General features: G+C 38.2%; 2 protein-coding genes across 2 annotated transcripts; both read right to left on the bottom strand.

Annotated features, from left to right (window-relative positions):
- Positions 1-7,042: 7,042 nt before the first annotated feature.
- LOC149262718 (uncharacterized) lies at positions 7,043-11,722 on the bottom strand. Its single transcript, XM_089386132.1, has 3 exons — positions 11,377-11,722; positions 11,075-11,285; positions 7,043-10,922 (listed from the first exon to the last, which is right to left on the bottom strand). Exons 1-3 carry the CDS (start codon positions 11,470-11,472, stop codon positions 7,294-7,296), a joined length of 3,936 nt encoding a protein of 1,311 aa, XP_089242258.1. The 5' UTR covers positions 11,473-11,722; the 3' UTR covers positions 7,043-7,293.
- Positions 11,723-35,570: 23,848 nt separating this feature from the next.
- On the bottom strand, positions 35,571-36,394 carry LOC149262719 (hydroxymethylglutaryl-CoA lyase, mitochondrial-like). The gene is made up of 2 exons (XM_089386143.1): positions 36,242-36,394; positions 35,571-36,063 (listed from the first exon to the last, which is right to left on the bottom strand). The coding sequence occupies exons 1-2, from the start codon at positions 36,341-36,343 to the stop codon at positions 35,815-35,817; spliced, it is 351 nt and encodes a 116-aa protein (XP_089242269.1). The 5' UTR covers positions 36,344-36,394; the 3' UTR covers positions 35,571-35,814.
- Positions 36,395-72,089: the final 35,695 nt, after the last annotated feature.

The raw sequence follows: 72,089 nt of genomic DNA on the forward strand, positions 1-72,089 counted from the left end.
TCATCCTTCCTCAATTGAAGCTTTCTTGCAATCTCTTCATATGTAACTTCATCAACATGCAACTCTCCCTAGTTGGAATATCCAACAACCCCTTTGATGATCTCAATTTCATGAGTTAGTACCAACTCTATCTTTTCAATTTCTTACCTATCCATTTCATGTGCATATTCATAAACATTTATTCACATCATGCATTCAAAAAATGCTTCAATAATGCACACTAACATGCTTGTACACTACCTAAACCTTTTTGTCATCATTCATGTTCATCTATTAAATTCAATACCATGCTTCCTTATGAGAGAATATGATAATTCAAATGGCATGACTCACATGCATAACCATAGCATGGCATGTTCTTTTATATGACAACAAGCTCTCTTTCATATGGAAGGAAGCTACAAGAAATCATTCATTCCAAATAACATGGAGTTATTAGGTGACCATTAACATCACTTAGAGTGTAACCAGTACTAAATATTGATTAACTTGTCATTCATGCATTTATATCGTTGTTAATATTAATTTTTTCAAGAAGGTGATTCTTACCTAATTCTCATTCAATATTTTGAGGGTACCAAAGCCATACCTGCATGGCTATTAGTATTCAAGTGGGTGCCACCTGATCAGTTTGTATCTAGGGGAGAGTTCTTGTATTCCTCTTTTCCAACCTCTTGATTAGCACTTTATCATCCATATTTTTAGCTCCACAAGATTATATGCAAGAACCTAGTAGCTTCTCTAGCCATATAGTCAACCTGATCTTGGTTACATGTTTATCGTTAACTATGGTTACCCATCATAATCATATTATGACAATAGACTAGTCTAAGTCTTCATTCATTGGCGATCAAGTAATTTTGACATTTTCTCACGACTTATTCCAACCTCAATAAAGTAGAATTTTGGAAAATATGAAACAAATATAAGAGGATTTTCATTACACAGTAGAGGCAATTATAAATCCAAATTAATGAAGAGAATCCTCTCCATCCAACTCCAAACAATCATTGTTTGGGAAAAAAATCTTGCCTAGAAATTCCCTTCTTCTTCATACATGAGAAATATAAATATTCTCATATATGTAATCCATTAAAATAAATCTCCCTCTTAGAATGGGTTACTATCACAATTCATCCAAATTAATTACAATTTAACTATGGGGCCTCTTACAAATCTGGTGATATGGCTAACGTAAGTGAGCTGGTACATAGAAAATGATCTGACCAGGATCAAACTGTAAGCTGCCAATTGAAACTATCTTGTAATCGTCTTACCCAAGTAACAGTTCTTCCAACTCTGTTCTGAATAAAAATGCTTCATACAGCATGATAGGCAGGGCATGGATAGAACTTAAAAATATCCATTGTTGTTGCATCTTGACCTCAAATATGAAGGGGCATTGTTCCATATGTTATGTTGCGATTCACAGCTATTTGTAACCTGAACTGGGCTGAGAGCAAGATGGGTAGGGAGGGTCATGACTTCTTGTACAACTCTTCATTTCCATGACTAAGATCTAACCTATACTTGGATTCTTCCATGTCCATTTGTCATTGTCAGGTTTCAGAATTTTTCTTTATTTGGCTTCTGAAGCGCAACCAAATTTTCCTTTTTGTTTACGTGGCCCCTTCTGCGAAATGTTTATCAGCCCCAATTTCCAGCACCCTCATACTCCCAATGTCAACCATAATACCCATCTTATGCACCACATGCACATAATATCCCTCAATTTCAGCAAGGGTATAATCCACCTTGTTGTCGCTTAGATTGTACAAGCACGGTGCGACAACGACTCAGATCGGGGGCTGTTACTCTGATCCCTGACCTCTCCGTTCTAGCTGTCTCCCAACAACAGTGTATGGGGGGTAGTCCCTATGGAAGATAGAAATGCAAGTCTCGTTGGTAACTAACAAGTCCGGGAGACACAGTTGAATGGTCTAACCACTTGGTTGATTTAGAAAGATTTATAGATTAGATTAGATTTAAATGTGAGACCAATGCCTTATGGAGTCAATTTCTTGTTCTATATCGATTAGAGACCAAGTAACCGAATGAACAACCAACGCTTGAATGAATGGCGATCTTGTATGCTATGCAAATCCTAAGACCCAAGTGCGATGCAAGAATCTTGGTTACTTTTAATTAAATGCTTATTCTAGGTGTGTCCTTCCTCTTAACTATTTTGGAACTAGTCTCTAGAGTAGGTTGTGAGAAAGAGGCCAAGGGGAAGCAAGCAAAGGCTTGATTTAACGATACCTCCCCTCAGGTACTAAACAATAGGTGCCTCTGGCATTGCAAAGACTATGGCTCTGATGACTACAAGGTCATCGTGTTAACCACTAAAGAGGTGCTAGGCTCCTCAAGTTAGATGAGAAAGGTTGTCCTATTATCTCTATCAACCAAGCTTATGCTTGGAGGTAAGTTATTACAGGCAAGAATAGTCCTAGAATGAGATGCAAGGATTATGCGTGCTTCTTGAATTAAGATTGTTTCATGTTCTTTAAGTACCTAGTGTTGATTATCTTATAACAATAGTACTTATCAATGAATTGGGAAACAAATCTTAAGACAAGACAAAGTGCTCGACGATATAAGTGCCAACAAGATACAAAAGATATCCACAACAAGCAATTGCTTAGTTATAAGAAAGATTCTCTCCACAATGACTTACCAATAGAGAGTACACAATTAGATATCTACTTAAAACATGAACTATAAATGACAATGATTCTCAATACAAGATGCCAATCAATTAGAAATCTTCCAAGATAGTTCAACAACATAGACGCCAATATTACTCAACACCAATTATCCAAGAGATGCTCGATTAGATTAGAAGCCTTCAAGTAAAAAACACTTAGAATTTTAATGCCAATAAGAATGACAATATGAGAGCACCACTATTCATTAAGGTTCTTATGTCAATTAGAATGATGAAAACAATTATACTTCAAAGACAAGTAATGTGACTTAAATCGTCCACAACAATACGAGCATCCAATGAACTCTTAGATTATCTCACTTAGGCGACCAAGATCATTAGATTATGTGCTTTAGAGCGTGAATTTAGTAGATGGGAATTATGAACTTTATAGCTTATGAACTCACAAGGAAAACACTATGTTAGCTTAATGCTCTTCACAATAGCACATAAACCATGAAATAAACCTTTTCGCCCTTAGCTATTAGAACAATGAAAGATAGATGACTTATGTTAGATATCCAATGAACTATAATTGATTTTATAATAGTAGAGAGATAAACGACTTTAGAGCCTCCTAAATGCAAAATGCAAGATGCATATGCTTGCCAAATATGAGAAATATGAATCCAAGTGTCAAACCAAGTTTGCTGATATGAAATTATGAATTGATTAGCCCTTTTATGATGCAAATACCACCGTTATATCAGACCTCTTATGCAGAGATGACAGTGACCAAAAGTCGTAGATTAATGCCAAATTATGATTGACCAACTTATTCAATTTCTTCCTTGATGTGTCAAGCAACTTATGAATTGATTTTAGACCAATTTAGGGTGTCTTTTATCATTGTTAAGAAGATATTAGACTACTGTAGAAAAACCGAGATGAGTAAAAGGGTTTGAGAGGCAAACCAATGGCCTTAGGCCTTGAAGTTCACTTGTCCAACTTGTCGAAATTTTTCCAATCACTGGAACACCTACGAACACCAAAATTTATGCCAAATACCTTTGCAAAACACACCAAAACTCAATCCCAAAATCAAATGCTCAAACAAGGATGGAAAGAGGGCAAGAAAGGCCTAATTTAGGGCTGTGTTAACGCTGCCAAGGCCTAGTAGATCTGCGACTAGTGGAGTAGAGGTCAACTAGGGCCTGCGTTAAGGAAGAAAGCCCCACAAGGGGTTGCCGTGAGCTCTAGAGGGGCTGCGGCCAAGGACAAGGCTTCAAAGAAGCTTGTGGCAGAGGCTAGAAGGCCCAAAAGAGGCCACGACAAGGCAAATAGAGGGGAGAAAAGGGGGGTCGAGGCAGAGGAAGGCTAGAGGAGGAGATGGAGGGAGGAGAGCGGGCTGAGGGAGCTGGACGGAGGGCTAGAATGGGCAGTGAAGGAGAGGGAAGGCCTGCGACAAGCTTAGGAGGGGAGGCCGAGAGCCCTAGGCCTTACAGCTAGGCCTACAAAAGTAAAAAAAAGGGTGATGACAACCCTAGAAAGGGTCGCGCTAGGGCTTTAAAGGCCAAATTAGGTTAGTAGCTAAGGTTGCAAAGGAAATAGGGGCAGTGGCTAGGCTTAGGAAGGAGAACGCTGGGCCTGGAGGCCCTAGAAAAAATTGAAACCCTCATCAAAATGTGATTTTGCTTCAAATCTTTAGTATTTGCCCAAATCACTGCAAAATTCTTTGATTGTTGGCCCTGCAAAAATTTTAGAGACTAGATCTTACCCTCAAGGGCCTAGATCTAGCTCTAACCCAACAAACCTTCTTGAATATCACATGTACAAATGAGAATACAAGTATCCAAAACCCCATATATATATATATATATAAATATATATATATATATATATATATATATAACCCCAAAACTCCAACTGCAAAACAAAGATTCTAAAAATTTATATACAAAGATTAATTTACAAAATTTATTTACAAGATATACAAATATATAATGCTTGAAAGATTTTTTGAGGAATATTTTTTTGTAAATTTTGACAATGGCTAGATGTATTTCGAAATAAACTTCATTCCAAAGTCATGAAATTGATCTTGGGCCTAGATATGGTTATGGAATAAGTCAAGCCATATTAGGTGAAAACAACAATATGGAGATTCCACGATAAACTTATATTCGAAAGGTTGTTGAGCATGTATATGAGAAGGGTTTTAAAGCCATAGCTAGGCTATGCCTTATCTTGTATTTAATGGTGAGGAGATGGATTACCTTTGTTTTTCAATTTGGGAGAGATAAGGGCCAACACTTTAGTGGGGAAATAGTATTGGGACAACTATACCTTATCCTTCAAGCCTTTGACTCCCTAGAGGGTTAACATTCAATTACTTTGGTCAAAGTTGTATTCTCTACCTTTGGAGTCATGGATTAAAATAACACTCACTAATTGGCAATAAAATGGGTAGGATGTTGGAAATAGACTAGAAAACCTATTCTTTTGACACGACCTATGTGGCCAAAATTTGTGTGGAAATGAACTTGAGTGATGGGGCGGGGTACTTTACAAATCCGCCATGATTATGAATGGAGTTTAGGATGGGTATTTCAAAAACTCAAATGCTCAATGACAAGTGTTCTGATCGGGAAACAAACCAAAAGCACCCAGCATACTCTGGTTCAATTCTTGCCTTATCTGAATCGGGGAGCAAGAACTACCCTATTCTTATTTAAGTAAAAGAAATGACAATTTGGGAATCATTCTGATTTCTAAGATATAGATTATGTTAATATTCAATGTTAGTACTCCAATTGATATATATAGTCACTTTAGACAAACTAAAGACAAATGTGCTTGATGATGTGGAAAAAGTTGAAGAATGTTTGGAGAATAAAAGTTGAGCACCCATTCAACATGATATTTGGCCTTAATTTTTCTCTTTCAAAAAATAAAATTTGAAATTAATCTTTAAAAATCCATCTTTTTTTATTATGATTTTTTTAAAAATACATAACTAAAATTAAAGCTTTATCTTCCCATTCTGAAAAAACAGAAAAGAAAAAAATGACAAGGAAAATGAATAAATTCAAACCTAATGAAAAAACAAACATGTTTAAATTTTCTAAACATTTTCCCATTTTATTATAATCTCTTTCCCAGTTAATTATTTGTATTCCATTCATAATGGTTCCGTTTAGCTCCATTTTAAAAATTCATTACCTTATCCTAAAACTAATAATTTATTATTTTTAATAATATTTTTTTATTTTTAAATATATATAATTTTAATTTTAATGTTTTAAAATTTATTAAATTAAATTAATAATTATAATTTATTATTTATTATTTTATTTGTTAATTAATGTTAATTTTAAGATGATTTTCATGTGATTGCTTTAAGGTATCTAAATTATCAAAATTTCAAAATTACTTGTGAATCACATTTTATTAAGGTCACACCAATTTTTAATATAATTAATTTTTTTCTCACAAACCCATAACTTTTTCAACATAAAATGCCTTGACAAAAAAATACCCTGTCAACTTTATATACATATTATAGTTTATTTAAAAATTTTAAAATAAATTTATCATATAATATTTATTTAAAATTTTTAAAATAAATTTATCATATAATTAAATATTATATAATAATATATTTAATTTTGATTTTTAAAAATACATCAACCAATAGTAATATATTTAATTTTGATTTTTAAAAATACATGAACCAATGTATTTTTGAGATGAATAAAAAAGACATACTCCAAAAAGTCATTATGTTTGGTTAAAGAGTAACAAGCTGCCATTCATTTAGAGAATGGAAAGGTCTTTGGCTTCACTATTTTTCCAAATAGTCCATGGAAAAATAGTCCATGGACATTTAAGGTTTTGATCTAAACTGAAAATGAGATAAAAGCAATTATGTGTTTATTATGATTTTGTTATATATCTTTTTTAATTTTGACCAAGTGTGGTATAGCTATAGTTGTATATAGAATTTTTTTTTAATTATTCAATATATTTATGTCATGAGACTGAAACTTAGATAAAGAGATTATTATTAAACCTTCCCAACCATCCAAACCATACATTATTGATAATTTTTTTAATTATATATTTGTATGTATCTTAGAAAAACAAATCCTATTGATAATGCATAATGTGATGAGACCAAAAACGTCAAAGAAAAAGCAATATCTAGTTATGATTGCTTGTACATACAAATACATTAGCGACTTACATCAAGAAAAAGCAAGAACAACAACGATAATGATTCTGAAACAAGATACAGAAAATTGATAAAGTCAAAACATCCCCCAGAGATAGCAAAAATCAACAACGATACTAATTAAAAAACAAGATACAGAATATTGATAATAAGCCTATGAAAGAGCCTGCTAGTGCTGCTATCTATCCATATAACACGCTTTCATAGCGGTTTCCAGTCAAAACTATTTTGGTTTTTTCATGTGTCAATAAAACAGCTTCTTCATTTCCACGGCAATGGAACAGGCCCACTGTTTTCAGTAGTTGGCAAAACATGAAAGCATTAACAATGTCTAACTCATCTGATTTCCAATGCATTGATTAGATGGTTGACCAGCACTTTTCACATTACAGGGGTTATCCTTTAACTTGAAGGGTCAAACGACCTTCTGCCGCTGAATGCTGAATACCTTGCCAGCTTCATAGTCATTGGAGATTGCCCTTCCTCGGCGCCCACCCTTCCTCTTGCGCGATGTAATCGCGTCACCAACCCACCATGCAGATGTAGATGATTCTGAGCCAGAAACCTCCTTTTTCAGGAATACAGAAGAAAGGAAGCGCTCGTCCTCCATAAACAACTGAAAATTCATACACTGAAGCATGACATCCACTGCTTCCAAGTCGAAATTTACAAAACAACCATCTTTAATTATCTGACATAGTCTTGCCACTAAATCAGGAAATTCTACTAACAGACCATCGGAGACCACCTCAGCAAAAGTAGTGGCAAACAACATCATTTCCTTTTTATTGTGAGGATCAGGTGTTTGTACCAGTAACCGCTTCTTTTCCTTTTCCCATCGCACCATTCTCGTTGTGTTCACTTGAATATTCTCCGCTTCACCAGTTTCTCTCGCCAACAACAGAGAATATTGCATCACGAGTGGTTCATTCACTCCATAGACTGGACAATCCAGAAGCCCTTTCACAAGCTGATGTCTCTTATGAGCTGGAATTTTGAAGGCAGGCTTTGCAAGATATGCAATAAGTATTTTGTACAATCCCATCCCTAATATCCCCTCCCCTGGTGTCAGCTTTTCCCAAGGCATCATATTCTCTGGAGCAGAGATCTCTATTCTTCTCACCGCTTGTGATAGATTTTTAACTCCAAGATTATTATAAATTGAAAACAACACATCCAAAGGTATTTCAGGATTACAGGGATTCGGCTGCCAAGTAAAATTTAATCTTCCTGAATATTCTTTGAACAATTCTTTCAACCGCAAGTCATCAGGGACAAATGCTTTGTCTTTGATACAAACACCAATATCTCCATTATCTGGGCATACTGGCACTTTACAGACGCCGTCGGTTTCAAGATATTGCTTTATACGAAAGGAGGAACATGACCAGTTTTGTACAATATGCTTCCACACCAAACAACATTCTGATTCCAATATACGATGTCTGGAATTCGCTACCCATTCCCGCCACAGGGAGCAGTAGTCTTCCATTCGTGGATGTCTAGGCACACCCAGAGATTTCGAGAAGAAATCAAGTAGCGATGGCTCATCATACCAGCCTTCCAACACCTTTAGCCTTGATTTGAAAATGCCATCCACATCATACACAACACATGAACTTGCATCATGCCAACCATCATTTGGAATCCAAATTATTAACAGTTTGCTCTCGTGAAGCTTCCATTTTGAAGCCTGTAGATACTTATACAGCCTTTTTATCGCGTTAAAATCTTTATGCTTTCGAATATGATGACCCACAATTATGTCACATCCTTTTCCAAATTCAGTGACCACTCCCACCTTTTTAAGAGTGTCCTTGAATTCATGAATAGTTTCTCCATAGTAGTCCTCATCAATAAAAGGAATATCATCATATTCAAGGGGAGAAGATCTCCCCTTGGAATCAAAGAGGAAAGACCTGGCTGGAGATTCGAAGCCTCTGGATGTTGCTAGCCATCTGCCTTCCGAAATACTACGTAGAAAAGCATCAGGCAGCTTGCGTTTTTTTTTCAAATATCGGATCCACTCTAACAGAAGAAATGCATTCTCCTTTGTCAAAGCATAGGAAACAGCAGGAAGCTTGGCATTCGGAGGAAATAGCTCCGGAATATCTACAACATCGAGGTCTCTTCTAAAAAATGTAACCAAATCAATATCTGAATACATCGAACCTCTTCCACAAGGTGGGAGCATAATGGAATCTTCAGAAACCAAATCATTGCCCGAATACATCAAATCTTCTGCACAAGGTGGTAGTTTAAGGTAATCTTCAGAAAGTGTTTCAAAATCCAGAGTCCAGGGATTACTCCCCATTAACTTGGCCCAGTTACCCGTTGATGCAGGCACGAGAAACTTTCGCGACCGTCGTTCCCTCATTAGATACCCATCTTCAACAACCAGGGGAATATTCTTGCAAAGGCTGACAAGCTGTTTGTACGAGATTTTGTTATTTGTATATGAATAGTGCAAAAAATGTGCAGTGGTGATAGCAAGCTGACTGTCTTTCGATTTTGATACAGCATCCAGTAGCTGCTCAGCAAACTTTAACGTAGAAAGTTCTGTAATTTCAGGATGCTGTTTCAACCACTCACACAGTTTCTTACTTTCCTTGGGATCCAGATTTGTAATTGCTTTCTGAGTAGATTCGGGCATTAAGTAATATTCGACGGCACTTGCAAGTTCTCCGGACCATTTTGTAAGCCATGATATATGCGATTCCTTCGACGAGAGATGAATTCTGGTTTGGCCTGCAGCATCTAATACACTAGCCAAATCTGTGGTTTTGGAGGAACTTGTATACTTCAACAAAGGAGCGTCTTGCAGGTGACTTGAAAGTCCCTCCCAATTTTCAGCAATAAAACAAAGAAGTTCAACATACAAATCTTCGGGAAAGCCTTGCAACCAACCAGACGACCGAATACAGGGAGCATACCAATTATAAGAGACGTGAACTACGCCCAAGAAGTTTAAACTATTATGAAACTCTTCTTTATCAAGGGAAGGATGGACTATGTGTACATTACGACAAAACAGATGGGCTTGTTCGCTTTGCTGACCTTGTTTACTTGCTCTCTCCAGAATGTGTTTAAACGCTGGGAGTACGGTCCGAGCTTCTGTTGGCTTACATAAAATTTTACCCCCAAAGCTGACGTCGCATAAAATCACATCCTCTGCTTTTAGTTGTGCCTGAATGGCATCTCTGACTTGTGTTAGCTGCGGATAGCAAGGAATATCACATGGAAGGTACCCAAAAACCCCAACTTTTGAAGATAAGGGCGACTTAGCACTTATCAGAGCACGGAATGCTGAACAAAATGCCAACGGGATACAGTGAAGGATTCCCTGGTTCCAATTGTTATTGAAAATGATGCTTTCTCTGGATGAAACCAGTAGAAAGTCTGCTTGTATAATAAATGGAAATCCAGTGACCATTTCGGTGGGATGTAAGGCATAGATACCCGCAGCTATCATATTTTTCCCTGTAAAGCGTTTGCCCAATGGAAAAGCTAATGTAATGGCCCATTTTGCAACATCTTTCCTCTGCTCAACCCGATACTCATTTTTCACGGGAAACCATTGCCTCCACATGTAATAACTGCGTTGTCTCATCAAAAATTGATCTTCTTCTGCTACCAAATGGAGAACGAAGGATTCGGTGTCATTGGTCCCAGACCTTCGAATGTAATTTTCTCGAAAAACAGAGATTTTATAAGTTCTGTTAAGATCGCCGTGTTTCAGCTCACGAACTGAGAGCTTCTTTATCTTAGACATAAACAAGAGAACTTCAGGATGAATACTCGAGAGCTGTTGCTTTACAGCTTCAACCTTCTCAGGGCGTAGGGGTAGAACTATAACAGTATTGGGAAGTTGGCAACCATAAATTTCTTCGAGTTGTGCAATGCACGGCTTATCTTCTATCCATTCGGGGATAATATATCCAATATTAACATCAGATGGAGGGATTTCATTGAATCTGATCTTATATCCATTACTGAAAATGCAAGGCTGACTTGTGACCAAGAAAACGCTCTTAAATCCAATACCTGAAATGCAAAACAATAATTTTCCTTTCAAAAACGAAAAAATAAAAGATAAAAATCACACAATCATCTAATTGCACTGATGTCTAATTTAGAAACAAGGCAGGTGTCTATTTCATTGCAGGAACAGAGTGACTGAAACATATGTTTAATACCTTTTTCTCCAATATAACCACCTCCCCTGTCATTCGTTTTGGTAGATCGTCCCACGCTGCATATGGAATCAATATTCTGTTTCTGGAATCCCTTTTCATTGTTAAAAACCAGCAATGTCGCAGGAGCTCCCACGCCAGCAACATCTTCCGTTGTAAAGACGAACTCCAACGAAGGTTGCACATCTGGTGCATAGTCATTATCCTCCGCATTCTGCACCCAAATCAAAACTCTAATCGTACCGTGAAAACAGAGAAAACATATAAAATTAAGAACGACTAGAACTTTGAAACTCGTTAATTACCTGGATGAGATCCATAAGAAGACGCACATCCTTGCTGTATAATTCATCAGATAATTGTTCCTTGATCTTTTCAATGTGTTCCTTGGGGGTCGCCATAAATATCTCCAAACACAGACAACTTTAATTCCAACTCCTGTAAAAATCCCCAAACATACTAAACGTCCCCTCCACTGTAAAAATCCCCAAACATACTAAACGTCCCCTCCACTGTAAAATTCCCCAAACATACTAAATCCCCAGATACACTAAACTTCAATTACAACACAGTAAATCACGACTCCGTCTGTAGAACGGCCAAACTAACCCTCGCTCACAGGAGGGAATTTCACGTGAAGCTCTAAATTGGCAGGAATAAAATAAACTCAAAGCTGAACGAAACGATTTGTCAGGTCAGATCAGGTCAAATTTGGGGAATACGAACACCAATATTGTCATAAATACCTCGGTGGCTCCGCAAGGCAACAAGCAACTGGCATTGGGAGTCTGTATATGTTCATAATTAATAAATGAATAATTTGATTGATCGCAATCAAGTTATTTACTACTGTTAGCTTTTGACAAGCCAGTAATCTAACAATGGGCTCGGCATTTTCTGTTAATTGGCATGCCAGTCATTCGTTTTCTTGCGGAACCATCGAAGTATTTATGACCATTAATGTTCGTATTCATTTTCTTGCGCAGCCACCGAAGTATTTATGACCATTAATGTTCGTATTCCCCAAGTTTGAAGTATTTATGGAGATCTTCGTTTATATTATAACAGTAATGGCTTCTTCGTACTTGCTACGCCTCCCAAGATATGGCTTTTCATTAATTGCTGCGCCTCCCAAGATATCACAGTAATGGCCTCTCCATAATTGCTGCGCCTCCAAACTCCATACTTCCCTGATAAGTCTCAATTTACGAAAATAAAACCTTCGTATTAACTGTTGCCGAGAAATGTTCGTGTGGGCTGTTATCACATTAATTAATGGCTTCCTCATATCTTTGAAATTTAATCTACTCTTCTTCTCTTCTTTTTCTTTTTTGATTTTATGAAAACACATATAATTAGCAATTGCACCATCGTACGCTATCACGGGGAGTGCGGAAATATCGAAGGAAACTTTGGCGCTATATATCAAGTTACAATATCTTAAGATTGATTATAGATAAATTTAATGATTATGTTTGAACATGGTTGATTATGTTCATATTATGGTTGATCATGAACATAGTAGTTTATTTTTCTTCATTGAAACATAATATAATGATCAAGTATATTTAGGTAATCTAAGCACTGTGATCGTCATTAGTTTGAATAAATACAAGTTAGATGGATGTATACCTATGGAATTAGGTTTTGTGGAAATATCACTCACTGAACTCTTTCTCAAGACCAACGCTCTGGCTCCATACACCTTTTGTTAAGGCTCTTGCAACAACTTAGTTTGATATACATATACCACAATAGGCTTACATGGATATAAATGAAAAGTTTACCATTTAAATGGGGGGACCTTCATTAAGTATGGCATTCTACTTAATAGAAAAATCTAAAACAACTTATGCTCAAGCTTTTGAAATCTAGACGTAAATATGCAGTGAATCAATTGTAAATACTACTAAAAACAATAAAGAGCAATTGCAGTTGCATAAATCAACTCCTGACTCCTTGTCATTTATAAGAATTATTGCTTTTATTTTTTTTTCTTTCAACTTTTATATTAAATTGTAACTTGAATTTAACTGAAAAAGTAGATTTGGTATGACATTTTACCGTGAAAGAACAATTAATTAAAAAAAAAAAGGAATATCTTTACAATAAAGTGAATATTATAGGCCATGGATCAATAACCCTCGATCTTGTATTATACTTCATATACATCCAATGTCGGCCTCTCCTCTTGAATCTAAATGGCCATAGGCCCAATTATGAAAATGAATATCACTATGAATAACAAGATCCTACCCTATTAGCCTTATTATCATCATATGGAGTTAAAGCCAGTGTTCTTCCTGACATAATGCACCTGAGCCTAGGCCCATCATCTTGGCTTGCGGTGAAGTACTTTTTACTCACCACCTTGTAGACCTCACGGAGAACAATGAGAAATGCATTCTCAACATTGGTGGCATCAAGAGCTAAAGTCTCAAGAAAAAAGAAGCCCTTATTCTCTGCATATTGTTTAACATCCTATGCTGGGACTTCCCTCAAGTTCCCTAAATCAAATTTATTGCCAACAAGCATGATCACAATGTTATTGTTTGCATGCATTCTCAGCGCTTTAAGCCACCAAGGTACGTGCTCAAACGAGTACCATGTGGAGATATCGTACACTATTAGTGACCCTAGAGCTTCTCTATAATAAGTTCTTGTGATTGCCATGTACCTGCTTGTGTTTGATTCCTAACAAAACCAGTCAATATGGGAATATCAAACTTAATAGATAACTATATCTCAGTAAATTTTAGATTTCTGTTGATTTCAGTTTAGGTGAATTCTATCTTGAAATTTTTAAAAAATTATAAAACCTGAACCTTATTATAAAGAAAACATCTTTGCAATTTTCAATGTTCAGTGTTTCTGTTGGCATTTTGGCATAGGAGTGGCGCTATGGTACAGGTGTTGTTCTTGATGGCAACTCTCTTTGGTGACAAATCTCAATTCAGACACTCAGAATGAAGGAAATCTTGTATACGCAGGTTCACCTTGCTGAAGACGCGTATACACGCGGGTTATACGTTCAGAAGTCGCGTATGCGTATACACGCACTTTTATGCACAGAAAAGCGCGTACATGATGGGAAACTTATTTTTGGTCCATGGTTGTTAGTCCTTGGAATTTGAACCTATGGTTTTGGACCATGGTATCTCGTCAGAAGTGTTGACCCCAGGTTTTTGGGCCCTTGGTATTGGTTTATTATGGTTTTGGACCGTGGTTTTGTGGAAGGCCTAAAACTATAAAAGAGGAAGGAGATCATGTGACAAGGGATCATCTGAATTATTATTGAATATCTGATAATGTATGAGATCTGGAATACTGGTGATTGGGTTATGGTGCAGATCTAGATCTGAATGAAGGAGGAACCTGAGCGCAAGAAGGATAAGGACTATTGATGGATCAAAATCTCAAGGCTTGAACATTGGTATCTCTGTATGATTTTGATCTGTTATATGTGGCGCACTCTTGATCTATAAATCTGGGTTAACTAATGTCTGAATGCTTAAAAGAATAAATTATCCTTTATAGATCTGTACGCAGGTTCAGTGAATTGCAGGTGCGTATACACGCTTTTTCTATGAATGAAAGAAGCGTATACGCAGGTTGGTTGTGGTACAGAAGCATATACTCGCAGGTCACTGAACAATGAAGTAGCGTATATATCTTGATTTATGTTCTCGATGCTTCTGTTTTATTACTACAGTGTTTTGGGTTCAGAATTGGTGTTTGATTACAGTTACTGTGTTCTGGGTACAGCGATCAGAGAAGTGTTTATTTGTTTCAGCTTTTGATTGGTGAAAAGGAGTTTGGGTTATGCAGAAATTCTTGATGTTTGATTGATGTTACTTGTGGATCTAGTCTGAAAATTAATGAAACGAGGTCCCTAAAAGCAAAGAGAAGGTTGCAGCCTTCTGCAGGTAGGAGCCTGCGTACTAGTATATCAAGCTAGTACAAGAACTTAGGGGGTTGGAGCTCCCTTCCAGGAAAGCTGGAGAACAAGAGAGAGTTGTAGCTCTCTGCAGGTTGCAGCCTGCGTACTGGTAAAGGCTGCAATAGTACAAAACATTGTAAAGAGAAGTTTCTAATTAAAAGGAAGATAGAGACGAATTGCAGCAGGGGGTTTTCACCCACATTGGGTTTCCTCCTTATATCTTGTGTTCTTGTGTGTGACTGTCTTCTGCTCTGTTTCTGGTACTATTTATTTTCTTCTGATACACAGATTAATAACTGACATCTGAAAGATAATCAAATCATAAGTCTGCTTTATATACGCGGGTTTCTTTATCTGTAGTTGCGTATATACGCGGTTTTTATTAACAGAAGTAGCATATATCATCTGGAATTGAAAAAAAAGGGGGAATATTTGACTTGATAAAACTGATTCACCCCGCCTCTCAGTATTATTTCCAACAGTTTCATATTCAAAAAGAAGAAATAGTGGACAATGTCTTGTTTTGTGGCCATGCTTATTTGCAAATGCTTCTAGGATATAACTCATCCAAAATACAATTACGTGTATACAACTTTTAAACATAAATGATCAAGGTTTGTTGCAAAGAGATTTGAAAACGAGAAATAGTGGAGCATGCCCTGCTTTGTGTCCATGTTTATCTGCAAAAAAAACTTTTTTGGTGGGCAAAGTTTCAACCATAATACATTTACGTATATATTATTATCAAACTTAACTAATCAAAGGTTTGCTGCAAAGAGATATGATAAACCACATAACTTTTTGTTATTACATTTCCTCAATAAAAGATATGCAGAACTCTCACTCTTGAGGAATCAACTTTCAATTCACACTTCTAATAAGAAGAATTCAGAGTGTTCAAAGATCAACAAACACTCCATGTCAAAATTCAAATTAATATGCTTCAAAGCATGAAAACTCCTTATTGCTTGGGGTATTATTCAAGACCATATTTATTCATGTCTAGAACTTACAAAGAAGATCTTCATGCAACTCTTATGTATATTGATATAGGTTGTAACTAGTAATATCTGAAATTAACAATTTTTTAGGGATTATTTTTAAGGTGGTTATCATAACATTGACAATCATTTTTATTTGAATTCAATCAATTTCCCTACCCAATCTACATCTTAACTTTTCCAAGGCAGTAGATAAAATTCAATGGATACACAATTGTTCAAGAAACTTGAATAAGCAACCAAAAATCATTTACTATTTTTTAAAGTAACATAGATGAAATAAGAAAACAAAAGTATACATAGAATGGGTGAAAAAATGTTGGAATTACATGAATATGACAATGAAAGCAAAGATAGGAACCTTGCCACAATTTATTTACCGGCTTGACAAGTGTGGCAGTGAGGGAATGTTAACTCAAATGGTTGCATTAGCAATGTTTCAGTGATTTTAGTGATCATCTACATTGACTTTGGTGGCTAGTGGTCACATTAACACAATATATTCATGAACAATGAACAATCATTGCAATGATGGCTTCAGATATTCCTATAAGAATTTATATTAAAAATGGTGGAATTGGCAATGATATTTTCTATGGTCATATTTTTGTCTCCACAAATGATGATATAATTTTCTTTTGTAATTTAACCTTCTTGATTTATGGTACTCTACAAATTTTGCAACTAATTCTTTTTTTCTTAGTGAAATTTATGAGCTTCAAAAATGGCTAAAGGTCAATTTGTCATCAAGGATCAAATTCAAAGAAAATCTGATAAACATATGACCAAATGTTAGATTAGTAAAAGTGCTTTAGAAAAAGTGATTTAGAAGGGGCTTTGCTACCAATGTAATGAACCATAGTTCACATATGAAATATACGATATAAGGAGGACAAAGAGTTGAAATCCATATAGAATAATAATTATGTAATTGAATGAATGTGTTGATTTACAATGAGTTTTATGATGGTATACTTATATATATATTGTCTACTCACAAAGGTGATAGGTTGTGTTCCTTAGTTATTTAACTATTACTATTATATTATTACAGTATGTACTTTATATTTATTATGAATAACCTTTACCAAAGGTTTCTATTACGGATGAAATAAGTAATAAATGAATATATAATAAAACTAAAGCAACAAAATAATAACTATTATTTTTTTTGAGGTCATGAGTCAAAATGTCACGAATTTTCATAAAAGGGCACCCTAAGGTCTATTTAGCACTTCTATAGTGTGCATCATCTAGGATTAGAACCAAGCAATCCAACTAGACTTGAAGTCATTGAATCTACACACTTCATCAATACATATTAGCCTCTTATTGCAATGATTTTGCAAATCCATACTCATCTGTTAGTCATACTCACTCTTTGTTGTACCACCATGCTCATTTATGTATTTCCATATAGAGTGAAGTCAGTAGTATGGTGAATTTTGGTACAAATTGCAATAGTTCATTGTATGATTTTTCCTAACCATGCCTCCATTTGATTGAATTATGTACCATTTTCATTCATAGCACATATAGGCACATTCGTACAACCATACAGAACAAACATGTTTTAATCAAATTGGCATCATACAATTAGTTAACCCAACAATTATTAAAATTAAGTTGATGTCCATACAAGTATTAAAATTAAATTTTTGTCCAATTCAATTAATTTTCCATAGAGTAATTAAAATTCAATCATAATTGATCAAAAAAATCCACCTATGAATTGAATAATGTATATGAGAAAATTCAATACAAGGTTGGTCAAAATGGAAGATCGGTAAAAGTAGAACGATGAAAAGTATGAGGCACTTTAGAAGGAGTTAAGAGAGCAGTTAAGCTCTTTGGAGAGTATGAATCAATCAAAATTGTGATATCATACAACAAGATCAAGAAGAGATAAGGGGTTTGGTTGAAAAAAATCACATTGAATTAAAACATTGATTCACTAAACTATAAAAATCTCATAATAGACCTTATCAAGTCGCAAAACATGACTAGTCTAGAACAAAATTCTTCAGGTGTTTCAAACACTCCAAGCTCATATAGCACACCAAACCCAAAAATAAATATACCTCCTCATGGCATGATGATTCATATCCAATTTCCAACATATACAACTAGTCTTTGCATATCTACCAAGAGAAAAACTTGAATTGTCAAAATTCGATGAGAATGAAAAACAAGGTGTGGCCTAGTTTAGTAAAGCAGAAGAATATTTTGAAATCTATGGTAGTTCTAACAACAATGAAAAAATCAAATATGCACCCATGCAACTGGAGGGAGACGCGTAATTGGTACATGTGATTGCAAAAAACAAGATATCCAATAAATTGGAACAAATTTGAAGATTAATTATTCAAATTAGTCCAAGGTATAAAAGAAGAAAATTTTTCATAGAAATCACCAAGCTTCAATAAGAAAAATGTGGATGATTTTACACGTGAATGGGAAGCACTAGCTACAAGAGTGATTTTATTGCGAACATGATTTTTAATTAAATCTTACATCACTAGACTTAAGTTGCACATCCAAAATGAGCTAAAGTTACATGATATTAAAAATATAAAAGATGTAGTACATAAGGAAAAAGTAACAGAGAAAAAGTTTGAAATATCATTTTACCAAAATTTGATAAGACTTATTCACGACGAAAATAAAGCAATTGCAAGTTCTATGGAAACAAGTGGACACTACAACACAAATGCATGGCCCAAAAACCTTATAGATATGAAGCTAAAAAAGAATTTGACCCCTCCAGTAGCAACTCCAAGGAGGAAATTAAAAAATAATAATAATAATATTCGTAGAAGTGATAAAAAGTGGGCTAAGGCCATAAATGTGCAACCAACCACACATATCACTACAAAATTATAGATGTGAAGAAAGTGCAAGTTGCCATGTAAAAATGCATGATGGAGATCGATCATTGGCTTCAATCACCCGAAAAAGAAAATTTGTGAAGTAGATATGTCAGGTATTATTTCGAGAATATGTCCAACTACCTATATGATCTTTTGTTGAATGTTAGTGTTGTTGTGCTAATTTCAACTTCATATTTAAAAACAATTGCTTAACATTTGCTTCATGTGCATAGGTTTCCTTATGGTGTATGTGAATGAAAACAGGTAAATTTGTTAAGTTTTTTGTTAAGTTCATGAGAAAAATAGCATAAAAGTAAAGTTTTGAACATAAACAATCAAATGTATAGCAAACCATCAAAACAAACACTTAACATGTTGTTTTGATGAAGGAGTTCACCCCTCTTTGGCTACATCTCCTTGGTTCAGCTTCTATGGCTTGGGCCTCTGTATTAGCTCAATAATGGAAAAAGTGTTGTTTACAATTCTCTACTGCTCCTGAAACATGCTTCAATGTGCTCAAAACCTCCAAATCATCTAGGAACACCTTTTCTTGATCTCAATTTGGTCAAATTTTGCCAAAGTTATGACCAAAATTATTTTCCCTAGTAAACCTCCTCTAAAACTAGAGGAACTCCAGTTAGTCCTACTAAAAAAGGAGTTAGTGCCAAAATTAGAGGAACCGCCAAAAGTTCGTCGAACTAGACTCTAGTTTAATTAAATGTTAAGCATGTTCAGTTAGCGTTAAACCTGGATTAGCGCAAATATTGCACAGTTAGGCTAACCGTTAGCCTGGCGGTTAGTAGTAGTGGACACATGTCGTGGTTTAATGGTGGTTTAATCAGTGGTTAGGTGCAATATCCGCGTGGTTTCAATAACCGTTAGCTGGCGTTTATCAAAACTGGTCACATGGAGGGGGTTGGCCCATGGGCTAGCTCCCCCCTAACCCCCAAACACAAACATATTAAACAATAAATATATAATGTGACCATTACGTGTTAAGTCTTGACATGATGATAGAACAGTATGTCGTGTGGTTTGCTCGGGCGAGGTCGCGGGTTCGACTCCGCCAACCTGTCCCATAAGTTTTCCACTGCAATGCGCCGAGGACCGACCTTTGGGGAGGGACACATGGTAGCCTCTGGGCTTGCCACTTGTCCACTCCTCATTGGTCCACCTCAAACCAGTAAAAACATGCCACATCACCACACCTACGGACCAACCAAAATATGACACTTGGTGAGTCCTAATTGAATGTTGACCAATTCATTGACCTACCCAGTCCCCTACCACATCATCAGTACAGATTGATGACTGTGCAGTGACTGTACATTTTTTTTCAAAAATTCTTCTCTTTGGCAAAGCGGACAGAACGCAATATCTTCCTCATATGAACTCGATTTTCAGTGAAACGAGTTGCGTTGGGATCATTTCACTGAGACAGACACGGTCGTTCAGGTTTCGAGCAATTCTGAGAACTTTGCTTTTAGAGCTAAATATTGAGCACCTGATCAATATAGTACAATATACTCCACCTCATTTGAATAATAAGGGTACCATCCATAATAGTCTAGGAATTATAGAAAGAAAAAAAAAAAAAACCAAATACCCTAAATTTCAAGGAAGCTCGAAAGGAAAAGAAATCACAATATTAACATATTTTAGAAGCACCTACAATTTCATGGACATTAATCTTGCAAGACAACTAAATTTGTTCATGTACTCTATGAAGGATTTCATGGTTACAATAGTTGATGGTCAACCAAATGGAGGGACATAATGATGCCATAAAGTTTTGATACATGTATAAAATTTTGAAGTATAAACTGAATATTACACTCTACCTCTTCATGGAATGGATTTGGAGTTAGGAGCAAGATGGTTAATGTAATTAAGAACACGTGCCACAAAACTCTAAGAACAATTCATAGAATTCAAATGGTAGGGAGAAAACCACAAGTTGTATGGCTTTGTAAGCCAAAATCTTTTGGAAAAGGAACATGCAAATCCCTAGTTATTGTTGCAAACAAGCCACTCAACTAATCTCAAACAAACTCATCATTAAGATGAAACACCACAAGGAAAGATGAATTCATTTAGGATTTCTTTGAGGACACAACATTCTTTAAAGAGGTAAAAAATGTTATGTATAAAATAAATAATATAATTAATAAAAATAATTTAATATAGTAAATATTAATTATAAGAGATCATGACTTAAAAAGTCAAGACTCTTCATAAAAGGGTACCTTGGGTTATATTTAGTTGGGTTCACCCTCATTAAAAATCACATTCGTATACATTTTTATAAAAATATTATATTTTATTGACCACTTAAACATGTCGTGCATTGGTTTGTTAATGGTACACATCCCCTCCACTCCCATCCAAAAAATATTTTGGTATAGTAGTTAAGCTATGGCTTTCCCTTTCGGTTTACAATTGTGCACACAAGCATCTCATTCATCTAAAGAAAAAATTGTCTTCAGCAGACGCTAAAAACAAGTGAAGCAAGTGGGAAAATTTGTGATCATGAAATGCACCTACTCCTTGTTTCCAATGGTGCAAAGAATCGGTGTGTGTGTGTGTGTGTGTGTGATTCAATAATATCCTTGATACAAGAAAATTAGGGCATGTCCTCTAGAAGCAAATAAATGTAATGGGTAGCACAAGGGGTCCAATACAAGGCTCTATAACTCTCTATAATCCACTTTCTAATAGCAACATAATTATTAACATTATCCATAATGACTTGGACAATACATTGCAAATCTATCTCACATTGGATGAACCCATTCATTAGCTCACATATGCAATTGCATTGACAAATTTGACAAACACCACCCCCCTATGACAATTAATTATTAAATTGGGAATTGTCTTACTCTTTCCCTCTACCCAATCATTAACATCAAGATGTGTTTGATGATCCCCCATGATTCCATAAGCTCATTCAATCTATGATTTGAATTAGTATTTTCCCATGAAGGACATTAGAAAAAAATTGGAAGCATGAAATGGGCCTCAAAACAAAAATGTACAACCAAAATCCACTTTGTAACAACCAATAGGATTCAAGAAGATAATGTCGACCATGGGTGATGATTCACCATTTTTGGAGTGAAAAAGTAAAAAGATAAAATAAAAAATAAAAAACTATTTTTTCAACTCGTATTTTGAACTGATCACCCTACGGTTTTACTCACATTTTGAATGGAAACACTCATTGGATGCATAATTTAGTTCCTTGGCCAAAGAGTACCCATGTTGCATACTTTCGATGGACCTTGCTACATGAAAAATGAGAAATACATGAAAAACATGATTGCAGTCACATTTTTCATGTATTTCTCAATTTTTGTGTAGCAAAGTGCATCGAAAGTATGCAACATGGGTACTTGGATGAGAAATTAAATTATGCATCCAACAAGTGCTCTCACTTGAAACTTGAGTAAAACCATAGGGAGATAAGTTGAAAATACGAGCTGAAGAAAAATATTTTTTCTTTTCCTTTTTTTCCCTCTAAAATTTGATGATGTAATCTAATCTTATTTTATAATATTGCCTAGGAGTCCCATTTTATACCTCTAAACTTCTCTAATGAGATGCCCTTTCAATTCTTCATAGGAAATAACCTTATACTTGGCCAACAATGACAACAATTTCAAACATTCCTTGGTAGAATGGGTTGTTCTAGGCAATGTTGAAAATCATGCCACTCCATAGAAAAAATCTAAGCAAATCATAATTATGACTTGCTACTTCATTACTTTAACCAACCACCTAAGATAAGGTTGTGCACTAGGAACTAACCATGGCACAAATAAATGTGATGTCCACGAGGGCATTATGGAAAGTGTGGCTAACAATTGGATCTCACTTCGACAAGTTCCACCCACCCCTACGAAGGTTGTGGTTCACATGCTTCTTAAAACATTCAACTGCAATTTAAAGCCTCGGTGATCCACTCTCATCAATAATTGATTGATTGAGTTGTTATATGAACAACTTTTAGGGCAGATAAGGAAATTTTCCACGAGTCTTATCATATAATTTTGGCAAGTTGGTATTTCAAGCAACTAATTTTATTTGCATACAAGTTGCACCTCACCTTCTATCTATTTTGAGGGTCAATTGGTTCATCATTTCCCCATGGTGGGTTCAATGCCTTTGGCATTTTCACAGGGCACTAATTAAAGGCATGACACATAAAGAACGGAAATCAACACAATAGAATGTTATAATGAAAAATCATACCCTTATAAGTGTTAAACCACATATTAAAAATTAAGAAAAAGAGGCAAATCTAATGGACATTGCAAACCCTATACTAAATCTTGAAAAACAAGTAAATACAAGCATACATTGTTATCCATACCTAGGAATATGGAAGTGGTAGACTGGAACCAATGCCCACTAAACAATAGATCAGCTAATGGCAAAAAAAGGACTAGATTTCCCCTCATTAGCTCAATGAAAGACGGTAACAAAGTCCTCAACTCTCAATCCCCTACCTCTATTTTCAAAATGGGGGGAAAAGAAGCCAAAAATCAGGTCTTAAAGTGCAGTCAATGTGAGTAGAGTGATATTTTCCATCACCCTCAAATAATAGTGGAAACTATCACAATATTTCAAGGTGAAAATATCATTTCTTTGAAAATTGTGTGACATATCACATTGTTTATCATATGTCACAATATTAATAACATTGAATAATATATCCTATTAGTTTAGTTATATTAAATATTTAATTATTAGTCTAGTCATATTAAATATTTAATTGCGACCCAAGGAATAGAGATAAATGAACCATATCAAGGTTTCAAGTATCCTTATCATTCATTAGTAAAGAATCATATATCATTTTTTAAGTGGGAATTCTATATAGGTGTGAAAAGTGATGAGTAATAATAGCATTTTTTGGGGGGAGATTTTGATGAGAAGAAAATGGTGGCATGGTAATGATAAGAGAGGAAGTCCCTTAAAAAGATAAATTATGCTTTGTTAAAAATTAGACGGTTGAATGAATATCATTATGATCTTTTTGAAATTTACGTTTATATCAATATTGGGTTGGCTAATTAATTACTAATATCTAAATCAAATATCATTGAAAGAATAAACATTTTAGTTGAAAAGCAATATGAAATGAAAGACTTACAACAATAAGCCATTAAAATATCATATCCCATTTCAACATTAAGCTTATACATAAAAATGACATTGATATAATTATGATGGATGGAAACATTGATCAATTTCACCTAAAACATGAAGGAGTGCTTTGTATTTTCTTGAAATCAAAAGAGAATAATATTATTCAACCTAAAAACAAAGACCAACATTGTTGAAGTCTATTCATCAAATGAGACAAAAAAAGCATCGAATAGCCTTGCTAAACATACTCTAAAATGACAAAAGAAAGAAACAAGATTAGATGAAAAAGTTGCAAGACTTTTATAATATTTTCTTTGAAAAATATAACAACAATATCATGGAAGCTGAAATATTAAAATGAGGGAAAAAGAATTAAAAAAAGAACATTAGTTAATCTACTAATTTGAACCATAGATATTTTTGGATGTTGAAGTACAAATTATGAATGTCAAAGTTGTGGAATCGATCCAAGATGAATGTTCATGTGCCATCATTGCTAAAATATCAATGATCAACAAAATAAAAGTAGAGGATGAAGATTTAATCCGTAAAGTGACTCAAGGAAATCCTAAACCCGAGAAGATCCCATCACAAGCATTGTCCCAATGACTAATCAACTTATCAACATCATTATGAACCAATACAATATTTTGCAACAACGATATCAAAATTGAAGTCATCCTTGTAATTGCAATACAAGTTCTATCCAAAGATGAAGGCAGACCTATCAATAAAGATGAAGACAAACCTAGAACAAAGCAACCCCTAAGCAATGTGACAATATGTTTACAAAGCAACACCTAAGCAATGTGACAATATGTTTATAGCTTTGAAGATCTTATTGTTAGCTTTCTTCAACTACTTTGAGGACAAATCTTTTTGAATGTAATGAACATAAATTACATTATTAATTGTAACAATTATTATGACATTGGATTTTGTCCTTGGCATTGGACATGTCTCTTAGGCACTATATAAATAGTCTTTATGACTAATTTTCATTATCATTATATAATTTATTCTTATTAAATATTGTTTTTGTCTTTGATAATTTCCATGCACCAATTTACTAATGGCTTATAACAGAGATTTATTCATGACACATTGGAGTTGCCTACATTGATTTTCAAGTTCATCAACCTCTACTTACCCCTTTGTCTCAACTATTTACCTAAAAAGGTCAAAGAACATCATTGAGGTTTCTCAAAAAGGTAGCAAGTGCAATTTTAGACCAAAAGGAATTATTAACCATTCAAACAAACCTTCCTTGTTTTTTTAAGTAGTCTTACAAATATCTAACTATAGGAATTTGATGTTATCCAAACTTGAGATCTAGTTCGATAAAGAATTTAGCATCCTTTCAAAAATAAAGTTGATCATCTATTATCGGGAGATGATGATTATCCTTCAATAAAATCTTATTAAGAGACTTGTGGTTGATGCACAAACATTACAACTCATTTTTTCTTAGGAACTAAGACAACTGGATTACCATCATGCTAGATGAATACACAAATATGAACATTGATTTGGATGGGGAGGAGGAAGGTGAACTTGAAATGCGGAAACCCCCAAATTTTTTTGTCCCTAACATGATTAGAGGTTAGAAATTCATCAATTTCAAACTAATGAAAAACTTTAATGATTTTATCCCTACCAACAAAAAGCCATCCCATCAAAATTACTTCCATGCCATGGAGTCTATGTTATCAAATCTCAAGTTCATCAACCCTACCTACCTTTATCTTTCCTTGATTTAATCCAAGGATCACGCATAAAGTTCTTTGTAATAGAAGTTTTGACAACTCCAATTTCCTTGATGCTCAACATTAAAAAAAAGTAGAATGTTATCCACATGCTAGAGGTCCTCCAACTTGATCTACCATGTTGCATTCCTCCCACCCAACAATCATTTGGTGCTTATTCAATGGTGATAGGCCCCACAAGCACACAATTTGAATTGTCCTCTACCCTTGGGACTTGCTTGTAGTTTCACCCATCTTATCACTTGTCTACGTGCTAGATTCCCTCTAGCTTGGTCCAATGTATCACATTCCTTTAGGTCATCATCTACTATCAAATTGTTCACCAAGACGATGTTCACTGGCTAGGCATATTACAACAACTAACAAGAGTGGCTCACCTCCTTCGAGTCTTATTCGTAGCTTCATCTAGCTTGTCATCTCCTTGCTATATGCCTTACAACTTAGTCTAGAATGTTCCTTGTCATTTTCGCTTTTTGTGATTTTGTGGCGCAAGGTGTTTCAACCCATAGATTTCTAATTTGGATTAAGGAATTAAGGTTGTAATATAATTTGACTTAGTGGATGAGGTATTTGGATGCTATAGAATCCTATATATATTGTATTGTAAACAATTATATTGATTGCTGACAAAAATTAGAGGTTTATCTCTAAATAGTTTGTCAATTTCCCTAGTTTAGGTTTCAAGGCTAAATCTCTATGTAATGTGTGATTGTGATTGTTTTACTTTTTTATTTATCAAGAATATGTGTGTGCATTGCATTGCTTTAAAATGTTTAAAACTTACAAGAGTTTGTGCATTAATATTGAGTTTTGATAACTATACTTCCTTATCTTTACCTAGCTTCTCTAATGACAATCCCAGTGTGATAATTGTTATTTCTTCATACTTAATTCAAGATTGCTTTCTTGATATTGGACTTCAAAATCATCAAACTCACTCTCCTTATTATCCCCCCCCCCCCCTCTCTCTTTGATTATTTTCATGGTTTTTTAGGTTTGAAAACCCTACTTTCCTCATTGTCTATTTCTCAGCGTACTCTAACCAAAACCTCACACTCTAGCATCTCATGTTTCCTAGTTGCTTATGATGGGGATCCAACAATGCATTAGAGATCTCTAGTTCAATTTTCAAATTCATCAATCTCTACTTATATTGACATCTCATCATTCCATATCATAAATTTGAAGACTTTGTCCATTGCCAAAAAAATTGTCACATCAAAACTACTTTCATCCCATGAAGTCTTTTAATGATTTTCAAGTTTGTTGGCCCTACTTACTATGATATTTTCCCAACCTACTCTAGGGATTGTTTATTGAAGTCTTATGCAGTGGAGGCCCAATTTTGAAATCAAGCCAAATAGAATCAAACTTTAAATATTTTTTGAGAAGGGTTCAAGACTTCAAAGGAAATCTTGAAAGACATCAAAGAATCAGACAAAAAGATTGCGATGAGGGAGGTTGATTTTGAAATTGGGGTTAATTGCAAAATGAAAACCCCTTCTTTTTAACATTTGATGGGGAGGGCTCAATTTAAAAGTTGTGATCAAGTGACAAATTAGGCCAAGAAAGTAGGAGCCTTGGAAAAGGAAGGGCTCAATTTGGAAATTGAGACTTGGAGAAAGCTCAATTTGAAGTTTGAAAGGAGGTACAAGATAAAAAAATGTATTCAAACAAATGGATAAGAGTTTAGAGTACAAATGATGATCAAAGAGGCCAATTTGGATGCTTGTACTATTTGATTTCTACTCTCAAAATGTTTAGTATGCTCATTGAAGACTATATTATTATCTAGTTTAAGCACCCCTTGATTATCACATAGTAGGGGTGTTGGCTCTATTTGCTGCATTTTTAATGTTTGAAAACATCCTTCTAAGCCAAACTACTTCACACACTCCTTTGGCTGCTCTTTGGTATTATGCTTATGTCAATGGGTTGCATGTTGTTTCTCGTTGTTATATGTGACTACACGTGTCAAGGATGAAAACATATCCAATTGTTTCTTTTCTATCAACCACACAGTCGTGCCAATCTAAATATGTAAACCTCCAAAATGTCAAATTCAGGTATCCCTCCACATATCTCAACACTCTCTTTGCTACAATCCAATGCTCTACCTTTGGTGTTGTCATAAATCTAGAAATGAAGCTCACAACGTAACTCAAATCGAGTTTAGTGGCTATAAAATATATCAAGCTCCCCACTAGTTGTTTGTAGACCAACTCATTAACTATAGTAAAGTCAATCTTTGTTGGAAGTGTCATTGTTTTCTCCATATGTTTAGACGAGATTTTGCAATTGGCATTCTAAACCTATCAAACCAACTCCTAGTACAACATTTTGCTTGTGACAAAAAAGCGTTCTTACCTATTTTCCAAACTTCTCAACCTAAATAGTAATCTTGGAGATCTAGATTAGTCATGTCAAAAGCATTACTCATAGTAGATTTAATTTATTCAATAGAAATTTCATCACTAAATGACTAGTTGAATGATATGTATACCATAGTTTTTTATGTATAGATTGGAATATGACAAAGTCCATTGGAAACCCTGTTCATCCAAGTACATATTAATCGTAATGTGCCATTCCTAAGGTGCCTACTCCAAGCCATAAGGAGCCTTCATAAGTGTGCAAACAAGATTCTCCTTCCATGGAACCTAAAACCCCTATGGCTACCTCTCCCTCCAAATCTCCATTCAAAACCTTATTCATCCAAGTACTTTGTCAATATTAATGTATCACGCCCAAGGTGCCCTACTCCAAGCCATATCGAGTCTTCTTAAGTGCGTAAACAAGATGCTCCTTCCTTGGAACCTAAAACCCCTGTGGTTGATATATGTAGACCTTTTCCTACATATCTCCATTGACAAAGGCAATGTTCACATCCATCTAATAGACCTTGGACATAAATTACATTGCCATGGATAGAACTAATCAAATAGTGCTCATATCTATTATAGAAGAAAAGGTCTCCTCATAGTCAATCCCCCCTCACTAAGAAAACCCTTTTGCGACCAACCATGTATTGTACTTGTCAAGTGTACCATTTGCCTTATACTTGACCTTATACACCCATTTGCATCTAATATGTTTCTTCTTTGGTAGAAGAGAAGCTATGAGATCCCAAGTTTGAGTATTCATTAAAACTCTCATGTTTGGTTGTTATGGAATTCCCTCATTTAGGTCTCCCTTTCCCTCCTCAAAACACATGTGGCTTATATATTTCCTAAATCTTGGCCATTAGAGCAAAGTTTACCATAATAGGATTCTTGCTCTTATTTCTTAATGATCATCTCTCAATCATTTCATCTGTCCAAACATCTCCAATGGTGCTATGCCACCACTTTGGTATTTTACCAAATCTTCCCTATTGAATTTGTCCCCTTGATCTAGGCTACTCATATCAAATCTTGAAAACTCCTCATGCTCAAAATCCTACACCCTTTTAGGTGGAGTTTCCTAAAGCTTGATACCCAAATCCTTATCCAAAATAGGCTATTGTTTTAGGATTTTGATCTTGGAAGCACTCTATAAAGGTCAAGCTTCCTCATCAACTACAACATCTTTGTTAACACTCAACCAATTGGTGCTAACATCCACCAATTTGTACGCACTATCATTGTACCTTATGATCATCAATTCTTTTTCTCTTCTCATCTAGAATCTAAGCATAAGTATTAGAACCAAAGATATTATTATGATCGACTCTAGGCTTCCTCCCTAACCATGCTTCCTCTAGAGTCTTCTACTTCACTGCCAATTGGAGATCTATTTGATAGGTATATTGTTGTGAACACAACATCAACCCAAAATATATTTGAAACTCAAATATTTTGCATCATACACTTGTCCATCTCTATTATTATGCAATTCCACCTCTCAACCACCCTATTTTCCAAGACATATAGGATGTAGTGAACTATCTTTTAATCCCATGCTTAGCATAAAAAAATATTGACTTCTTTGGAACAATATTCCCCACCATTATCAAGCCCAAGAGTGGCAACATGACAACCTAACTCTTTTTCTACTAATGCTTTGAAATTTTTAAACTCATTAAACGCATCAAATTTTAGTGTAAAAAAATACACCCATGTCTTTTTACAATAATCACCAACAAAAAGGAGATACCTAACATGGGTGAGAAATGTTGTCTTCATTGGTCCACAAACATCTGCATAAACCAATAAAAGCACCCTCTTGACTCTCCAAGCTATCCTTCATCAAATGGTGCCTTGTGTCACTTCCCTACCTAGCAAGCTTTGCACATACCCTAAGTCTATTACTCAAGATCAATAAGTCCATCTACTGAATTCTCTCAAGCTAACTAAGATATGTAGGTCAAGTAAGTGCCCATACCATTGATGCTAAAGTGTAGTGATTTCTAATGCACTCTTGTATGCCAATGCATGCTCGACCTATCCAATATCGACCAATCCGAACAATTCATGATCATTTACACTAAGAGCAATAATTTTCTTGTTCACTTAGTCAAATATATAGCATTTGTGATTACTAAAATTCACGTATCGATGGGGTCAATGCCTCATAATATGACTCACTAGATTCATACTTGGCACATGACACACATTGAGAAAAATCATCAAATTTTCTCCAAAGGAAATCTACACATTCCCTCTACCAACTATTGTGTACTCTACCCCACCACCAAATATTACTGAATCATGCAAGAAACATGCAATGTACCATGTGAACAAGACATGACTAATGGTGAAGTTTTCTGACACTTGAATAAGTGTACCAAACAGATGACATGTGTTGATCAATGTGCTTCTTGGCCATGAATGCAAAGAAGGCTAACTCCTCTATATGCTCTATGACATGAGCCTTTTGATGAGGCCGTTCTTGGTTGGCTTTTTTTTATCAAACAACCTCCTTCCATGGTGCTTCTTCATATGGCCCACCTTACAATAGCGACATCATGTGATATTCCCACTTAGCAAGGTTGCTAAGTGAAATATCATTTTTTATCAATTTTGCTAATTTTTGGATAGAAACTTAGGCAAAGTGGGTTGAGGGGCCCCACTTGCAATTTTGAGGTGAAAGAAGGGTCCAACATAGGAAGAAGGGAAAAATTGATTTGATAGTGGATGGTGGGGGCCACCCCAAAGAGGAATATGCTCCCCTTGGCCAGTATGCTTTCTTAGAGGGAAGAGATAGAGGAAATCGATGGATGGGACCCACATGGGGAAATTGGAGGCCTAACTACTAAAATAGGAGGAGCACCCATCATTTGGGCATCTTTGATCATTTGACATTCACCTTCAACTAGCATGCTTGAGCTGAGAGCCTAGTCTACATGTGTTGTTGAGCACATGAGATTTTTAAGCGAGAATCTCACCCAACCTTCGATAGACTTCGAGTACCAACCCAAGGAGGTGATCTACATTACGTTTTGGGAGTTGTCCAAGAGTTTGATAAGAATTCCGTGGAGTTTCTTCAACAGTTTAGGCACAAGAAGGGAAATACGCTCCACTTAGAGTTGTCTTTGGAGCTAGAGATTCATTGAGCTTTCCGGGGTTGATTGGGACCACAATTTTCTCAAGGATTGGGGTGGTAGGAGAGCATGAACTCGTGGGGACTTGTTGGGCACAGAGTGCCATCAACAGGGATTGCATAGGTCTGAGCAAAGCTAAATTCGTGCCATAAGTGGGAGTGAGGAGGAAGCCATTTCGGGGGCTAGTGTGAGTTGATGCTTGAGAGGGATCCCTAGATGGAATTTTGTTGATCTTAGCAGCCATTTTGGAGCCCACAAACAATGACATTTACTGGAGAGTCTATTTCCCCAACAATTGGAGAGGAGTGGAGGAATTGGGGAAAATTTCAGAGGTCTACATTTGACCAAACCTTTTATGGGTTTTGGTGGGTTATTCATGGGGAGACCAAGGTTAATTTCCCATAATTTTTTGAGCACTGTAGGAGGTCCAAATCAGCCATTTCCTACAACCAGCAGTGCAGTTCCTGACGGACCAATGCAGAGCATTTTTGGGGGTCAATTCCTAGCAGTGGAGCAACTGATTTCATCACCTGGGCCTTGTTAGCTTACTAAGAGCAAGCCCAGGTGCATACATTCCAAGCTTCTATTGTACCCCATCTTTTTATAATAAAATGGCTCAGTGTTGTGTAGTTTTTGGTGCATTTCCTGGTGTTTAATATGTGTGAAAATCTTGTGTGTGTTTTTACTATGTATGCTTTGTTAATTGCTGTAAATTTTCCTTAGGGATATTACAGTGGTATCGGAGCTCATAGTCTTGGCTCAACCTGTGGGAGCAGCTATCATTCTATGACACCAGGAGATAAGCAAAACGTCACTTACAGAAGGCAAAGGTATAGAAGTAGAAAGAGGCGGCTACAAATTACCCCTGATCTAGTAACAGTTGAACTGAAGGTTGAGAGGCCAAACATGGGAGAAAATGAGGGAGATAAGATGAGTAAAGAAGAGGAGTTTGATCAACATCATTTGAAGGCGATCAACGATTTGTCTAGGGGCATCGATGAACTAAGGCAACAAAACTGCAGTAACAACCAGGGCAAGGGGATTTAGGGGAGAAACTCATCAGGGTGGAGGCTTAGGTACTTTGCACCACCATGCAGCAAATCCATCCAATATACCTCTTGTTTCTAGCACACCACCCAAGCCAACCTTCCCCACATTTCTAGCATCAAGTGTTGGAGGGCTGCAAGTGCAGGAGTAGATGCCCATGGGGGATTGTTTTGTGGAGTATTAGTCCTATGGCCCTGATTTCAAAGAGGCCATCACTTTCAGGGGCTTCTGTCAGCTTAAGGGAAACAATAGGAGCAGGGGGCATAGTGGAGGAGGCTACACACATGGCATTGGTCTACAACGCATGATGGGGAGGTTATTTCTCCCAACTTTTGATGGCTCGCTTAAGAGCTCAACCAAGGCATGGGTTGAGAAGCTGGATGTCTACTTTCAACCCAACTAGATGATAGATGCAAAGGCAATCAAAATTCCCACATTGCACTTAGAGGGGGAAGCCCATGATTGGTGGTTCCATGGGTTGACCACTATGGGACATGCAGGAGTTACCATCCTATGAGGATTTCACCCAGAGGGTACTAGAGCGTTTTGAGAGGAGAGATCCACAGGACCACTTTGGAGCGCCGACACGGCTCAAGTAGACTAGGAGTGCTAAGGCCTATATCTCTGAGTTTTTGAGATTATCAGTGGTGGTGCCAGATTTATTGGAGGCCAGGAGGGTCTTTATGGTTTTTGGGGGACTAGCAAAGCTGCTAAGGTGCTTGGTGAGGTCCAATAGGGCCACCATTTTGCAGGACATAGTTGGTAGAGCCCGAGACTTGTAGGATGCTCTGCCCAGGACTACGACACTCTGCCCAACAGGGGAGCACCTTTCTTGTCAGTAGCAGGATTCATCGCTTCACTTCGAGGAGTGTCGAAGTACCTCACTTTGAGTATCAGGGGCACGGTGCAGGGGCAATGTGTTTTAATACTCGTGGATAGTGGGGCTACCCACAATTTCGTAGATGCCCTAATGGTAGAGAGGAGGGGCATACGCACAGAGTCCTTTGAGGGGTTCTCGATCTTAATACCGGGAGACCGTACCATGCAATGCACCAAATACGTCCCTGGGATCACAGTAGTGATGGGGAACTACTCCATGATAGACCATTTTTTGTGGTTGATGCTCCTGACACCAATGTAGTGCTTGGTGTGCAGTGATTGTACTCACTTGGGCATGTTACTATTGACTGGCAGAAGCTAGAGATGGATTTCATGGGCCCAGACGGGAAGATGGTCTTACTAAGAGGCATGCACTCATACCCTCCACAGACAATGTCAACGCACAGGATGGAGGTTGATTTGAGATATGGTGATATAGAGTGGGCAGTGGAGCTGAGGATATCTGATGCAGGGGGTAAGCCCCAACCACCACACCCAAATGTGCAGGGTATTCTAGACAAGTACCCAGCAGTGTTTGCGGACATTCCCCCAAGACGACCACTTGTCAGGGGGTTTGAGCATACGATTGAACTCGAATCAGGAGTATAGTCAATGATTACGACCCCCTACCGACATCCCAAGGCTTATAGGAATGAGATTGACAGGGCTATTCACGAGTTGTTGGCGTTGGGACATATCAGGCCCAACTATAGCCCTTTCGCTTCATCAGTTGTCCTAGTGAAGAAGAAAGATGGCACGCTGAGGATGTGCATTGATTACTGGGCCCTCAATAAGAAGACATTGAATAACCAGTATCCCATTCCCGGGATTGACGAGTTGATGGATGAACTTAGAGGAGCTAAGTATTTCTCTAAGATAGACCTGCGTTCGGGGTACCACCAAATTAGGGTGCCTGAGCAGCACATCCACAAGAAACGTGAAACCCTTTAAATGCTTTGATGCTACACCGGTGATCCTTCAGTCCATGTATGTTGGAAATGATCCCTAGGTCTTCATGCTCGCAAAGTCCAAGGCACCCACTTTCAATCAAATTTTAAATCTAAGTTTTCACCTTTCTCAATTGGATGTACATCAATTTCAATATTTTTGATAGGGTTATGGCCATCATCCTTTATTATTTGAAGCAAGGACACTATAATATGCCTTGAGTGGTTTTGGCTCAAAACTTCTTTCTTTTGTTTTAGCTTTGTCAATGATGGGCATGAGCTCTAGCTTTGCTTCTTGGATAAATTCATGGTTCAGGATCTCCGTAATAAACTTTTATTCCTTTTTATAGGAGATGCCTTTTCTTTTGTTTCTTCATTGGTGATGTGATGATGGTTTCTTTAGGCCCTATGGGGATGTCTTATAGCAAATTTTGAGTATATACCTTTCGTGTTAGAAGTTTCCTATGTAGACCTAGGCTTTTCACTATATTCTTGTACATTTAATCCATTCTTGTAGTTTTGTAGTGGATCTTGAACTGGAGTTCCACAAATTCCAGTGGGGTCAAAATGGAAGCAGCCTAAGATTGGCTCTGATATCAATGTAACAACATAATTGTGCATCTACAAATGACAGAGATATATCTGCAAATATATATTAAATAAATGAACAAATAATAATGGATGATGGACAATGGAGTTCATGATGGTATATGTGGTCACGTGGTGAAAGGGTGTGATCATGATTCTTCATTATTACTTTATTACTACTATTACTAATACCTATTTATATGTTACATCCTATACAACTAATGCAAAATTTTGAATGTAATAGATAATTATAAAATTGATCCATTTACCTGGAGGGATTGTAGTCCCTCAGCATGTCGTAGCACATGCAGGGATGATAAGCCAGGTTCGAACCGGCGGGTTCACTCCCTGTGCTAACACCATGGTCTTCCAAACCAAGAAGTTGATGCCAGGAGCAAGTCGTCGGTGATTTGCATAGAATAGATAACCCTCGATCAGCCAAAAGTAGTTTATCGAACCATGGAATTTTGTACTGTCTCCAGCTAATATAAATTCGAGGTTTTGGTTTTGAGAGGGGTGGGGAGGGGCGCGAATGTGTGCAGCAGAGAGAGACAAAGCAGGCATAATCTATATAATATAATAGCAATAAAGTGAAAACAGCATATAACAAGTATACGGACCAGTTAGGTAGCTACCCAAAAACAATCATTCTTTAAATGCCATATATCAGTTACTGTTCTTAATCCAGTTCTACCTAGACCATATCCTTCATTCTGTGTTCTACACAGACAGCAAACACAACCATGCAATAAAAGAAATAAAATCTCAGGGAACCAGACAATAAGATAAAGATATAGAACTCTGGTGATGCTTATATTTAACTATGGCGACAGGCAGCCATCCAAATATGCTCTAAAACACCTGTGCCCTTGAATAGAGATTATTGCAAGCATGTCTTTTCATGAAAAGCATGCTGTGTAAACTTTTATTTTAAGAGGAAAGTAATAATTAATCAAAGGCATTTGGACAGAGCTCTGAAGATACAACATCCACTTCACTTGAAAGTTGAAATTGTAAGTCATGTTAGATATCACATCTTTGAGTGATCTCTTATGCCTCTGCTTAGTGCTATTCCTGCTTTTGATCCAGATTGGCGGCCCAAATGTTTGCAAATGAAATCGGCTGCTGAAAGCAGTTTACCGAGGTCAACATTTGTCTTCACACCAAGACCATTAAGTAAATAGACAACATCTTCAGTTGCTACATTGCCAGTAGCACCTTTGGCATATGGACACCCTCCAAGCCCAGATATTGATGAGTCAATGACACTAATTCCCATCTGCAAACATGACGAAGAGAAATGAAGTTCAGAAGCAAACATATAAACTCAAAATGGATATTTCACTGATTTTATTTTTAGCTCTTGTGACCCCATATTTCTCAATGCAGAATTGTTTAACTATCAGAATCTCGTTGATCTCGACAGCCTAATGTGTGAGCTATTCATGCTCGAGTACCTGTAACGAAACAAAAATATTTGCAAGTGATTGTCCATAAGTATCATGGAAATGAACAGCAAGCTTTTCGACAGGTACAACACTCATTACAGCATCAAGCATCGGAACAACAGTGCCTGCGGCAATGCATCACATGAAAAGAAAAAAATAGGTGGTCAATTGCCAAATCAATTCCAATGATCCTTAGGGTTACGATTGAAAACTGAAAACAAAACATTCTGATGTGTTTCGACTTTTAAGACTGCCCTATATAACTAGAATTGTTGGAGAAGCTTGAAATGTGCACATAGATTATATAGACATTTGAAACAGATGCTACTACAAATATCAAACAAATATGCTAATATACTAAAAATATTCACTAATCCACTGATGCCATGCTATACCAAAAGAAAAGTGTTTCCATCACCAAATTTTGAGCCACAACTCTAGATGTAAAAGAGAATTCTATCAATTCTTCTCTTTTAAGTTTTAGCTTTTCTATATTCGAACTTTTACCTGCTTACTCTATATCCTAATAAACTGAATCAAAAAAAGTAAATCCCTTTAAGATAATGGATGTAACAACCACAAGTTACAAGAACTCACACTTTACTAGGTTACATATAATAGTATAAAACCTAAGTCACAAGACACAGCCCTTAGGGGTCCCATATCCTGCTTGTCAGACACGACACGACCAGATAAGGTGTTCTGGTGGTGCCCAAGATCACACTTCTAATATTTCCTAGGCTAAATCGAGTGAAAAGAATCTAGATAGAGAGGAGCTGCCCTAGCACCATGTTGTAATGGGAATGCTACAGGACCTGTATCTAGATTGGATGTTGAAGAGGCAGAGGCAAGCCATCATGGATTTGATTTGAAATTGAAAGAACAAAGATTAGTTCTTAGAGCTAATAAGTGTAAGCACAAGTTTGATTTGATCAAGTTGAGTTCGATCCTATCTAGGTGCATACATACATAAATGTATTTCCTATCTACCCCTAAATGCATACTAGGAGTACCTAGTTACTTAGGTAATGCATTATTCAGAGGATCTTGGGGGTGCCTTGGCTAGGGCTATGCTTGGAGTTTGGAAGGAGGAAGAAGTGACCTCTAGTCTCCATTTATTCAAGTGGTGACTCATTTTCGAGCCTTCGTTCCACTACCAATTTCTATAGTTGATTCATTAGTTGATATAGTTTTAGTAGTTGCAGAGGTAGAGGCTTCATGAATAACACCAGGGTAGTGGGGCTATCACGTATCTCATTATGGTATGACGTTATGCTTATGATTTTCTCTTGCTTTAGGTGGGATTAGGATTGTGCATAAGAGCGAGCGGGTTCACTGTTGTGGTAGGTTTCTTGCTACGTTATTTCCTTCTAGTTGGTCTATCAATTTCTATAGCGTAAACATTAATTTGATCCAAACTAAGCTACAAATGATTGAATTAATGAACCTAAGTGTACTACAAATCTAGGAGGTGGAAGCATTCCATGCTTCTTTCCCCCAAATCAATTTCCACCAAAAAAGTTGTCGAATTCCTCAGTTTCTAAACCTGGTCTGTGGCCTTTTCAGACCAACCAACAAAAATGCAATGTACTGCTACTCTAAGCCCTGCTGGGAGGTAGCTGCATATGGGGCTGGATCCATCAATTCGAGCCCTTTGTCATGTCCCATCTTCTTACTACCTAATGTGCCTACTCGTCCAAATCTAAATTCAGGGCCCAAGCTCTCCATTTTCCCTTCTCCAAGGGCTAAATTGAGACTTTGGTCTCTCTTGGCTTCAGCTTCCAACTATGAAACTTATCAGAAGGGTACCACAAGAGATGTTTGTGGAAGAACGAGTGCAACACAGAACGATGGGGTCATAAAAACAGACAAGACATACAATGATGTAAAAAAAATCTTATGAAGACTTTGGTGTTGGAATCTCTGTTTAGGCTTTGGTATCGGTTCAATATATTTTTCAACACCTATAATAAGCAGGTATCTTTTATTCTGTTAATGTCTATATATGTCCATTTGTCTGAAACAAAAAACTAAAATGGAAAATGCATGGTGGTTTCACACAAGGGCATGATTTCTACTATGAGAGGGATCCCCATAGGACCTAACCTCAATGGATGATGCATCCCAATTGGAAAAATGAGGCATTTTTTTCATTTGCATAAAATATCACAGACTTATATCAACCCGGATATGATATGCACCTCAAGGTTGCATATGTCGAGTTCCAATATTTGATACATCGCCCATTTGTGTGAACTCAAGATATGCATCCAGAGCTTCACAACCTTGGGGTGATGTTAGATCAGGGTTAGGTGTAACTGAGCTCATCCTCACCTTCACCTGGGCTATAGAATGCACCTTGATTGTCTTGGTGCAATCAATCAATGCAAGGTTTCCTATTGAATCCTTTTGTTCTTAAGTCTAGGCATGCCATCTTTGAAGTGCTAATGGTTTTGACTACCTTGGTTTCCTGGGACTGCTATCAGTGAATCTTAAATGGATATACTGTGATGATAAAAAAAATGATAGTGCTTGTTGTGGACCTCCCAAGCCACAATGAGAGCATGGGTGCCTAATAAAAGTAAAAATAGAGCTATGTCTGATCCTCGATCTTCACCACCAGAAAATAAAAATTCATTGACAACCAATGCAACAAAAATACTATATTTTATTCGCAAACATTGAAAATTCATGCATACTGTCACTAGTTGTATTTCCCCTTCTATGAGTTGACGTTTCCTTGTCTTCAAACTAATACTAAAATGAAACCCTAGATTGTAAATAAGTCATTAATTAGTAAAAAATGAAATGGATAGTATTGAGAATTCAACAGTTCAATCTGTATTGTGAACCAAAATGACAAAGAGTGTGCATCTTCTATTATTGGAAGCCATGCCATGTAAGAGAAACATTTTTTGTTCTTTGTACTAAACTCTGTAAGGATTCGATAGTTTAATATGTATTGTGAACCATGCCATGTAATAGAAACATTTTTATGTTCTTTGTACTGAACTTTGTATTATTGATGAACTACAGGAATCAATAAAGTTAATTGTTCCTTAGATTAGGACTAGTGATGAATGCTCTTTATGTTTATATCAAGGTTGTGAGACTTGGACTTAGATATCATTTTTGGGATTCAACTACGTTAAGTAAGTAGTTCACGTATGACCATTTCCATGAGAGGTAGTCGTAAGTGACTAATTGCTCATGATTTGAATAGTTCACTTAGCACTCATTGGACTTGTCGAAAATTAGCCAACTTGGGACTTAAATCTCTTTCTTATAACCATGATTGTTGGGTTGTGTTATATTCTCTCCACGACTAGCCCACGTAGTTAACCGGGGGGTTAGAGGGGGGGGGGGGGGGGTGAGGAGCCCCCCCCCCCCCCGCCTTTGTTGTGCCGATTTCATATCGGGGGGGTCACAGGGGGTTTGAAGGGTGCAAGTAACCCCACTCTATGGGGTCCAGGGCAATGCCCTAGAAAATTTTGGTTTTGGAACCTATGTTAGATTGGGCGGACCCACCTATGGTTTTGTGCATGATTTTTGCACATGTTTTTGGACGCAATGGTTTTCAGTCCATGGTTTTGGACACGATGGTTTTTGGTCCATGGTATTAGATGCTTTGGCATGTATAAATATGTATTATAACATTGAAAGGAACATAATGAAAAATCAAGTTGGTAGTCCTGGTTTTGGGATCCAGGGGAAAATCTCTGTGTATATGTGTTTTCTGTGTTATGCTCTCGCATTGTTTATTTTATGTGTTTTAGAATTTGTATGCAAGTAATTTCTATACGGGGTTAAAACCTACATTTGGTATCAGAGTTGTTTTGGCTTCAAGGGGACGCCTTTGTTGCTGAAGGGTTTCGCTCGGGCCTGTGGTAGACCCTGTTCAGTGGGAGATTTGCAAGATCGATTCTGGTGGTGATGGAAAGCAGTGGAAAGATAGAGATCAAGAAATTTAATGGTCAGAGTTTTGAGTTGTGAAACTCAAGATGGAGGATATGTTGGTGGATAAAGATTAGTGGATCGTGGTAGATCCAGGTACTAAACCAACAGGAGTGTTCGATGAATAATGGAAGAAGTTGGATCGGAAGGCAAAGAGCACAATACGATTATGTGTCTCAAATTCAGTATTGTTGAATGTATCAGGGGAAGCTACGACGAAGGCTTTGTGGGACAAGTTAGGGACTTTGTACCAATCTAAGTCTCTAATGAATAAACTATTCCTGTGGAAAAAGTTGTATAACCTGAGCATGAAAGATGGAGAGTTAGTGACAGAGCATCTAAACACATTTAATACTGTGGTAAGTTAGTTAGCGTCTATTGATATTAAAATTTCAGATGAAGATAAGTGCATTAGTTTGTTGTGTTCTCTACCAAATTCGTGGAATAGTCGGGTTATTGCAATAGGCAGCAATGCAACTACCTTGTAGTTTGATGAAATAGTCTTATCCTTGCTGACAGAGGAGATGAGACAGAAAAATATGGAGAGCCAAAATGGTGATGCCTTGTCTGTATGAGGATGGTCCTAGAACAGAAACAAAATAAGTCATCGAGTGGGAGATATAAATCTAGAGGGAGATCTAAATCTCCAGAAAAACCTGTAAAAGTGGTGTGCTGGAAATGCGAAAAGGAAGGGCACTACAAAAGGGACTGTAAATCTAAAGCTCCTGATAAAGGAAAGGGATCTGATGATGCTCCTTTTGCAGAGGCGAAAACCACCTCAGATGAAGGTGGGGATGTGTACTTGGCTTCTTCAAGTACACATGTAGATCATGAGGCATGGTTGATTGACTCAGGTGCATCCTTTCACTTCACTCCCCATAGAGAGTGGTTCTGTGAGTATGAGAAACACAATAGTGGTGATATCTTCTTAGGGGATGACAGGAAGGCTAGAATCGTTGGTTGCAGAAAAGTAAAGTTGAAGTTGCAAGGTGGAAGGGTTAGAACACTTCCGGGTGTTCTGCATATTCCTGCATTGGCCAGAAATCTGATTTTTGTAAGCAAGTTGGATGATGCATGTGTAGAAATAGTGTTCGAGAAGGATACCTACAAGATGGTTCGGGGAGCACTGGTATTGATGCGGGGAGTTTGGATTGGAACTCTATACAAGCTTCAAGGTAGCACGGTTGTTGATGGGTGCAACAGTTCTATGGTTCCTGAAAGTGGAGCAGAAAATATAGAGGTCTCTGGAGAGAAGAACATGTTGTGGCATTAGAGGCTTGGACATATTGGAGAGAAGGTCCTTCAAATACTTCATGGTAAAGGTATGGTAGAAGGTATGAGTAATAGCTCTCTGGGTTTTGATTTCTGTGAAAATTGTGTATATGGGAAGCAGAATCGGGTGAGTTTCTCCTCTAGTGGTAAGAGGGCGAAACATATATTAGAGCTTGTTCATAGTGATGTGTTTGGACCTGTGAAGGTTCCATCACTGGGTAAGTCTGTGTACTATGTATCATTTATAGATGACTTCTCAAGGAATACATGGATATATTTCCTTAAGAAGAAATCTGAAGTCTTTGACAGGTTTAAAGAATTCAAGGCTCTGGCGGAAAACCAGACAGAGAAGAAGATAAAGGTGCTCAAGACAGATAACAATGGAGAGTTTTACAGTAAGGAATTTGAAGAATTATGTAAGAAGTGTGGTATAGCACGGCAGAATACTACTCCATATACACCTCAGCAAAATGGAGTTGCAGAAAGAATGAACAAGACATTGATGGAAAGGGCAAGAAGCATGCTTAGTGGTGCTAGGTTAGGACAGGACTTCTGGGCAGAGGCAGTGGAGACAGCATGTTACCTGGTCAACAAATCACCTTCATCAGCATTAGAGGATAAAACTCCACAATAGGTATGGACTGGTGAGAAACCCTCTCTTTCACATCTGAGGGTATTTGGATGTGATGCATATGTACATGTTCCAAAGGAGAAACGAGCCAAGTTGGATAGTAAATATGAAAAGTGCATCTTTAATACGTATAAGGATGGTTTAAAGGGTTATAAGCTTTGGAACCCAGTAACAAGGAAGGTTGTGTATAGTCGAGATGTGGTGTTCAGAGAGGTGAAAGATGTTATTCAACATGAAGTCCAACCAAAGGAACATGAGAAGATAGAGTTTGAGCTAAAGGAGGAAGAATCAGACTCTACAGTAGAGGAGGAATCAGAAGATGAAGAGCCACAAACTCCGGGTGTGAGAATATTAGGTCGAGAAAGAAGGTAGCCAGAAAGGTATAGTCCATCTGCTTTCTATTCAAATTTTGCTTTATATGTTGTTGATGATCCCAGAACTTTGAAGGAAGCAGTAGATTCAGAGGATGGAAACCTCTGGAAATAGACCATGGTTGATGAAATGGCATCTTTGCATAAAAATGAGGCTTGGGATTTGGTGGAGTTTCCGGCTAGAAGGAAACCCATTGGCAACAAATGGGTGTTCAAGAAGAAGACAAATGCAAAAGGAAAGGTGGAGAAATACAAAGCTCGGTTGGTAGCAAAAGGTTATTCCTAGGTTGGTGATATTTTTTCTCTTGTTGCCAAGGTAACTTCTATTAGATTACTTTTATCTGTTGCTGCTGCTTTTTATTTTGAGGTAGAACAGATGGATGTGAAGACAATATTTCTTCACAGGGATTTGGAAGAGGAAATTTACATGAAGCAACCTAAAGGCTTTACGATGAAAGGTAAGAAAGAACTGGTATGCAAGTTAAAGAAGTCTCTGTATGGGTTAAAACAGTCACCAAGGATGTGGTATCAGAAATTTGATACATTTATACGGGGACTTGGCTTCACCAGAAGCAAAGCAGATCACTGTGTGTAATTTAAATTAATTGGTGACCATGTTATTTATTTGGTCTTGTATGTGGATGATATGTTGCTGGTTGGAAATGACAAAGAAATTATCCAGGATTTGAAGACCCAATTGTCCTCCAAATTCGACATGAAAGATCTTGGTGCTGCAAACTATATTTTGGGCATGGAAATTAAAAGAGATCGGGCAAAGAGGAAGCTCTGGTTAAACTAGAGGAAATATGTCAAGACAATATTGCAGAGATTTAATATGCAAGATAGTAAACCAGTGAAGGTTCCTATTCTTGTAGGTGTAAATTTATCTGTTGAACGGTGTCCCAAGACACAAGAAGAGGAAGAGTACATGTCCCGTGTTCCATATACAAGTGCAGTCAATAGCCTGATGTGTGCAATGGTCTGTACTAGACCAGACATTGCATATGCAGTGGGAGTATTGAGCAGGTTTATGTCAAAACCAGGAAAGGATCATTGGACAGCAGTGAAGCGATTTTTCAGGTATTTATGTGGCACTAGTGATTATGGTTGGTGCTATCAAGGAAGACCAGCATTGGACAGAGTGTTGGATATTCATGGCTTTGTTGATGCAAACTGGGTTGGATATCTGGATCAGAGAACATCTACAAGCGGGTATATTTTTAACCTATTTGGAGGTGCAGTCAGTTGGATGAGTAAGAAACAATTTGTAGTGGCACTATCAACTACAGAGGCAGAATACATGGTGGCCACTCATGCGAGCAAGGAAGCAGTTTGGTTGCAGAGATTGTGTTCAAGTATGGGGTTAGTATAGGGAGCTATAAGGATAGACTGTGATAACCAAAGTGAAATTTTCTTGGCAAATAACCCTGCATATCATTCAAAGACAAATCACATTGATGTTCAGTATCACTTTGTGAGGGATATGATAGAAGACAAAAAGGTGCTGCTGGTAAAGGTGGACACTTTGAAGAATACTGCAGATGCATTGACAAAATATATGAGCTCTGAGAAATTCTCTTGGTGTAGAGAAACAATGGGCATTGCAGGGCTGGATAAATGACTAAGCTCTCTTGTGACCCCTTGTGGAAAGAAAACAACAAGTGGGAGAATGTTGGGTTGTGTTATATTCTTTCCACAACTAGCCCATGTAGTTAACCGGGGGGTTAGAGGAGTGGGTGGAGCCCCCCCCTTCGTTGCGCCAATCGCATAGCATGGGGTCATAGGGGGTTTGAAGGGTGCAAGTAAGCCCACTCTATGGGGTCCGAGGTAGCGCCTCGAAAAAGTTTGGTTTTGGAACCTATGTTAGGTTGGGCGGACCCACCTATGGTTTTGTGCATGATTTTTGCACATGTTTTTGGAGACGATGGTTTTTGGTGCATGGTTTTGAACACGATGATTTTCGGTCCATGGTATTGGATGCTTCGGCATGTATAAATATGTCTTATAACATTGAAAGGAACACAATGAAAAATCAAGCTAGTAGTCCCAGTTTTGGGATCCAGGGGAAAATCTGTGTATATGTGTTTTATGTGTTATGCTCTCGCATTGTTTATTTTATGTGTTTTAGAATTCATATGCAGGTAATTTCTGTATAGGGTTAAAACCTACAATGATGAGGACTTAAATTTTATATTAACTAGAAAAATTCCTACAATTTTTCCTGTAGAACCTCAATACGTTTCATTTCCTTATGGAGCTATAAATATAGAAAATAGGAAATGCAGTGTTCCAAAAATGTTGAAATCCAAACATAGTGTAGTTCTTCTCCAAAGCTTACAGGTATAAATTGTTCTAACAATAGAAAACATAAATAAAACATATATTAACTAGAGACATTAAATCATTTTGACCTAATGTATGTTTCATCCTGGATGGTGGTGTTGGTCTCCTCTCAAGATACAATTTTGTGTTTTGACTAGCAAAGCTTTCTGAGAGTGCTTCCCATGGAGGGAGATTCACATGATTTGCCAAGTGTTAAAGTAGGTCTCAAGCAATAGAGATATGCAGTTAATTCATTCATATGCCCTCTTAAAATGATGAAATCATTTCTAGATTACTTCTCCCATTCACAAAGAGCTAGAATGTGGCTAGCAACTTCAACAAAGAGGCATTCCTTGGCTTTTTTCGTTTCACCATGCTTAGACTTGACTTGGGTTCTCTATGTCTCTAATTTCTTAATGAATTCACAGAGGGTGGCTTTCATTATTGACAATTCCATTGAACAAACATTCACACAAGATGCACCTCCAACAATTGTTGGGTAGGTGACATGCTAAACAATGAGATACCCAAAGTAGGAAAAGACAGAGTTCAATGGCCAAGCTCCAAGAAATTCACCACTAAGAAGCAAGGGAATGACTAATAGATATTTGAAAAGAGGATAGGGTGATGGAGAATTGGAGAGTTCTCATATATATTAATGAGGGAAGTGTTGAATCGAATGTCTATTCTGGATGAGACAGTCTCAATCATATGAGAAAAGGAAGAAAATTTATCTACCTTTTAGCTCCATAAATTTCTTGCTTCATAATTAATAATGTTAATGTCCTTAAATCATTGAGGGATTTTATATCCATGACATCTATCTTGATGCTTTAAAGACATTGATGATATGACTCACCTGGGATTACAACTTGATTTTATTTTAGTTTTGGAGGTTGAGAAGATTTTTATCGCCCCGCCTTTCCAAATCACCATAGGTGTACTCGTGGGATTGGATTGATAGTTGTTCTATGTCACTTCCTATCCATATCTATACCTTGGATTCTGATTCAAGAGCTCCTTGATTAACCATTTCATTTTCTATGGAGTTTAGATGCCTTTTAACTCGAAAGGTAGAGGATTTATAGAAGGCCTTTAGAAGTAATGTTTCCATTTGGAAAATGCTTGCTAGATGAGGAGAGGAGGGAGCTAGCTCTAGTTTCAATTCTCAAAATATTATGGTTGAGCCTGAAATTTATCTATACTATATAGTGAAGCTAATCTATTATACAGGGTGTTTCTTTGCTTTGATATCTAGTACATGTGTTCCTTCTTTGATTGTTTATAAAGGAAGAAGGGGTTAGTTTCCCATGGAGGCTTGATCCTTTCCTACTCAAAGGTTGGATATATTCACATTGTTCTTTTCGATGTAATGCTTGAGGTTTGTTGGTCATAAGTTGAAGAGTGGAGTGTTTTTATTGCCAGGACCTGACCTTTGATTAAAGGAAGGGCATTAGGTGATGTCCTAAAGACTTTGAGGTGAGAATATTCCTTTGGTTTCGGTCCCTTCAGTGTATTCTGACTTCTAGATTAGTTATACCATGAATGTTATTTGGGGATAAATTATTAATTTATTTTTAGGTGCAAAATATAGTTCCATCCATGAAATCATTTTAATTCCTTTTTTCTATGCTTGCTACTTTATTGCTTCTTGTATGTGTTGAAGCTTGCATAAGAATGTAAACATATATGCAAATGTAGATATACCAATTTGAATGTAAGTGGTCTGCTTATTGCATTATCATTGTTCATGCAAAGTTGACTAGAACATATATCAATAATATAAAATTAGTTTTCATTCCTCTGTTTTCTGTTTGCATGCCATAATTTTAGCACTAACTTCCGTTTGGATTGGAACATAGTTAGTGCAGGGAAGACTTGGGAAAAGAATTTTTGAAGGGCCTAGCTCTGTGATAGCCTTTTCTTCTATATATATATATATATATATATATATATATATATATATATATATATATATATATATCAATTCAATTTTTAGCAAAGATGTGGGCAAAATTGATACCTGGAAGTTGTCAAAATACATATCATCCTAGAATAAATTCACCAAAATTATTTTTGCAACAATTAGACAAAGAATTAAGATGAATGGGGAATTTCTTTTTGGGTCTAGATGAAGAACAAAAGCTGCACATACTTGAGATGAATTCCCTCAGTTATATGTTGAGGTTGTCTGTGTCAAGACTAAATTTACATTCCCATATATTTACCAGATTGAAGTCCATAATTTCCACTGTTGAGGTCCTCTATCAAGGACTTGGATTGGAACATTCTGACCTTTTAGAGTGAGTTAAGAAGCAACTTTATGATGACACTCCAAATATATCATGTCTCTTTAAACTTGTTCAGGAATTACTTAAACGTTTTTTCCTTGAACCCATACCTCTCAGTGAAGAACTTAAAGAAATTAGAGCAGTTTTGGTTGTTCCAGAAAATAGTTATGAGTGTCCTCTTAATTTTGTAATAGGCGTGCCTATTGGAATTACCTTGCACATCACTTTTCACAATGTAACTACTGAACACATAATTTGGTTGTTGATGGTTTTGGGAGACTCGGTACAATATAACCAAATAGATGTCAATGAATTTGAAGGAAATGGTGGAGTAAAATCCGGTTTAGTTGATGTGCCATTTTATGCTGTGAAAAAAGTTGCATCATGTTTCTTAGAAGTTTATGTTATGATGGAATGCCCCTTTGAATTTGGGAGAGTTCTATTAAATAGATTTTAGGATGGTCCAAAAGGGGAACTTGTTTCACTATCCAATGTGGAAAAAATTGATCTAGTTGCATGTATCAGGAAGAGATCAAACACATGAATTGGAAATTGTTCCTGTCAATGTCATTGTTCTCTCCCTTGTGCAAAGGGAAATCACCTTTATGCTTCATTTATAAGCTACCTTCTCTTTTTTGTTTTTCTTACTCTCTTTTATTGGTATATATTTATCTTTTATTTTTTTGTAAGATTTCTCCTATTCCTTTTGAGTTTGCATGAAAACTGTAGAGTACATGTTTTAAAAACCATTCAATATGTAGGATTATAACCCCACACCTTGCTAGAGGTTTGTGAAATCAAGTGATTTCATAGCTTTGCAATTTCTTACGAACCTAATTTCTTCGGAGTAATAAATGTAAAGTCTTCTTTAAAATATCTACTAATCTTCTATACATTTGATCAAATTTCCCTTTAAAGCATCCCAAATACATTGTGTCTAAAGGAATCTATTAGAGGAATGGTTTTCCTCATACTTGCCATGATCTAGGTGCCCATCTAAAAAATGGTCTTGATATTGGTAGTTTTTGGGTCATATACGGTTGATACATATTTTGGGGCCTTCCCACTCACTTTTTGAGGTTTTGATGCCCAATGATTGAGCATTTGGTTCAATGTGCAATTCCTCTTTCCAACGAGTTAAAGAAGACTTGAAATGGAGCAAGAAGAGAAAAGTTACGGTCTTGGATTTTTCTTGGATAGTTTAGTCACTAGTGTGCAAACCTATCTCAAGATACCTAGTGAAAGAAACATATAGAGAAAACGTGGAAGTCAAAGGACATGGAAAAATGGTGCAACACCCATAAAATCCCTTCACACAACAATGACAAAGTTATGCTCAACCATGGTTATTAGATGAGATTAAAGCCTCAAACTTGATTTAGTGTGAAGGCCACCAGATCCCATTTATAGGGAACTAAAATGGATCATCAACATAGAATCCAACGCCATAATAATCGTTGCAAAGGTCACTAGAGGAGCTTGGGGAAGGTGACTACCTCTTCCACTTGCAAATGTAGGTGAAGGGGACATCACTTCATGTCATTGTTGGTAGCAATGGTCAAGAGAATTTGATCTTAGTTGAGGTTTTGAGAAGATTCCTTCTTTAGTTACGTCATGCATTAGTTTAAATTTTTTGTTAGTCCTACCTAAATCATTTTGAGTTGCCTAGGATTTACTTTTTTCCCATTCTATGACTACTCTTGACTCTCTTCAAATTTTCTTCCAATTGAATCATCGTTGTTTCTCATGTATTTGTGTCAAATTTATTCCAATTCAGGGTTACTAGGCTTCTGTACCCCTCTTCTTCTAACCAACCATGATTAAATTTGTAGTGACCTAGCTTTATTTGCAGTATAGATAATATGGTCAGAGCCACCTCCATCTCCAACCCATGACTTCAACCCATCTAAATCTTCTAGAACACTTTCTGAAACCAGGAATTTGGTCAGTCATTTTGACACTCCATCTATTCCACTTCTGAAATTTCTACAAGTTGGAACTATCTCATTAGTTTTATTATTACATAGAATGAGGTCTTCAAACAATTGGACAACATAACCAGTGAGGGGATCTTGATTCTTTCCTAGCTCCTTCTCCCCAAGATCCTGCACCTTTCATTTTCAAGTTAAATTCAAGTCCCAATATTATATTACGCTCTTTGATCCTCTCAATTTTTTTAAATGTTTTCCTACCATCATATGGCCCATACAAAGTAAATATAAAGAACTCCTCCCCACCTTCTTTAGATTTTAGATATATTCTAACACAGGCAAGCAACAAATATGCATTTATGAGATCAACTGTATCTTTCCAACAAGTAATATTGCAGTTTGATCTTTCCTCACAATCTACTGAATTAAAAAACCAATCTTTAGAATTGTTGATAATAAAGCCTCTGTGTTATTCCCCTTCACACATAGTTTGATGAAGAAAAATGACAACTGGATTGTATTTGGCAAAATATATTTTTAGGGCTAATTTTTTGTGGGTACTCCCCCACCCCTCTTAGACTAAATGATAGAATTATCATGGTTTCATCTTCTATGAGGCTTTTCCTACTCTAAGGGTCATTTCATCGTCATTTTCATTCCTTACTTAACCTACTTAATGGATTTCTTCTTTGTTAGGGTAAGATAGCATTATTTAGAATTGTTGACAATAAAGCCTCTGCGTTCTTTCCTTCCCATACATTTTCCTGAAAGAAAAATGACATCTGGATTGTATTTGGCAAAGCACCTTTTCAAGGCTAATTTAATGATAAAATTATCATGCTTAGACCTTCTCTGAGATTTCCCCTACTTTGAGGACCCCTTTATTATCATATTCTTTTCTTCTTTAATGAATTTCTTTTTTGCTAGGATAAGATAGGATTTACAACTCACTAATGATCCCTATGTTGGATTGTGTTATATTCTTTCCACGACTGCCCACGTAGTTAACTAGGGGGTCCTTTGTTGCGTCGATTGTATAGCGGGGGAGGTCGCAGGGGGTTTGAGGCGTACCCACCTATGGTTTTGTGCATGATTTTCGCACATGTTTTTGGACGCGATGGTTTTCAGTCTATGGTTTTGGACATGATGGTTTTCGGTCCATGGTATTGAATGCTTCGGCATGTATAAATATGTATTATAACATTGAAAGGAACATAATGAAAAATCAAGTTGGTAGTCCCGGTTTTGGGATCCAGGGGAAATCTCTGTGTATATGTGTTTTATGTGTTATGATCTCGCATTATTTATTTTCTGTGTTTTAGAATTCATATGCAGGTAATTTCTGTACGGGGTTAAAACCTACATTTGGTATCAAAGTAGTTTTGGCTTCAGTGGGACACCTTTGTTGCCAAAGGGTTTCGCTTGGGCCTGTGGTAGACCCTGTTCAGTGGGAGACTTGCGAGATCGATTCTGGTGGTGAAAGAAGATGGAGAGCAGTGGAAGGATAGAGATCGAGAAATTTAATGGTCAGAGTTTTGAGTTGTGGAAACTCAAGATGGCGAATCTGTTGGTGGATAAAAATCAATGGATCGCAGTAGATCCGGGTACTAAACCAACGAGAGTGTCTGATGAAGAATGGAAGAAGTTGGATCGGAAGGCAAAGAGCACAATACGATTGTGTGTCTCAGATTCAGTATTTCTGAATGTATCAGGGAAGCTACAACGAAGGCTTTGTGGGACAAGTTAGGGACTTTGTACCAATATAAGTCTCTGATGAATAAACGGTTCTTGCGGAAAAAGTTGTATAACCTGAGGATGAAAGATGGAGACTCGGTGGCAGAGCATCTGAACACATTTAATACTATGGTAAGTCAGTTAGCATCTGTTGATATTAAAATTTCAGATGAAGATAAGTGCATTAGTTTGTTGTGTTCTCTACCAGATTCGTGGGATAGTCTGGTTATTGCAATAGGTAGCAATGCAACTGCCTTGCAGTTTGATGAAATAGTCTCATCCTTGCTGACAGAGGAGATGAGACAGAAAAATATGGAGAGCCAGAATGGTAATGCCTTGTTTGTACGAGGACGGTCCCAGAACAAAAACAAAAATAAGTCATCGAGTGGGAGATCTAAATCTCCAGGAAAACCTGTAAAGGTGGTGTGCTGGAAATGCGAAAAGGAAGGGAACTACAAAAGGGACTGTAAATCTAAAGCTCCTGATAAACGAAAGGGATCTGATGATGCTCCTTATGTAGAGGTGAAAACCACCTCAGATGAAGGTGGGGATGTGTACTTGGCTTCTTCAAGTACACATGTAGATCATGAGGCGTGGTTGATTGACTCAGGTGCATCCTTTCACTTCACTCCCCATAGAGAGTGGTTCTGCGAGTATGAGAAATATGATGGTGGTGATGTCTTCTTGGGGGATGACAGGAAGGCTAGAATCATTGGTCGTGGAAAAGCAAAGTTGAAGCTGCAAGGTGGAAGGGTTAGAACACTTCCGGGTGTTCTGCATATTCCTGCATTAGCCATAGATCTGATTTATGTTAGCAAGTTGTATGATGCGGGTGTGAAAACAATGTTCGAGAAGGATACTTGCAAAATAGTTCTCGGAGCACTGGTATTGATGCGGGGAGTTCGGATTGGAACTCTGTACAAGCTACAAGGTAGCACTGTTATTGATGGGTGCAATAGTTCTGTGGTTCCTGAAAGTGGAGCAGAAAATCTAGTGGTCTCTGGAGAGAAGACCATGTTGTGGCATCAAAAGCTTGGACATATTGGAGAGAAGGGCCTTCGAATACTTCATGGTAAAGGTATGGTAGAAGGTATGAGTAATAGCTCTCTGGATTTTGATTTCTGTGAAAATTGTGTATATGGGAAGCATAATCGGGTGAGTTTCCCCTCTGGTAGTAAGAGGACGAAACAAATATTAGAGCTTGTGCACAGTGATGTGTTTGGACTTGTGAAGGTTTCATCACTGGGTAAGTTTGTGTACTATGTATCATTTATAGATGAATTCTCAAGGAATACATGGATATGTTTCCTTAAGAAGAAATTTGAAGTCTTTGACAAGTTTAAAGAATTTAAGGCTCTTGTGGAAAATTAGATAGAGAATAAGATAAAGGTGTTGAGGACAAATAATGGTGGAGAGTTTTGCAGCATGGAATTTGAAGAATTTTGTAAGAAGTGTGGTATAGCATGACAAAAGACTACTCCATATACACCTCAAAAAAATGGAGTTGCAGAAAGAATGAACAAAATGTTGATGGAAAGGGCAAGAAGCATGCTCAATGGTGTCGGGTTAGGACGTGAATTCTGGGCAGAGGCAGTGGACACTGCATGTTACCTAGTCAACAGGTCACCTTCATCAGCGTTGGAGGATAGGACTCCACAAGAGGTATGGATTGGTAAGAAACCCTCTCTTTCACATCTGAGGGTATTTGGATGTGATGCATATGTACATGTTCCAAAGGAGAAACGAACCAAGTTGGATAGTAAATATGAAAAGTGTATCTTTATTGGGTATAAGGATGGTTTAAAAGGTTATAAGCTTTGGAACCCAGTAACAAAGAAGGTTTTGTACAGCCGAGATGTGGTGTTTAGAGAGGTGAAAGATGTTATTAAACATGAAGTCCAACCAAAGGAACATGAGAAGATAGAGTTTGAGCTAAAGGAGGAAGAATCGAACTCTATAGCAGAGGAGAAATAAGAAGATGAAGAGCCAAAAACTTCGAGTCTGAAAGGCTCAGTTCGAGAAAGAAGACATCTAGAAAGGTATAGTCCATCTGCTTTCTGTTCCAATTTTGCTTTGTCTGTTACTGATGATGATCCCAGAACTGTGAAGGAAGCAGTGGATTCAGAGGATGGAAAACTCTGGAAAGAGGCCATGGTTGATGAAATGGCATCTTTGCACAAAAATGAGGCTTGGGGTCTGGTGGAGTTGCCGACTGGAAGGAAACCCATTGGCAGCAAATGGGTGTTCAAGAAGAAGACAAATGTAGAAGAAAAGTTGGAGAAATACAAAGCTCGGTTGGTAGCAAAAGGTTATTCCCAGGTGCCAAGAATTGATTTTGGTTATATTTTTTCTCCTGTTTCCAAGGTAACTTCTATTAGATTACTTTTATATGTTGTTACTGCTTTTGATTTTAAGGTAGAACAGATGGATGTGAAGACATCATTTCTTCACGGGGATCTGGAATAGGAAATATACATGAAACAACTTGAAGGCTTTGTAGTGAAGGGTAAAAGAGAATTGGTATGCAAGTTAAAGAAGTCTCTGTATGTGTTAAAACAGTCACCAAAGATGTGGTATCAGAAATTTGATACATTTATATGGGGATTGGCTTCACCAGAAGCAAAGCAGATCACTGTGTGTATTTTAAGTTAATTGGTGACAGTGTTATTTATCTGGTCTTGTATGTGGATGATATGTTGTTGGTTAGAAATGACAAAGAAATTATCCAGGATTTGAAGACCCAATTGTCCTCCAAATTCGACATGAAAGATCTTGGTGTTGCAAACTATATTTTGGGCATGGAAATTAAAAGAGATCGGGTAAAGAGGAAGCTCTGGTTAAACTAGAGGAAGTATGTCGAGACAATACTGCAGAGGTTTAATATGCAGGATAGTAAACCGGTGAAAGTTCCTATTCCTGTAGGTGTGAGGTTATCTGCTGAACAGTGTCCATAGACACAAGAAAAGGAAGAGGACATGTCCCGTGTTCCATATGCAAGTGCAGTCGGTAGCCTAATGTATGCAATGATCTGTACTAGACCAGACATTGCACATGCAGTGGGAGTATTGAGCAGGTTTATGTCAAAACCAAGGAAGGAGCACTGGACAGCTGTGAAGTGGGTTTTTAGGTATTTGCATGGCACTAGTGATTATGGTTTGTGCTACCAAGGAAGACCGGGATTGGACAGAGTGTTGGATATTCTTGGCTTTGTTGATGCAGACTGGGCTGGAGATCTGGATCAAAGAAGATCTACAAGTGGGTATGTGTTTGACCTATTTGGAGGTGCAGTCAGTTGGATGAGTAAGAAACAACCTATAGTGGCACTATCAACTACAGAGGCAGAATACATGGTAGCCACTCATGCAAGCAAGGAAGCAGTTTGGTTGTAGAGATTGTGTTCAAATATGGGGTTAGTACAGGGAGCTATAAGGATAGACTGTGATAGGAAAAGTGAAATTTTCTTGGCAAAGAACCCTACATATCATTCAAAGACAAAGCACATTGATGTTCAATATCACTTTGTGAGGGATATGATAGAAGACAAAAAGGTGTTGTTGGTAAAGGTGGACACTTTGAAGAATACTGCAGATGCGTTGAAAAAATCTATGAGCTCTGAGAAGTTCTCTTGGTGTAGAGAGACAATGGGTGTTTTAGGGCTAGAAAAATGACTAAGCTCTCTTGTGGCCCCTTGTGGAAAGAAAACAACAAGTGGGAGAATGTTGGGTTGTGTTATATTCTTTCCACGACTAGCCCACATAGTTAACCGGGGGGTTAGAGGAGGGGGGGAGCCCCCCCTTCGTTGTGTCGATTGTGTAGCAGGGGGGTCACAGGGGGGTTGAGGCATACCCGTAACCCCACTGTATGGGGTCCGGGCAGCACCCCGGAAAATTTTGGTTTTGGACCCTATGTTAGGTTGGGTGGACCCACCTATGATTTTGTGCATGGTTTTTGCACATGTTTTTTTGGACGCAATGGTTTTGGCTCCATGGTATTGGACGCGATGGTTTTCGGTCCATGGTATTGGATGCTTCGACATGTATAAATATGTATTATAACATTGAAAGGAACATAATGAAAAATCAAGCTAGTAGTCCCGGTTTTGGGATCCAGGGGAAATCTCTGTGTATATGTGTTTTATGTGTTATGCTCTCGCATTGTTTATTTTCTGTGTTTTAGAATTCATATGCAGGTAATTTTTGTACGGGGTTAAAACCTACACCCTAATCATTTTCCTTTGCAAAACCTCCTGCCCCTTATTTCTCCGTTTGGGAAACATATCTTCTAGGTCTTAGGTTATATCTATGTCCAAATCTTCTATCATCTTTAGAGGTATAATCCCCAAACTCATAGGACATAGAGGTTTTACGGGATCCCTTTATAGGTAATTTACTAGTATCTTCTACCCATATTGTGGATTGTATGCTCACTTATACCAAATTAATATTCTATCTTAAGATGATTTTGATTAGTATAGGAATGGGAATTCCAATGGTGAACTGGATCAAGGGGTGCTTATCCTTGGCTTCCTTTGCTATTCTAATAAATCGATCAGCTTCTAGATTCTTTTGTTTGGTTGCAGGACTAAGTAAAATGATAACAACCAACAAGAGAGAAGGTTCCATCAAAGGGATAAAAAAGGGAAACTCCATAACTTTCCCCCCTCACGATATGCACACTACTCTATGTGAATATTCATCTTCTCATGAGGAAGTTTTACTTTCTATTTTTGGCACTTGTAAGAGAAAGATTCTCTTATACCCATAACAGATTCCCTTGCACATGTAAGATGCACTTTTTTGAGAGATATTCTCTTACATTTATCATGCATTTATGAAAATATTTACAAATACTTGGTAAGGCCCATTCCTTGAAGATAGATTTTTTGTACAAATGGTGCACTATTCCTTTTATAAAGGCACATTGATTAGGTGCTATCTTTAGCATAGCTTGGGCACTCCACTGGGTGAAATTCCTCAGGATATGGAGAGATAAATTTGAGGTGATCATTAGCAATTTGTAACCCATATTCTTGCTCATATTCTATAAAGTAAAGAAAGGCGCACTAGGTTGAGTAGTTCAATTGTTCAGTGATTGAGTTTGCTAGTGTGCACTTGAGAAAAACTGTTTGGTTTTGTAATATTTCTTTTGGTGTGAATGAGAAGAGTGTGTCTGCTGTTACAAAATTCCTGCATGATTTCCATGACATTAATGTTGCATATTTATTAGATCTAGTTGCTATATATGCAGGGATGATCTCATCTATTGATATGCAGTATCTACAATTTTGAAATTTCATTCAGAATTTTTGTTTATACACATCTAAAGCTTTGATTGGTGTTTTAGTCTTTTAGGTTTAGCTGTAGAATAAACTCTTCGAATGCAGATGTGTGTATCATGTGGATGTAAAAGTACAACACAAACTTCCTTTGGATTTGACCTGAGTTGGAATCTATACCATTCTGTCTTTATATGCATGGATTTGAAGCCTCTAATCATTGTTACTAGTAACTACTTTTTCTGCCATTACTACTCTAGAATCAACTATCAAATGTAATGTTGAATATTGCTGGGATATCTGTTGTTATTGCCTAATCACTGCTGTTAGTGTTAAATTTACTGCACTTCTTGTTTTTTTTTTATGTTTTTTTACTATTGTTAGCACTCTATTAGTTTTGGATCTCATATTACCTTCCAGTTCCAGATTTCTTTTTGAGTCTCGTTTAGTTTTTTATCGATCAAATTTCACATTAGGTTCATAACAAAGAGCCTGAAAAATATACAAGTTGCACAATCTAAATGATTTTTTAATAGCTATCTTGCATGATCCTTTTACTAATATGTCAGTTTTTTTTCCTTGAGGAGTTTTGGTTTTTTAAGTTGATTGATACGAAGAACAGGAAGGTTACAGATTTCATCCCATTGGAAGAAGCAAGATGTCAACCTAAAAAGGAAAAAAAAAAAATCAATTCCTTCAATACAGTGCTTCAAACTATGTGGCTATTTGAAGGTTTATCATGGATAAAAGAAATCAATGTATTAGTGATGGGGTTTTCAATTAAAGATTGGAAACTGTGTTTTAAACCTCGATTTGAGGAAGCATCAATTCAAACCATATGGGTGAAATTATATGCGTTGTGACTTGAACTGTGGAATGATTAAACTCTAGTAGAAATAGGTGACATCCTAGATTTGATAATATGGAAAAAACCAAAACTCAACAAGCGATGGCCAAACTCCTAGTTGATATGGATCAAAGAGAAAATCTTCTGAGAATGGTTGAAACTGAAGTAGGCCAATGGAATTATAGTCAAATCTTGGACTATGTTAGAATTGCAAATCCATGTTCCATAGTCAAATCCTGGGCTAAGTTAGACTTCCATTTTGATGGTCCAAGTTCCATATTTAGGAGCATCCAAAGGCCAAATATATGACTAAATAGAGGAATTTTGAATGGCACAAAGTGGATCAAAGAAATCCTAATCAAAGGGAGATTGTGTATTAAGCAACTCCATCAAGAAATGATGACGGGAGGTAAAAACCATATTCAGTTATTGTTTGACATAATGTTGGATCATAATGGAAGTGATCCACTTCTCATTTGTGGGCATTCGAAAGGCAACTACATAAATTATGGAGAGCCTCTCCAATAAATAAGAGGATAAAAACTTCCATGGAAAAAAGTCAACAATGTTTAGGACGGAAAATCCAACCTAGAAAACAATATGGAAGAATTGTCCATATGGCGATGCATCATGAAATTGCTAGGCTATCGTCTCCCACTTGTTTCATTAGTTTGGAATCTAAAAGTGCAAAAGCCACTAAGCTCAACTCCATTCCCCCAAGCAAAGTGGGCTTACACCATGGGTTTAAGAAGTTCTAGGTAGGAGTCTTGAGTTTAGATTGAGAGATAGCTCCCCTCTACACTCTTTCGAGGACTACATGGATCACACCAAACCTATTAGATATTTTATTTGTTCTAGAAAGAAGGAGCCCCCATGTTATTTGGTGGATGTTTAGATCCTCGACATATAGGAAGCACTAATACTTTTAGAAGGAAATCCTTCCTATAAAAAAGGCACAAACAAAAGCAAAGCAAGAGGCTATATTACAATAAAACAAATCAATTAAAAGGGTCATTCGAGAAGGGCACATTTCACATTAAATATGGTTGGTAGATAATTCATATCTACAAGCCATATTTAATTTTATTTCAAGAAAATTTGGGGATGAATCAAAATTGGAAATATTTTTGTCACTGGATTCAAATTCCAAATCAAGGAGACATGTTCCAGGTTGGAACCATTCCTTCAATCTAACTGCTTCCTTTGAACTTGATCCAGATATAAATTCCTTGGAAATAGGTAAAGATATTTCAGTCATAAACCTACAGAATTCATATAAGAATAAACACTCCGTCTGAGAAAGCTTCCTCAATCAATGTGTACTAAATCAAGAGAATATAATTATTGGAAGGGAACATAAGATAGGAAGAAAACATTACAATTATTTTAATATTTTCAACTATTTTTTAAGAAGAACCCCACAAAATTCACCTAAATCTGTTCAAATTCAGATGAACTTAGATGAATTTGATTGTTGAATCAGTGCATCTTGAATTTCAGTTGGAATTTGTCTTGAGATTTGGAAAACATGTCCAGAGAAGCCTAAAAAATCAACAAATTTCAAACTTAAAGCTTCTAACCACCTCCCAATCCCTCTACAAATGGAAAAGGGTGAAATAGACCTCCTCGCCCTTTTAAATCCAATCATGAGTGGTTAGGAGATGATTTTATATCTCTAGTCACAGAAGAATGGGTACCTTACAATGTTGATACTAAAGGCTCCAACATGTTTCAATTATACGAGAATCTCAAAAAAGTCAAAATGGAAACTGTAAATTGAGCTCACCACAAATTCAAGAACTCTCCGCAGGACACTTTGGCTGGGAACAGAAATATCCTTATTGTTACACCCAATTTTTAAAGTTGAATAAAATAAAACTAATCAATTCAAAGGTAGGAAAGAAGAACTTGTTGGGATGGGAAAAATTAATGGTAAAAGAAAAGCAGGGCAACTTGGCTGAATGAAGGAGATACAAATACTAAATTTTTTCATGCATATGCAAAGAACTGAGAATATGCAAATAAACGAGGAATTCAAGGCCTGACAGATCTAAGGGTTGTTGATGCAAGAGCATCCAACTCAGGGAGGACATGGCTGGGAGTTTGTCTCTTTCAAACAGTATGAGTTTCATTATTTTTCATCTCCTAGGAATGGTTGTTTCAGCCAATGTTAATGTTTGCTTACATATTTCTTTTTACTTTTTAGTTTTATTTAAAATTTGTTTTTAATTTACAAAGCAAGAAAAGACAGTTATTCAGAAACCATTTTATGTAACCATATAATGTAACTACTGGTAGTTTGCTAACTGTCCAGTGTTCTCTACAAAACGAAAGGAGAAAAAAACTAATGTAATCTTTTTGCCATCAGAGAATTGAATGAAGAGAAAGCACAGAAACATTTTCTGAAGACAAACATCTGAATCCATTCATGTTACAGCTCTAGAATTTTTCCTACAGAATACTGTTAAATTATTTTCTTTTCCATAAGCAAAGTACATACACACAGGTGAACAGCAAGCACCAGAGCGAGGAGAGCTCCCGGACAAGCAGCAACACAAACAGAGAAAATATACGAAGGAACGAGAAAGCCATTATCCACAGAGAAAAGTTTCAGGTACAGAAACGATTACATTCCCATTTTCCTTTGCAAAATTTAAACAATCAAATTTACAACACACATATATATATATATATATATATATATATATATATATATATATATTTTTTTTTTTTTCAAAAGCCGAGCATCACAGTGCATTGTTCAACGACCAATAAATAGAACAGAGTCGACCGAGACTACAAACCCCTGCAAGGTCATTGCAGGACCGTTTAAATACACAAATAGCTACAAACAACAGAGTCATAAATACATAGTGGAGTCACAGGCATAGTGCCAAGAAACCGCAGAGCCAAGCCAAACTACCACCAAAGACTCATAAACCCTATGAACAGTAAACCCTTAGCCAAACAAACAAGAAGACACCAAGGAGTCACCCTACTCGGTTTAAGCATAGGAGACACGGCGTGAAGTCCACGAGCAAGCTTGCCGCTCACCTGCATTGGCCAACAAATAGGTCGTTAGCCACGAGAAACAAACCACAGTTACGTTAACAAAGTGAAACCAGAACAGAGGGTAGGGTTATGAGGACTTACCAAGGTAGAGTCGAGCCTGTGTAAGTTGACAGAGGAGCCATGGAGCCAAGGTCACAACCATAGAGTTGCTCGCTGCCACGAGGAGCAGAGGTTGTAAGAAATTGAGAAAAACAAAGTAATAACAACTAGCATAGAAATAGAGCTTACCTTTCGGAAGACTGCCGAGTGGAAGTCGAAAGCCGAGCAACTCCATAGCTGCAACCTGAGACAAGAACAAAACCAAACAAATAATCAACCTGTGAAGCCAGCGCATGGAGGGGAGACAAGTAAACTAAAGTTGCAACTAAAAATACAAATATAGCCAAGCAAAAGTTGACAACAGAGACCGATACCGAGGGTTTCACACCCAGGTCTTGAAGCCAAGCACAGAACAGGACGAGACATCGTCCGCAGGTAGAAACCCTCACTAAATTTCAAACCAGGCATAGTGAAAGTGAAACCTCAAACAAGTGACAGAGCAAACCCTCGTGTTGCAAAACCAGAGAACTCACCAGCAGCATAGCGGCATAGCAAAACGAACATAGTAAATGAAATGAACAGTCAGAGTTTTGGGGCATAGAAGGAGTGGGAAGGAACAAAGCCCGAGGCCTGGACACATGTCCTCGTCTCAATAAAACACCAGTACCACAGCATTAAAGTCAACCAACCACCACTAAATAAAAATCCAATCGACAACTTTATCATTAACCTGAAAGTCTTAAGGGCTGGACCCATCAAATTTTGGTATCAAAGCAGGTTTAGCTAACTGATTTTCTTATAAAATGGAAGCTGGAAGAAGAGGTCATGGCAGAGCTATTCGAAGAGTAGTAGATGAGGGATTGAGGGAAGAGATTAGGATCTTGAATGCCTGTTTCGTGGCAGTAGAAGCAGGAAGGAGAAGGGATCTGGAAGTAAGGGACAACAGTGAAGAGGAAGTTGTAGTTACAATAGATGGATCAGATGAAGAAGGACCTAAAATCAAATTGTTAAGGTCAGTCTTGTTGGCTAGCAGTAAGCCAAAGCCTGAAATTCTGAATTATGATGGTAGTATGTCCACATAAGTTTTGTTGGACTCGATTAGTGAGCTGGACAAATATTTTGAATGTGAGGAGGTCAGCGAAGATAGGAGAGTTAAATTTGTTGCCACTAAGCTGAAAGGACACATGGCCTTATGGTGGGATAGTGTCCAAGCAAAGAGGAGAAGATTGAATAAGTTACCAATTAAAATGTGGACTAGAATGGTCGCCAAGATGAAGGGTAGGTTTTTTCCCAAAGATTACCAGATTGCTTTGCATCAATAGGTACAGAATTTGAAGCAGAGAGGAATGACGACGAAAGAATACACTGAAGAATTCTATCGAGTGAATTTGAGAGCTGTCCATACTAAAGACACCCCAAAAAAGACAGAAAGGTTTGTGAATGGCCTAAGGCTAGAGATATTGGACGAGATAAATATTCTTTCTCCGAAAACCATAGAGGAAGCATACCAGAGTGCCTTAAAGGCAGAGGAAAAGATCACAAGAAAGAAAAATTCTAGGAGAGGACGAGGAACTGGCAGAGGGAAAGGACAATCCTTTGGCAGAGGAAGAACTGCCAACAACAGTGAAGAGGGCAGTAGTTCAAAGACCTCAGGGACAACAAAAAAGGAAGGTAGCACTAGGGGAGGAAGGCCATACCAGAGAGGAAGGGGAAATGGCAGAGGTAGAGGAGCTGCCTACCAGTGCTACAAGTGCCACAAGTGGGGGCATAGATCCTTTGAGTGTCCTGAAGGAGAACAGGCTGGTCAAAGAGGAGCATATGTTGCTCAGACAGAAGAAGCAGAGGCACCGCCTCAAGAGGTAGAGAATGTACCAGAGACAGGAGAGGCCTTAGTCTTGAACAAGGTACTGCTGAAACCGGCAAAGGAAACAGCTGAACAAACCCAAAGAAAGGCATTATTCCGGATTGTGTGCAAGTCACATGGAAAATGCTGCAAACTGATTATAGACAATGGAAGAACTGATAATCTGGTTGCAACAGAGATGGTGGAGAAATTGGGTTTAAAATGATTGAAGCACCCAACTCCCTATAAGGTGTCGTGGTTACAGAAGGGTCACCAACTGCTAGTTGATGAGCAGTGTGAGGTGGAGTTCCATATTGGCAAGTATAGGGACAAAGTGATTTGTGACGTCATGCCCATGGACGTGTGTCATATTCTGCTAGGTAGATCATGGCAGTATGACCGAAAAGTTGTTCATGATGGGAAAACAAACTGTTACAAGTTTGTTAAGGATGGGATTAAGCATACGCTAGTACCCATCAAGGAGGAAGAAACAACAGAGACTAGTGGAACAAAAGTATTACTAGTGGGTGGAAAACAATTTCTGAAACATATTGAAGATGACGAGATGAAGTATGCTATTGTAAGGAGACAAAGAATATTGCTATTGCACATTGAAATTTCTGATTTACCTGAAGAAATCTGGGAAATGTTGCAGGAATTCAGTGACATTGTGGTGGACGATCTACCAGATAAATTGCCACCAAAGCGGAGTATCAGTCATCACATAGATTTCATCCCTGGAGCTATTTACCAAATAAAGCTACTTACCGGATGATCCCCAAAGAAAATGAGATTAGGAAACAAGTACAGGAGTTGCTGGCTAAGGGACTGATTCGAAAAAGCTTAAGCTCGTGTGCAGTTCCGACAGTTCTAGTTCCCAAGAAAGGAGGCGAGTAGCAGATGTGTACAGATTCATGAGAAATAAACAAAATTACTATCAGATAGAGATTTCCATTGCCACGAATGGATGACATGATGGACTATTTGAGCGAGGTATCATATTTTTTGAAGATAGATTTGAAGAGTGGATACCACCAGATTAGAATCTGAGAAGGGGACAAATGGAAAACAGATTTCAAAACTAATGAAGGGTTGTACGAATGGCTGGTGATGCCATTTGGGTTGAGTAACACCCCTAGTAATTTCATGCGCCTAATGAACGAGATGTTGAAAGAGTTCATTGGGAAATTTGTGATTGTGTATCTTGACGATATACTGATTTTCAGCAAGACCAAGGAGGAACATTTTCGACATGTTCGATATGTTCTAGAGAAGTTGCAGCAAAACAAGTTGCTGATAAATCTGAAAAAATGTACTTTCTTTCAGAGTACATCCCCTAAGAGTCTGTTCGAAGTTTGAATTTTTCATGGGTTGGCAAGTTTCTATCGCAAGTTTATAAAGGATTTTAGTGGAATCTGTGCACCTATGTTGGATACAATCAAGAAGGCAAGTCAACCTTTTCAGTGGACTGAAGCTGCAGAGAAGAGCTTCCAGATATTGAAGAAGAAGATCACTGAGAGGCCAATTTTGAGGCTACCTGATTTCAACAAACTTTTTCAAGTTCGTTGTGATGCCAGTGGTACAGCCATTGGAGCTGTACTCAACTAGGAAGACAAACCAGTAGCCTATTTCAGCGAAAAATTAAATGAAAGCAGGCAAAAGTATATGTCTTATGACAAGGAGTTTTATGTCGTCGTCCAAGCTTTGAAGCATTAGAGACATTATCTGTTGGGTAATGAGTTTGTCTTGTTTTCTAGTAATTCTGCATTACAGTATGTTATGCAACAATATAAGTTGAATCACAAACATGCAAAATGGGTGGAGTACTTACAGAGCTTTACATCCGTATTGAAGCATATTAGTGGTCAAGCGAACAAGATAGCAGATGCACTAAGCAGAAGAGTTATACTCTTGCAGGAGAGCATGATACAAGTGTTGGGATTTGAACACCTGAAGGACTTGTATCAAACAGATGAAGATTTCAAGGAGGCTTATGAAGCCTGCCAGAATCGATTATTGAGGAACAATAGTCCATGGCTGGACTATAACTTGCAGGAGGAGTTGTTATTCAAGGGAGGACAGTTGTGTGTCCCAGAATGTTCGATGAGGGAGAAATCATCCAGGAAAAACATAGTGGAGGTCTAGCTGGACGTTTCAGCATTGATAAGACCTTGGATCAGCTCAGTCATTTTTATTACTGGTCGAAGATGTGAAGAGACGTACAACCCAGGTCTAAGATATGTCAGTTGGCGAAAGGGCATAGTCAGAACATAGGGTTATACACACCCTTGCCTATTCCAAACAGACTATGGGACTCAGTTAGCTTGGACTTTGTCCTGGGTCTGCCCAAAACACAACGAGGTTTTGATTCCATCATGGTGGTGGTGGACCAGTTTTCGAAGATGGCACACTTTATCCCTTGCAGGAAAACCAGTGACGCTACCCATGTAGCACACTTGTTTTTCACCGTAGTCATCAGACTACATGGCTTACCCAAGTCCATAATTTCCGACAGGGATGTGAAATTCACAGGGAATTTCCGGTGCACCTTGTGGAAAATCCTGGACACGAAGTTAAATTTCAGCTCCACTTATCACCCACAAACTGATGGGCAAATGGAGGTGGTGAACAAAAGTTTAGGAAACCTGTTGTGGAGTCTAGTTGGAGAAAATTCATGAATGTGGGATCATGTACTTGCTCAAGCGGAATTCGCTTACAACGATTCACCGAATTCAAGCACAGGAAGTAGTCCTTTTCAGATCTTGTATGGAATGTATTGTTGGGTTGTGTTATATTCTTTCCACGACTAACCCACGTAGTGAACCGGGGGGTTAGAGGGGGGGCGGAGCCCCCCCTTCGTTGCGCCGATTGCGCAGCGGGGGGGTCACAGGGGGGGTGGCAGGCCCCCCTGTCCGGGGGGTTTGAGGGGGGGGTAGCCCCCTCTACGGGGTCCGGGGCAGTGCCCCAGGAAAAAAAAAAATTGGACCCTATATTAGGTTGGGTGAACCTACCTATGGTTTTCGGTCCATGGTTTTGGATGCGATGGTTTTCGGTCCATGGTATTGGATGCTTCAGCATGTATAAATATGTATTGTAACATTGAAAGGAATATAATGAAAAATCAAGCTGGTAGTCCCGGTTTTGGGATCCAGGGGAAAATCTCTATGTATATGTGTTTTATGTGTTATGCTCTCGCATTGTTTATTTTTCTGTGATTTAGAATTCGTATGCAGGTAATTTCTGTACAAGGTTAAAACCTACATTTGGTATCAGAGCTGTTTTGGCTTCAAGGGGACGCCATTGCTGCTGAGGGATTTCACTCGGGCCTGTGGTAGACCCTGTTCAGTGGGAGATCTGCGAGATCAATTCTGGTGGTGAAAGAAGATGGCGAGCAGTAGAAAGATAAAGATCGAGAAGTTCAATGGTCAGAGTTTTGAGTTGTGGAAACTCAAGATGGAGGATTTGTTGGTGGATAAATATCAGTGGATCACCGTAGATCCAGGTACTAAACCAACGGGAGTGACCGATGAAGAATGGAAGAAGTTAGATCGAAAGGCAAAGAGCACAATACGATTGTGTGTCTCAGATTCAGTATTGTTGAATGTATCAGGGGAAGCTACGGCGAAGGCTTTGTGGGACAAGTTAGGGACTTTGTACCAATCTAAGTCTCTGGTGAATAAATTGTTCCTGCGAAAAAAGTTTTATAACCTGAGGATGAAAGATGGAGACTCGGTGACAGAGCATATGAACGCATTTAATACTGTGGTAAGTCAGTTAGTGTCTGTTGATATTAAAATTTCAGATGAAGATAAGTGCATCAATTTGTTGTGTTTTCTACCAGATTCGTGGGATAGTCTAGTTATTGCAATAGGTAGCAATGCAACTACTTTGCAATTTGATGAAATAGTCTCAGCCTTGCTGACGGAGGAGATGAGACGGAAAAATATGGAGAGCCAGAATGGTGATGCCTTGTCTGTATGAGGACGGTCCCAGAATAGAAACAAAAATAAGTCGTCGAGTGGGAGATCTAAATCTAGAGGGAGATCTAAATCTCCAAGAAAACCTGTAAAGGTGGTGTGCTGGAAATGCAAAAAGGAAGGGCACTTCAAAAGGGACTGTAAATCTAAAGCTCCTGATAAAGGAAAGGGATCTGATGATGCTCCTTCTATAGAGGTGAAAACCACCTCAGATGAAGGTGGGGATGTGTACTTGGCTTCTTCAAGTACACATGTAGATCATGAGGCATGGTTGGTTGACTCAGGTGCATCCTTTCACTTCACTCCCCATAGAGAGTGGTTCTACGAGTATGAGAAGTACGATGGTGCTGATGTCTTCTTAGGAGATGATAGGAAGGCTAGAATCATTGGTCGCAGAAAAGTAAAGTTGAAGTTGCAAGGTGGAAGGGTTAGAACACTTCCGGGTGTTTTGCATATTCCTGCATTGGCCAGAAATCTGATTTCTGTAAGCAAGTTGGATGATGCAGGTGTAAAATCAGTGTTCGAGAAGGATACCTACAAGATGGTTCGGGGAGCACTGGTATTGATGCGGGGAGTTCGGACTGGAACTCTGTACAAGCTGCAAGGTAGCACTGTTGTTTATGGATGCAACAGTTCTATGGTTCCTGAAAGTGGAGCTGAAAATCTAGTGGTCTCTAGAGAGAAGACCATAACCAATCCAACCAAAAATGTTGAATTACCTCATAAACACGTTATGAAAAAGGAAGTGGGTTTAGTTGTAGGTGTTTTCCAGAGAAATGAATCACTTTCCATGCACCTTCTGCTCTCAACTGCTAGCAAGGGTTCAAGGTTTCCAATATACCAGGATCCCAAATTTCTCTATCAATAGTTTTCCAACTACTAAGTCACATAGAGGAGCATCACTAAGACAAGGGTGTTCCTTCGAAGAAATTGTGTCATGTCCCTACCCAAATAAATTTGTAACAGGTTTTCGTCTCTCCACATAAGTAAAAGAACCCAAGAATTTTTTACTTAGGAACTTAGGAGAAAGGAAGGTTGAATTAGATTGCTAGTGGAAGGTGGGGGGTACCCACATGGGAAAACACACTTGGCCAATTGGGCAATTTGAATTACCTTGGATGGGAATCAAATGGCCTAGAGGAAGGCCCATGAAGATAAAAGGAGGAAGAGCTCCCCAATCGAGGTATTCATTTTCACATTGAAATTACTTGTGTTGCTCGAACTGCTTAGCCGAGTTACCTGACTGTTTAGCATCGAGTTTCTCGGGCGGGAGACTCAACCTTTCCTTCAGGGGACTCCAAGTGCCACCCTAGGAAGGAATTTCACACTACCTTGAGGAGAACCGAAGGAGATTTGTGTCCATATCACTAAGCCTTCGAACCAACTGAGAGTATTTCTGGAACACGTAGAAAGGGAAACACATAGAGGGGATTGGAAGTTCATATGGGTAGCACTTGTCAGGGAAGTTTGGAGAGTTGGAGTACAACAAAGGATCAACCTTTGGGAGGAGTTTTGGAGTAGGAGGTTGTTGCATTTGGGAATTTTGACTTACAACTGGTGTGGACTGTGTAGAGGGCCATTATGGGGCTCACGTGGGAGTTGGTGGAGAGAGCTAAGGAGTTGGGATCAATTGAGAGAAGGGAGGAAAGCCATAGGGGATACCATCTCAATGTTTGGGGAAAATTTGGAGGGCTTTCCCATCCAATTCCAGACAGGCTGGGATTTCCAGCGTGAGGAGGAGGACATGGTCCTTGGAGGTCGATTTTTAGGGGTCTGAACTAGGCCAAACACTTCCCGGGTTTTGGTGGGTTTTTGTTGAAGAGACAGGAGCAGAAGTTACAAAATTTTCAGAGCATAAGAAGCAGGGTTTCTGACACATCCTTTCCAGAAGGCAGCACATTTTTCTGGGCAGCGTAGATCACCTCTGGAGTAGCAGTTGGGCAGCTCTAGGATCATCATTTACTCACCTGGGTTTTGTTACACTTGTCCTTGGAGACAAGCCCAGGTGCACCATTCCATCACTTTTGTATTTTCCCAAGAAAGATTTAATAAAATGGCTCAAATGTTCTTTATTTCTAGTGCTTTCATGGGTGTTTATTGGTTGTATCTCATTTCTGGATGTTGGTTTGTCTATTTGCTTTATGTATCACTAAATTTCCTAGTTAGGAACATTACAGTGGTATCATAGCCCAGATCTTAGCTCAGTCATGGGGAGTTTCTCCTATGAGTGAAGGGGATCAACAAAATATTAAATACATGAGTTATAGGTACCGAAGCAGAGAAAGAGAGTTGGAGATCACTCCATACACAAAGGATAGGGGAAAGGAAGTAGTAGTAGAGGACATGGGAGAGCCCAAGAGAAGGGAGGAGATGACCTTTGATAGCCTCTTGAAGGCTCTGAATGATTTAGCAAAGGGTCGGAAGGAAATGCTAGAGGAGATCAAAACACATAACCGGGAGAAAAGCACTCCTAGAGGTTTTCTATTTAGAGAAACTTCAGGGGCCTCTCAACAATTAGACAATTCCTTCACCCATGGCACAACCTCCATTAGTGAGTGGGCCAACTCGAGCTACACTGCCCTCTGTCGTGCCTTTGGCACAAAATGAACCAGCAGGGGCCAAAGATCCTTCACGTATGGGAGAGCACTTTAGGGAATGGCAGTCCATGGGAGCAGACTTCAGGGGAGCACTCTCTTTCATAGATTTCTGCAAGCTCAAGCAGAATGAGAAGAGCAAGTGTTATGGAGGATAAGGCACACAAAGCTATGAGTTACGTCAAACTATAGGGAGAATTTTTTTCCCCACATACAATGGCACTACCAAGTGCACCACTCGGGCCTAGGTTGAGAAGATGGACACTTATTTCCATCTCAATTGGATGACAGATCAGGAGGTCATCAAGATGGCCACACTACACTTGGAAGGGGAAGCCCACGATTGGTGGTTTCATGGCTTGGCTACCTTGAGGCATGCCAATGTAAATTCATATGAGGATTTCACCAGGAGGGTGGTAGAGTGTTTTGACCAAAGGGATTCAAAGGCTCACTTCAGGGAGCTAACCCAACTTCAACAAACAGGTAACCTAGAGCAGTACACATTGGAGTTCTTGAGAGTCTCAGTGATGGTGTCGGACCTATCATATGCCCGTAGGGTGTACACTTTCATAGAGGGCCTACTCAAGCCCCTGCATGGACTGGTGAAGTCACGTAGACCCTCCACACTGCAGGAAGCAGTTACATGTGCCAGAGATTTACAGGGGGGCATCCCCAAGTCACAAGCACCCTTTCCTACATGCAATCCCTACCCCCAGAAGGGGAGTGATACTAGACCACCACCACTGAGAGTAGTTAAGGGGTGGTGGCAGCTGGATGATGAGACATGGAGGGACCTCAGGAGGAGGAAGTTGTGCTTTACTTTTCAGGAGCCCTGGGCACTAGGCCATCGATGCATAGCTGGCAAGGCCCACTACATCGAGGTCTTCTCAGATAGTGATTAGGAGGATGAGGTGGAGCCAAAGTGTGGTGTGGGAGATGATGAGATTCTGACAGAGAGGGGACCTCCACCATCACCTCCACAGGGAGGGGCATCCTATTCTCCTTCTGGGAGAGTCCTTGCTTCTTTATGCGGGGTCCCCAAATTTATGGCATTGAGGATTTGAGGTATGATGGAAGGGCAATGGGTTTCTGTCTTAATTGATAGTGGGGCTACCCACAAATTCATATATGCCTAGTTTGTTCAGAGGAGGGGCCTCACCACGACCAAGTTTGAGGGATTTTCAGTCCTAATGCTGGGTGACCTGCCATGCAGTGTACTCGGTATGTACCCACCTTGATGGTGACCATGGGGAACTACTCCATGATAGACCATTTATTTGTGGTTGATGTGTCGAACACCAATGTGGTGATGGGTGTCCAGTGGTTGTACTCCCTTGGGCGAATTACCACCGATTGGAAGAATCTAGAGATGGAGTTCACCGGCCCGGATGGAAAGTTGGTGGTTCTCGGAGGCATGCATTTGAACCCACCACAGACAATATCAGCGCATAGGATGGAGGAAGATTTGCGACATAGATACATAGCATGGGCAGTAGAGCTGAGGGTTTCATAGGTTGGGGGACAATCCTAGCCACCACCTCCAGACATGCAGGCCTTGTTAGGCAGGTACTCAGTAGTATTTGGAGATATTCCACCAAGTCAGCCACTAGACAGGGGATTTGAGCACACCATCAAGTTGGAGTGTGGTGTGCAGGCAATGATTACCACCCCTTATAGGAACCCTAAGGCCTATAAGGACGAGATTGAGTGGGCCATCAAGGAGATGTTGCAATTGTGCCACATCAGATCAAGTTCTAGCCCCTTTGCTTCTTCAGTAGTGTTGGTGAAGAAGAAGGATGGAATCTTGCGCATGTGCATTGACTACTGGGCGCTCAACAGGAAGACATTGAAGAACTGGTACCCCATTCCTCGCATCAATGAGTTGATGGATGAGCTTAAAGGAGCCAAGTACTTGTCTAAGATAGATTTGCGTTTTGGGTACCATCAGATCAAGGTGAGGGATCAGGATATCCCCAAGACAGCCTTTCGATGCCATTATGGGCACTTCGAGTTTTTGGTCATGCCCTTTAGGTTGACCAATGCCCTGACTACCTTCTAGTCATGTATGAACCATGTGTTCCGGAGGTAGTTGAGGAGGTTTGTATTGGTGTTTTTTTATGACATACTGATATACAGCAGGACTTGGGAGGAGCATCTCCAACACTTGGAGGACGTGCTGCGTATTTTGGAGGAACAATAGTTCTATGCCAAGTTGTCCAAGTGTGAGTTTGGTCTGACCGAAATTCTCTACTTGGGGCATATTATTGGCGTAGAGGGGGTGAAGGTACATGAGGAGAAGATACGAGCTATCCGTGATTGGCCGGTACCCAGAGGTGTGACAGCACTAAGGGGCTTCTTGGGCATTTGCATGTATTACCAGAAGTTTTTCAAGAGGTTTTCGTATTTAGAAGCTCCTCTCACAAATTTCACGAAGAAAGGGGCTTTTGCATGGACAGATGAGGCACAGTAAGCTTTTGACTTCCTCAAGGAGGTGATGAGAAATTGTCAAGTGTTGGCACTTCTAGACTTCTCCCAACCCTTCACTATGGAGTGTGATGCATCTGGGGAGGGAATCGGGGCAATATTATCATAGGATGGGCACCCTATTGCTTTCGAGAGTCGAAAGCTCTTACCACATGAGAGGTCATATTCTATATATGACAAGGAGATGTTGGCCATCATGCATGCCTTGGCCACATTTCAACAGTATTTGGTGGGTAACAGGTTTTGAGTGAAGACAGATCACAACAGTTCTTATCACTTCATGGGGCATCAAGGCCTCAACGACAGACAACAAAGATGGGTCATCAAGGTGCAGGCTTATGATTTTTACATAGAGTATGTGCAGGGGAAACACAATGTAGTGGCTGATGCCCTATCTAGGAAACACACATGCCTCTCACTCATGAGCATTTTCCATGATTGGAAGGCCCAATTGTTGGTAGAGTATTCCAAAGACAAGAGGGCATATGAGATTCTGGAAAGGATCCACACATATGAGCATTACTTGGTGATGGAAAAGGTCATCCACTACAAGGGGCACATATCTCTGGTTCCTAGCTCGCAGTTGAGGGAGAGAGTGCTCCAGGCAGCACATGACTTTCCATTGTCAGGGCATCAAGGGTTCAGAAAAACATACATGGCATTCAGGGAGCGTTTCACATGGAAGGGCCTCAAGGGGGATGTGTTGAGGCATGTACATGAGTGTGAGGCATGTCAGAGGAACAAAGGGGAATCGATTCACACCACCAAGTTATTACAGTTGCTCCCCATCCCTGAGGGGAAATGGGAGAGTATCTCCATGGACTTCATCATTGGGCTCCCCACGTTATAGGGCAAGGATTGCATCTATGTAGTAATTGATCAGTGGACTAAGTATGCCCACTTTTTCACCATCCCAACTCGATATTCGGCTTCAAAGGTTGCAGAGTTGTTCTTCAAAGAGGTCTTCTGGTTGCATGGGCTTCCTAAGAACATAGTGTGTGACCGAGACAACTAGTTCATGGGAGGATTTTGGCAGGAGCTCTTCATATTAGTTGGTTCTAAGCTCACCCCTAGCATGAGTTACCACCCCCAGACAGATGACCAGACCGAGCGAGTTAATCAGTGGCTGGAGGGGTACCTTAGGAACTACGTGACTGGGTAGCAGAGGGCTTGGATTTGATGGCTGCACTTGGGCGATTATTGCTCCACCACCACCCATC

This window comes from Pinus tabuliformis, chromosome 6 (assembly GCF_031772625.1).
Source record: "Pinus tabuliformis cultivar Carrire ecotype Pingquan chromosome 6, CPIR1, whole genome shotgun sequence".
Taxonomy (NCBI): domain Eukaryota; kingdom Viridiplantae; phylum Streptophyta; class Pinopsida; order Pinales; family Pinaceae; genus Pinus; species Pinus tabuliformis.

What these genes read in the sequence shown, in the direction of transcription:
- LOC149262718 (XM_089386132.1), bottom strand. Translation starts at nt 11,472, where the DNA reads ATGGCGACCCCCAAGGAACACATTGAAAAGATCAAGGAACAATTATCT. An exon ending in TTCTTATGGATCTCATCCAG is followed by an intron (nt 11,286 to 11,376) that starts GTAATTAACGAG and finishes ATTTGGGTGCAG; the next exon opens with AATGCGGAGGATAATGACTA. An exon ending in TGGTTATATTGGAGAAAAAG is followed by an intron (nt 10,923 to 11,074) that starts GTATTAAACATA and finishes TTTGCATTTCAG; the next exon opens with GTATTGGATTTAAGAGCGTT.
- LOC149262719 (XM_089386143.1), bottom strand. Translation starts at nt 36,343, where the DNA reads ATGCTTGATGCTGTAATGAGTGTTGTACCTGTCGAAAAGCTTGCTGTT. An exon ending in ATATTTTTGTTTCGTTACAG is followed by an intron (nt 36,064 to 36,241) that starts GTACTCGAGCAT and finishes TCATGTTTGCAG; the next exon opens with ATGGGAATTAGTGTCATTGA.